Here is a 72,089-nt window from a genome sequence, read left to right as displayed (position 1 = left end):
CCTCCAAATAAAAAAGCTCGTTCGGGCAGATTCTAACAAGCCAAACGATTTTTTGTTTTTACTTTGAGCTGTCAGGCACATTGGTCAGCGCCAGAGTGAAAAACGGAAAGATCCTGAAATCGACATCTGCCATAAATAATACACATGCAAATGCATAATAACAAGAAATAATTTATTTTTGACAGAGGCTAATACCGTATTTACAAAATAAACGTTTTTCTTTCTTTATATCTTGACTAGAGGATGCCCGCGACTTGGTCCGCGTGGATTTAAGTTTTTAAAGATCCCGTGGGAACTGTTTGATTTTCCGGGCTAAAAAGTTGCCCATGTCAATTACACGGACGCAAGCTACCTCGGTACCTCATACAAATCGGTTTAACTGCTGAGCCGTGAAAAGATAGCAGACAGACTGATAGACACACTTTCGCATTTATAATACTAGTATGGATGTTAATCACTTACTATCAGGTAAGGTCTGAGTACAGGGCTAACTGAAATCTGAATTTAAATAAAAGATTCACACGATTTACAGAATATTTCCGGTCCAAATTCGTGTGGAGATACTCTAATATTAGTATCAGTTTGCATGAATAATTATTATGTTAATTTGAAAGCCATTTTGTATTATTATAACGACTTTCAGTTCAAACAAAATAATGCAAATAATTACCATTTTATAATTTGCGGATATAAGGGCTATTAATTAAAATATTTATTAGGTACATAATGAGATAGTTTTGTTATTTACAATTAATATTAACATTTAGCCTCGATAGCTGAACGGTTGAGGAGTGGACTGAATTCCGAAAGGTCGGCGGTTCAAATCCCACCCATTGCACTATTGTCGTACCCACTTCTGGCACAAGCTTTACGCTTATTTGGAGGGGAAAGGGGAGTATTACTCATGATTAGCATGGCTAATGTTCTCCTGATCAAAATTCAAATTCAGAATTCAAAATATTTTTATTCCATTAGGCTTTTACAATTACTTTTGAATCGTTAAGAGCAATCTACCACTGGTTCGGAATGCGTTTCCTACCGAGAAGAACCAGCAAGAAACTCGGCGAATCGTATCTTGGAGTAGAGAGAATAGAGAAGCCACTAAGATATTTAGAAGTTTTGTAAAAGAAAAAGTAAGAGATTTGCCTTTATAGGTCCATGGATTGACTATGTAAATACTTTTAGTTCTTGACGTGAAATAAATGGTTAACCAAGCCTAAAAGCTGCATTGCTGTATATTTAAACTCTACCACTGGCCTTTTAAGGTTATTCTTGTAAGTTTAGTATTTTATTTTTGTTTCCTAACATAGTGTATTCACTGCAATGCACTTAGTCTAGGTTTTCGATTTCTACATGCGGTGGTTCCGTATACGATGTAACAGGAATACAGTTCAAATTAATGAAACATTTAAAAAAAAAATCAAATGACGACTTTTAACTATCATCCATACTAATATTATAAATGCGAAAGTGTGTCTGTCTATCTATCTGTCTGTCTGTCTGCTACCTTTTCCCGGGCCAACAGTTTAACCGATTCCGACGAAATTTGGTACAGGGTTAGCTTAAATACCCCGCGGACGGACATAAGCAATTTTTTATCCCGGAAAATCAAAGAGTTCCCACGGGATACCCAAAAACCTATCCGCTTAAACGATTTGTATGTTTGGTACCGAGATAGCTTGCGTCCCTGTAATTGACATAGGAAACTTTATATCCCGGAAAATCGAACAGTTCCCACGGGATCTTTAAAAACCTAATTCCACGCGGACGAAGTCGCGGGCATGCTCTAGTTCTCTATAATGGCCGACATTGATAATAATGAATCTATTTTTAGTTTATTTTTAGATGTCGGACACAGTTAGTGGAGTAATTAATCGATATGTATACATACAAGGTCCATAGTCCGCGACAGGTTGAGATAGCAACCGGGTCGGTGACGCCCCGCACACACGCACAGCCCCCGTGCTAACCCGCTGCGTGTGAACTGTGTGAATGGGAGTGACGTGTGGGTGTGTGGGGCGTCCCCCCGCCTCATACCCCTATTGCCATCTCAACCTGTCGCGTGCTATACTTAGTTTAAGATCTAGGACAGCAACAAAATCACACTAATATTATAAAGGAGAAAGTTTGTATGTGTGTGTGTGTGTGTGTGTGTGTGTGTGTATGTTTGTTACTCCTTCACGCAAAAACTACTGGACGGATTGGGCTGAAATTTAGAATGGAGATAGATTATACCCTGGATTAGCACATAGGCTACTTTTTATCCCGGAAAATCAAAGAGTTCCCACGAGAATTTTAAAAAACCTTCATCCACGCGAACAAAGTCGCGGGTATCAGCTAGTAAATATAATAAAATCAACGTAATATGTTTGTATGGAGAAGCGAGAAGTGAAACCTTAATGACGAGCAATATTTAAAAATATGAAAATAGCGAGCAAACGAGCAAGCGGGTCACCTGATGTTAAGTGGTTACCGCCGCCTATAAACATATGCAGCACCAGAGGAACCACCAATACGTTACCAGCCTTTCAGTCTTGCTTTTAAGGTAGGTACTAAAGTTATATGTAGCAGGATAGGTACTCAGGATTCGCAGTTGCACAGTCTGCGATATATCTACGAGTCAAGACGCACAAACAAATAAATAAGGGAGCGATTTCGGTCTCTCATATAAATATATTGTATTGACTCTCACGGTGAAGTTGCCGATGGCTACTTGCCACTGTGCGGAAGATAGGGGTACGACAACGGACAAACAAGCTGTTATTTATTGATTTTTTCGTGCAGTCTCTTGATAGTTTGACGACTCGAATAATTGATTGTTTGTGTGTGTGTGGGGGTGTGTGCGTGCGTGTGTGTGTGTGGAGAGGGGGGGAGTATTCGTGTGTGTGTGTGTGTGTGTATGTGTGAAGTATTTATAAAATGTCGATTTCCTTAGCGGATTGGCAGACTTCACACACCTAATATGCACGGAAGTAAAGTTAAGTCTGAATAATTTTTTTTAAAGGTAATTCAGAAGGAATGCTTGATTTAATAAATTGAAAGTATTGATAAATTGAAACAATAAAAATATTGAATGCATGAAACATGGGCACAATGAGTGTACGGGTTAAATTGCTAACTCACGCAGAAGTGCCGATAAATAAAGCTGCGATATGGCTATCAGCCTCGGGGTGAGGGAGCATGGAAATGACAGTTTGGAAAACAGAAATTTGCTGCGGACGAAGTTACCTACTAGTGACCGTACCTACCTATATTGAGATTGCAATCGGGGCATGGAGCGAGGGGACGCCTCGTACACCGCACATCCGCAGCGGGCTAGCACGGGGGCTGTGCGGCTGTCCGGAGCGTCCCCACCCCAGTTGCCATCTCAACTTGTCGCGTACTATTCATTATCCGTACCTACCTATACCTAATACTTACCTTAGTACCTACTAACATCAATACTAATCTATTCTAATATTTTAAATGGGAAATTGTGTCTGTCTGTCACCTTTACATGGCCTAACCGTTTAACCGATTTTAACGAAAGACTTGCATCCCGAAGGCGGATAAAGGTCACTACTGCGAAAAATCAAAGAATTTCCCGAAATTTTTAAAGACCTAAATCCACGCGAAAGTCATGCGCATCATCTACGTGCTAGAGACCCGTGACACGTGGATAGACAGACAGACAGCCAGCCAAGTAAACAAATAGGGTTCCGTTTTATCCTTTGGGTACGAAACCCTAAAATCTCCATTCAAATGTGAATTCAAAAGGGCATGCTGGTGACAGCCCTGCGCAATAGATGTTTCTAAGATAAACAACATAGGACGATCCGTTGAGGCGTGCACAAACTTACACAAACTTTTCTAAGAAAAATATTAAGTTTATACTTAACTACAAGTACTTTAGAGTCCTTTATTGGCAATCACTTGATGAGGCTACTTGATAAATTGACTCAAAGAAGCGACCCTTGTAATATGTACTTAGTTACGAGTAGGTACGTAAGTTGGAAAAAACATTTTAAATAAACACATGAAATATCTATCTCTTTTACTTTTGTTACACAGTCGTGAAATGGTGTTTTATGTGTAGGTATTTTTTTTCACACAGCATAAAATTGATAAATACATACATTCATTCATTCTTCATTCATTCTTGGTGTTTGTGGAAGAGTAAGCAAAATAATAAAAAGTATATTGTAACTGTACAGCTACCAATCGCTTAGCTGTTTAAAAATACATACATATTAACAAAAATATCTATATGAGGCATGCTTAACATATTCCCTTGTTGTTCCCCTGGCGTAAAACAACCTTTACAACAGCTAAAATCACCCACAAGTTTCCAAGCCTCTTTGACTTTCGAGATAATGTGAGAGGAAAATTGTCAAATGTGTCTTTTTCATTATATTGTGTGCGGCGGGTGGTTGAATGAATTACGACACCTCGCGCTATTCTATTATAGCCAGTACAATATGTGAGGGTTGGGCGATTTATAACCCTTGAAATTCTACTAATTCATACTTCCTTACTAGTGCGAAAGTCTTTCTGTCTGTCTGCTAGCTTTCATAGCTCACCCTTTTAACAAATTTTGACAAAATCTATACAGAGACTTGCATTCCGGGGATGGATATAGGCTATTTTTTAACCCCCGACCCAAAAAGAGGGGTGTTATAAGTTTGACGTGTGTATCTGTGTATCTGTGTATCTGTCTGTGGCATCGTAGCGCCTAAACGAATGAACCGATTTTAATTTAGTTTTTTTTGTTTGAAAGGTGGCTTGATCGAGAGTGTTCTTAGCTATAATCTAAAAAAATTGGTTCAGCCGTTTAAGAGTTATCAGCTCTTTTCTAGTTTTCTTGTACAAAAGAAGGTTAGATAACCGTTAGGTTCATAATATTATGTCAATAGACAAATGTCAAGCTGTCAAGATGGACGTTGCCTAATCCTTCATCCAAGGCCTAAATACATAATTATTTATTTGAAAATGATGCTTTGGAAAACTCAGATACTTTGGATCGTCGTGGGTGTTATAAATTTTTAATTTACACTTTTTTGTCCCGTGAAATTCAAGAGTTCCCACGGTGTATTCTTAAAACCTAAATCCACGTGGATGGAGTTGCTGGCATTAGTTATCTATTTGGTCCATTCAGGAGATGGACATGGGATAAGTACTTTTTTTGTCGGAAAATCAAAAGTTTCCACGTGATTCTTAAAACCTGAATCCATGCGGGAATAGGATACGTAATAAAATAACTAATTACCACCATTAGGTACATCTTTATGTTACCAAAACACCCTAATTTTCATGGCTAACGGCCTGAATTACTTTCGACATGTCGCTTTAATTATGGTGCTTACTAAATACTAAATGTTGTAACAATGTCTAACTAAAATTACAGGTCTAATTTGCTATAATTAACCACAATGATTTTGAGCGCATCTAAATTATTAAGTGTTCGCACCTTTTTCTTGCCAATTTAATAAGAAAAAGGATGAACAAACCTAATTTAAATTGGAAAGAACTATTTAACATCGTGTCTTCAGGTTCCATATTGTTTAAAGTAAAGTGCACTAAAAAATCCATGAGTTTAAATTCATTTTTCGTTCTTTTTAACCCCGGACCCAAAAAGAGGGGTGTTATAAGTTGGACGTGTGTATCTGTGTATCTATGTATCTGTGTATCTGTCTGTGGCATCATAGCTCCTAAAGTAATAAACCGATTTTAATTTAGTTTTTTTTGTTTATAAAGTGGCTTGATCGAGAGTGTTCTTAGCTATAATCCAAGAAAATCGGTTCAGCCGTTTGAAAGCTATCAGCTCTTTTCTAGTTACTGTAACCTTCACGTCTTGTCTTGGGTGTTATAAATTTTTAATTTACACTTGTTTACCACTATTAAAAAGAAAAAGATGCAGATACTCTAACATTAGTTTAGAAACAACAGAATCAACGCCATGCATAGATATCTGTAAGCACGACCAATTTCAGCGTTGGGGAATTTCAGGCCCACACGTATGCGAGTTTATTTCGCCCAATAAACAATGTCACAACCGCTCATCCCTTGATCTGGGACATAAATTCGGGCCAGTAATGGAGTGTCGTAGGTAACTAGGTTTGGATCAACGCTGCTGTCGCCCGATTTAATTATTGCCGAGAGCGAAGACCGCCGGATTTTCACTTGTTTGTAAAACAATTAGACAACTATTTCGGGTCCGGGAAGTTTTCCTGTTTGTGATTGTGGATACTGTTGTAAACATTGAACTAAATTAGTTCCTACCTATATAGTTAAAGTCAAAGTCAAAGTCGAATACGCGGAAATCTCCTCGGAGGAACGTGTAAGTAACAAGATTTGTCTGACCCTTTACAGCTTGGGGAGTTCGGGTTTTCACTCGCATCATGATTTCATTATCAGCGTGCTTAACCGACGTTGATAGAATTCGAGCGTCGAAACACCTCAGCTTTAAAGTAAAACATATTTTAATTGTCTTATTGCTTAGCTCAAGTTCGTCCATCGAAGCAGAAACGTTGCGAAATTATAATAGTTAGTACTTAATTTTTTACTCTAACTCAAGGACCTGTTGGTCCATTTTACCACAACGCTATTATGTGTCGATATCGAATTTTGTCATCGTTGGGTCAGATGTGAAATCTCATACTAAGTATGAGATTGATATGAGATAATACTACTACTACTAATAATGTGAGGTATACGGTAACAAGATTCCGCCTCTGACGAATTTCAGCGAGAAGCTACTTGTTTACCTTTTAAGTCGGTTAAGGAAAAATAGATCATAAAAGAGTTATTTCAAACAAACATCGTGTTCTATGAAGTTGCCAAAATTAGTATCCTACTGGAAATCAAGAAAAATGAGTTGCAGCTCGCAAATTTTGTGAGGTTATGAATTTGTTGCGAACTGTACTCTGCGTGGAATAAGTGTTTTTTTACGATTCCCATAGGAACTTGTAGTTTAAAAGATTCAGGTTCAAGAAATTCAGGCTAAGTTTTAACCGACTTCAAAGAGGGATGGGGTTCTCAATTCACCCTGTTTTTTTTTTTTCGCCAAGTTTCCTCCGGATAAAAGGAACTAATGTGTTTATTTTGAAATTTTTTGCGTAATTCAAGCCAAGCATTTATGATGAGCTACTTTTCAGGAATTTTATGTTAAAAAGATTTTATACTAAATTCTGACCTAGTTAGCGAAATAGCTTGAAAGAAATTATTTAATCTAGCGTAAACGTAAATTATTATGATAATTGTGTGCCACGGGGGCAGAAAGACGCGGCAAAATTGAGAGAATTTGAGTCAGAACCGTACTTAGCGCTGTTTTATGTCGATGACTGAGATTTCAAAAGGTTATTCGAAGAAATTCCCTAACTAACCCGAAAATCGCTGTGAAAATGTTATTATTGAATAATTTATTGGAATATCGACATGAAAATAATAAAATAAATTACTAAAATTCTGACTAATTTTCAGAAGTACCTACCTAAACAGCGTGTAAAGAAAGTCACTGAAACACGACAGACAGACAGACAGACAGACAACGAAGTGATCCTATATTCCTTTTTTCCTTTTGAGGTACGGAACCCTAAAGTAAGCATAAGTATCTATACAAATAAATAAAATTGGAGTGTCTGTCTGTAATTTCGAAATAACTATCTCATATTAAGCTCATAGGGTTATTTCAACGATACCTTAACTGAATCACACGTTTTTAAAATTTTTGTCTGTCTGTCTGTCTGTCTGTCTGTCTGTCTGTTTGAAAAGGCTAATCTTTGGAACGGCTGAACCGATTTTGACGGGATTTTCACAGACAAGTAGAGGATTGACCAGGGTGTAACATAGGCTACTTTTTAACCGACTTTCAAAAAGGGAGTTGTGTTTTTCTACCTATGTACACCGAAATCTCTGAGATTTCTGAACCGATTTGCGTAATTTTTTTTTTAATCGATAGAGGAACTTTGCGACATTGTTTCATAAAAAATTTGGATTCCAACTCCTCAATCCTGATGCTGCAGGGGATCTGACCAATCCACGCGGGCGAAGCTGCGGGCATCAGCTAGTATATTAATAAAGAATCCTAACGCAGCTTTAGAGGAGAGAGGAAAGGATAGGATTACGAGTTACGACCAGTAAAATGAGATGGTCCAACTCCGGAGAAATTATTTTAATCTAGCGCCAACGTAAATTATGATAATTGCCAGCTACGGTCGCAGAACCGTACTTAGCTTTGTTTTATGTCGATGACTGAGGCCACGGTTCACTCTGCTGAGACTGACATCTATGTAAAACAAGTGTAAATTAAAAATTTATAACACCCCCGACGATCCAAAGTATTTGAGTTTTCCAAAACATCATTTTCAAATAAATAATTATGTATTTAGGCAACGTCCATCTTGACAGCTTGACATTTGCCTATTGACATAATATTAAGAACCTAACGGTTATCTAACCTTCTTTTCTACAAGAAAACTAGAAAAGAGCTGATAACTCTTAAACGGCTGAACCAATTTTTTTAGATTATAGCTAAGAACACTCTCGATCAAGCCACCTTTCAAACAAAAAAAACTAAATTAAAATCGGTTCATTCGCTTAGGCGCACGATGCCACAGACAGATACACAGATACACAGATACACAGATACACAGATACACAGATACACAGACACACAGATACACAGATACACACGTCAAACTTATAACACCCCTCTTTTTGGGTCGGGGGTTAAAAAATGAAAATGAAAAGTGTTTATTATAAGTACCTACAGTACATGATTCATGTATACCTAATCTATTTTTGCCTAACTGTGTTAAAAGATAAAGCAGCAGCTTCTCGCAGAAACGCGCGGCGCATAGGCCTGTAAGAGACTGCTATAGCAATAAGGCCGCCTTTGCACCATCTAGTATAGTTTCTTCTAATGTTTTCTTTATATATTATGTTTGTGTGTGCAATAAAGTTTTCCAAATATAATAAATAAAGTACCTATGTCCGTTGGTACTCACACTAGGATCCATCGTATCCATCCTGTATTGCGGGTAACTATGTATAATTAACTTTTAACAAGAGCTAGATTTTGACGAAATTTTATTTTCATATCCAAGATATCTCCTACGCACGGAAGTCTCTATAAGAGATTTGTTTTCAGCATTGGACGTCTATCAATTTACGACGACGAACAGGAAAGTGAAGCTAAATAAATCTGTTGAAAAGCAATAAGCAGTTTTTCTAGCAAATCAAAATTTAAATTTATGTGAAAAGCGAGATGTCCGAAACTTCCGGGACAAAGGGGATTGAAACAAAGCAAGCTTAAAACAATATCCTAAGACGGAAGGAGGTCGACCCGCTTGTCGACTAACTACATAATAAAACATTGCCATGATACTCGGTTTAAGATGAACAATAATAGTATAAAAGGCTTGTTTTTATCTCAGATTGGACAGAAAGGAATGATGGTATATATTTCTAGAGCTGCGACGAATTTGTACTTTCTATTGAGAAAAAAAAGTTCGATTTGGTCCGGAAGGTTAGCTACCATCCTACGGCAAAGTCTTGTCGCCAAGCGATTTGGCCAACCCATACCTTTGATCGCTTTCTTGTATGTGGTATCGACCACATAGAAAGCGATCAAAGGTATGGGTTTAATGAAACCGCTATATACCCCTTCCAAGTTAGTCCGCCTCCAACTTAGACTGCATCACTTTCCACCAGGTGAGATCTCAGTCAAGGGCTAATTTGTGTCTGAAAAAAAAAGCGAATTAAATAACAACATAATGCGTCTTCGACTAGATCTTGTACAGTACCTATACTCAAAAATTATAGACAATGGCATATTTAAACCGTGTTTCAGTAGAACCTTTTCTTTTAAATAGCTCTGCTTGTACAAAGTGTATTATTATCTACTACATTTTCATAGTTATTCCAGGAAACGTTTTACCTGTCCGGAACTAATTGAACCTTTTCACGGACATCCCGACTAGGTAACGGGGGCTGTTTTGAAAATTACCCTTTCCCTATGACTAAATTAAGTCGAAGGCCCAAATATAATACTTACCTTTAGTCCTTGCATAGGAATTCTACCCTTATTTGGGAAACATTTGTATTATGTGGGGTTAAACCTTGATATTATCTGCAAATACCTGTTTGCTTAGGATATATACTTGGACCAGAGCGCTCACCTAGGTCAGAACTATACTTGAATACTTGAAAAGAGCAATCGCCGAGTTTCTTGCTGGTTCTTCTCGGTAGGAGCGGCATTCCGAACCAGTAGCAGATTATTTTGACGATTCAAGCACTTGTAAAAGTTTAATTGAATAAAAATAATTTGAATTTGAACAGGCATCGCACATAACCGAGTAGGCTCCTACGGTAGTGGAGCGGTGCGGGAGGGAGACAGTTGTCACAAGTTGACGAATCACGGAGCTCTCGCGTCACGTCATCACACCCCTCCCGCACCGCTGCACTACCTCAGGAACCTACTCAGTTATGCGTTATGCCTTTAGTAACTGTATTAGGATTCCGTACCCGAAGCGTGATAACGGAACCCTATTACTTACTAAGCCTCCGCTATCAATCCGTCCGTTCATCTGTCAGTCAGCGGGCTGTATCTCGTGAACCGTAAGAGGCAGAGAGTTGAAATTTTCACAGAATATGTATTTCTTTATTGCTGCTATAACAACAAAAATAATAAAAAATTCAAAATTAAAAGTAAAATAAAAAGTTTAAAGTATTATTTTCTCCTCCTCGCACTCGACTGATTTTTTATTCTCTTGTTAGTACAACAAAATATAACAAATTTTGTTCACAGTGGCGGCAAAGCGACTCAATCTTTCTCACGAAGCTGTGATACAGTTTGTCAATAAGCCAATACCGGGATTATTATTCAGACTCAATACGACCTTAACTCCCTAAGGTTTCTCGGGAAAATATTGCCTGCCTTTACTAGAATTGGCTTTTTCTTAAAATATAGCTTTTACTGGATTATTGCGAATAACTACGTTGTCCAATAATGGTAAAAATTCACATGTCCTTATTATGAACTGATATTTATAGTACGCGACAGGTTGAGATGGCAATCGGAGTATGAGGCGGGGGGATTCCCCACACACCCGTACGTCACCCGTACCCCAGGGGGCTTTGCGGGTGTGCGGGGCGTCCCCACCCCGGTTGCCATCTCAACCTGTCGCGCACTATAGTTAGTGGTCGCAATGCTCCTCCTAAATACGTAGATTCCTAGCTAGGAGACAACTAAGAAAAAACCCTGTATTTTTAAAAGTTCGCAATGTATTGCAAGTAAGACATCGGCTGACGCTAAAGGTCAACGAACATTGCGTAGATTAGAACCACGCGGTCAATGCCGCATCGTAGGCGGACCATTGACCTCGAGTTTGCACGATATACATTGCGGGTTTGAAAAATACTAAATCAGTATACTAAATAAGTATAACTACAAGTGTAAGACGAATGGTTACTGGTATTGGATTGTATTTGGGTGTATAATCATAGCGCTAAGTTCTTGCTAGCTATATAATTACACTATAACTAGTACACCCTGTATAATTCATTACTAGTTTAGCCTGAACCAATTGCAGTTTTCCGTAATCATCAATTTTGGCGTGAACTTCAATTAGCCTTATTAGGCGAGCGTGCAAATTTTGACGCGAAATTTAATTATTGTGGCTATATGTAATGGATTACACTTTGACCGACACACCTGGACTGAATTCAAATGGTCGATTTGCACGTTAATTATGAAGGTTAATTCCTGATTTACCAATAAATATTTTTTTAAAGAATAAATACCGTACTTATTGTGCTATAAATAGAATATATATTATAACTATGCTTGGAGTTTCTCTTCGTGATCAAATCAGAAATGAGATGATCCGTAGGAGAACCAGAGTAACCGATATAGCTCAACGAGTTATCATTTGTCAAGCTGAACTGGCAATGACATGGCACGTGTTCGTAATTCGAAAAATCAATGGACGTTGGGGTCCTAAGGTGCTACGATGGCGACGTTGCACCAGAAAGCGCAACGTTGGTAGACCCTCATACTAGAAAGATAGACGACAGCAAACGAGTCGCAGGGAGCCACTGGATTCAGGTGGCGCAAGACTGAGGCGAGTGAAAGGGTATATATCGCAGGTATATTGTCAAAGCCGTGATATTACAATCTCACTAGTGATATTATAATTAAACGATAGATTGTCAATCGACTTTATTTCTTGTAATTTAACGTTCTGATTTTAGTGTCATTATAATGTCACGGGGACACTACAGTGATATTGTAAGGCAATGATATTTTGACAATTTCACTGATCGTTAGATTATGAGGCCACCTCTGATTGGTTCGTTTCCGATGTTGAAAACGATGGCTTAAAAGGAATTGACCAATCAGAACGTTTGACGTCTCCCACTGCCAACTTCACTCATAATATTCCTAGATTTTTTATGATGTACTTACTCGTACAAGAGACTTATGTCCAGCAGTGGACGTCTATCGATTCATAATGATAATGACTATGATGGAGGCTTAGTAATAGGATTTCGTTAGCACCCTTCGGCTACGGAACCCCAAAAGTGTGTTAAAACAGACAACCATCGAAATTAAAATAAGCAACAACCTTCATCCGTAGAGTCATACTCAACCCACGGAGAGAAGCCAATATAGGGCTATATTTGCATCTATGCGTAGCTGTGTTATCTGTACTAATTATTTATTTTCCTTGGATAGAGTTAGCACGGAAAACAGGTCCGTTGGTGATTGGTTGGCCACTCAAAATAGTTTAGGTCTAAAGACTTTTTGTCTTTACTCATTTATATGAGACTATAGGATTTAGGTTTTTAAAGATCCCGTGGGAACTGATTTTCGGGGATAAAATGCCTATGTCAATTACAGGGACGCAAGCTACCTCGGTACCAAATCTCATACAAATCGATTAAGCGGATGGGTTTTTAGGAATCCCGTAAGAACTCTCTGATTTTCCGGGATAAAAAGTAGCCTATGTATAAATAAGCTAACCCTGTACCAAATTTCGTCAGAATCGGTTAAACTGTTGGGCCGTGAAAAGGTAGCAGACAGACAGACAGACAGCATCAATTCGTAACTGTATGTAATCGGAGAATTGCTTACATAGTTTAAAAGATGGCTTCAGTCGATAAAGTTCAAGTTGGCGAACCCATTCAAAGTAGCAGAACATCGAGACCACATCTGCTAACAAGTTTAGTATAATAGGGAATTGTTACAAGCCGTCTGTCTGTGGCAGTTGGGAAGTTTTAACCGTTCAGCTCAAACTGTTGCCATCTCGCAGTGATATTTATTATTCCTATTGAAATTTATCTAAGCACTAGCTGATGCATGCGACTTTGTACGCTTGGATTTAAGTTTCTGAAAATCTGTTCGAGAAATAGCCCCGGGCGAGCTTTGCATGCGAGAAATTCCCTATTTATACGATTTCCCATCGAGCTGAGCCTTTGCTACATGTTGATAGACAGAAAAATGGCACTATGCTCTATTAATGAAGTGAATTTAATAATATAGGACTCTCTCTGTTACGTAATCCCATATAAATGACAAAGACAAAAAACTCAGTGGGCGTTAACCATTTTGAGTCACCAACCAATCACAAACGATTAAACGAACTTATGTTTTCGAATAGACCTTTGAAGGCTTTTTGATAGAGAGAGTTCTCTATAATAGAGTAGTACGGAAAACATAAGTTGGTTTGTGATTGGTGGGCACTCAAAAGGGTTAACGTCCACTGAGTTTTTTGTCTTTGTCATTTGTATGACTATACTAGCTTCTCTTCCTGGATAGAGTATTGTCGGTAATAAAAGCGTCAAAACCGTTTTCACCGCTCCACTATTATACCTAGGCTTACAAGTTCTCGTGAAATATTATCCACTTATAAAAGTCTACGAACTTCAAACACTGTTCGAGAAATAGCCCCGGGCGAGCTTTGCATGCGAGAAATTCCCTATTTATTGCCTTCTGTATGATTTCCCATCGGGCTGAGCCTTTGCTTCATATTGATAGACGGAAAAATGGCACTAATACATCTATTGTTATCCATACTAATATTATAAATGCGAAAGTGTGTCTGTCTGTCTGCTACCTTTTTACGGCCCAACAGTTTAACCGATTCTGATGAAATTTGGTACAGGGTTAGCTTATATCCCGGGGACGGATATAGGCTACTTTTTATCCCGGAAAATCAAAGAGTTCCCACGAGATTCCTAGAAACCCATCCGCTTAACCGATTTGTATGAAATTTGGTAGCGACTCGAGGTAGCTTGTGTCCCTGTAATTGACATAGGCATTTTATCCCGGAAAATCAAAAAGTTCCCACGGGATCTCTGAAAACCTAAATCCACGCGGACGAAGTCCCGGGCATCCTCTAGTTTATTATATTTTTCTGTCATCCCATACTTGTGGCTGGTCAAGTCTGGTGGGAGGTTACGGCCATGGCTAGTTACCAGCCTACCGGCAAAGCCGTGCCGCCATTCCGGTACAATGCCGTGTAAAAACTGATAATAGGTACAGGTTTAATAAAAACTGTCATACCTGAGCAAGCTTTGCATGCGAGAAATTCCCTATTTATTGCTTTCTGTATGATTTCCCATCGGGCTGAGCTTTTGCTTCACGTTGATAGACGGAAGAATGGACTAATCACATCTATTGTTATACTTTTTCTATACATTTCTATAGAAAAACTGCGTTTCACAGATGTTTTCATCTTTTACCACATTTATTTATAGTTACATTGCTTATCTTTGAATTGCACATTTAGTATTACATTTATATCTAAGTATTTTTAGGGTTCCGTACCTCAATAGGAAAAAATTTGTTCGTGTTTTGTCAGAGTCGTTAATTTTACAGCGTCCTGTAATTACAGCTCAATGTGTCTTCATTAAGCGCCCTCCGAGACTTGAATGAAACATCACGTAATAACTGTACTATGTTCCCTGATGATTTTCTGGAAATTGCTAGAGAGCAAGGCTTTTAAATGCCAGTAGTGGATTCACTACCAGGCTGAGTAGGCTTCAACCTAAGTCGCCAGGGGTAGTTAGGGTCAGGTTCCAAATCGCGTGGTCTACAGAGTTGTTTAAAATTGGCAACAAATTATTTAGACAGCTATAAAAATAGTAAAAATATGTTCGTGTTTTGTCAGAGTCGTTAATTTTACAGCGTCCTGTAGTTACAGCTCAATGTGTCTTCATTAAGCGTCCTCCGAGACTTGAACGAAACATCACGTAATAACTGTACTATGTTCGCTGATAATTTTCTGGAAATTGCTAGAAAGCAAAGCTTTATGCCAGTAGTGGATTCACTACCAGGCTGAGTAGGCTTCAACCTAAGTCGCCAGGGGTAGTTAGGGTCAGGTTCCAAATCGCGTGGTCTACAGAGTTGTTTAAAATTGGCAACAAATTATTTAGAAAGCTATAAAAATAGTAAAAACATGTTCGTGTGTGGCGAGAGTCGTTAATTTTACAGCGTCCTGTAATTACAGCTCAATGTATCTTCATTAAGAGGGCTCTCTCCGTCACTCGTTTCATACAATCGTAGTTCCAATTTCATTTGAATATTAAAAGATTTAGGGGGGTAGACCCCCTAAATCGTCCAACCACCCACGTATTTGGGGATTTAAAAAAAAAATTAGATAGAAGTTAGCCCTTGACTGCAATCTCACCTGGTGGTAAGTGATGATGCAGTCTAAGATAGAAGCGGGCTAACCTGGAAGCGGTATGGCAGTTTTCATTAAATCCATACTCCTTTGGTCGTACGTTGGACCTGGTAAGTATTCAAAGAAAGGTTTCGCCATATTATGATGATACGAGTTCTCTAAAACTAAAGCTCCATGAAACTCTCAATAGCCTTTGCATTGCATTTCAAAAGATGAAACTGAGTGTGGCGAGTTAAATATGTACTTAAGAAACAAAAAACAAAAAGCATTCTATTTATTGCGTACAACTTCCTTGCTAGCCGCGCTTTCTGTGTTACATTACTTTGTAGCATTTCTAATTAACTCTATAAAGAAAAGATTTTCTATGCAACTTAAAGAAAACTTATGAAACGAAAGGGAATTTTACTTCTATTCAATGAAAAGTAAGCCTTTGACCACAGACTAATCAAAGTATCTTTCGGGTTCAGAAATATCACTCTTCAAAGACGTTTAAATGAACAGCGACTTTTGTTACGATGCCATAAAATGCAATTCAGCTTGCACAGCGCTGCGGCCTTAATAAACGGCTTTTTCTATCGCGTAAACTCTTATTTCTTTCTCTCTCTCTCATAAGACAAGGTGTAATCAGAAGGCTAGCAAAAATGAAGACAGGTGTTAGTACTGATGGTGATAAGATGCCCACAAAAAAAACGCGAAAAAATTCCTGTATTTTTTCAATAAATTCTGTAAAGTTCAATATTGCAAATAAAACATCTGACTAGACGCTAGAGGTAACCGAACGTTACGAAAATAGGCCACACGGAGTCAATGCCGCATCGTAGGTGGGGCATTGACCCGAGTTTTGCACGCTATACATTGCGGGTTTGAAAAAAATACTAAATCACTAAAGCTACAAGATCAGGCAAATGGTTATTGGCATTGGATTGTGTTTATATGGCCCTAAGTTTTGCTACGTCCTAGATACACCTTGTATGTGGTTACTATGCGGCCTTGTAACTGTGGAAGTTAATTATTTTTAATCCCCTGGAGAGATCGCAGTCAAGTTTTAACTTCTTATTGGATAAAAAAGGTTATTTCAGAAGAAAACCCTTCAACAAAACACTGAAAGGGATTCATTCCGACATTACCTTATTGTTACTTCACAACCTTTCAAATTCGTACACTCTAACTTTATATTGGCACACAATAAAAGCTCTGTCCGTCCGACGTGCTACCCGTGTCACAGCGAGTAGGTACAAGGAAGTGTACCTTCTGTCAACTTCGATGGCATTGAGCTTTGTTCGGGCGAGCAGGGTTCTGTGAATTGGAGAAATGGATCGGTTTTCTTTTCATATTTTTTTTTGAAGTTTCAAGCAACTTATCCAGCTTCGACTTTTACTTGAAGAATATTAGACATGTTCAAGGAAATTAAAATGCAAAATTTGGACCTTTAAAGTTGGTCACCCATCCAGTTACCAACTTAGGTCAACGTTGCTTAACACTCACAATAGATTGATATGCGTAGTCACAACTACAAGCCACTACTGTACTAAGTACTCTACGGCGTGCTTCCCGTGTCACAGCGAGTAGGTAAAAGGAAGTGTACCTTCTGTCAACTTCGATGGTATTGAGCTTTGTTCGGGCGAGCAGGGTTCTGTGAATTGGAAAAATGGATCGGGTTTCTTATCATATTTTTTGAAGTTTTCAGCAACCTATCCAGCTTCGACTTTTACTTGAAGAATATTAGACATGTTTAACGAAATCAAAATGCAAAATTCGGACCTCCAAACTAGGGCACCCATCCATTTTAGTAACTTGGGTCAACGTTGCTTAACAATCACAATAGATTGATATGGGTAGTCACAACTACAGGCCGCTACTGTACTAAATAGGTACTCTACGGCGTGCTAATAAATAATGAAACAACATCTGCCTCGGGGGGCTTTTGTTTCCATAAAAAACTAAGAAGAAACTCAACAGAAGTTGAAGTCATTAATCAACCGCATTGGACTCAGGATATCGGCATTAAAAATGGTCCAAAGCGATAAAGACTGATTGATGTCTCAAAGAACGATTGTAAGGCAAAGCGTTGGTACTTTTTCATTTTAGTGTAATAAGCGCTTGAAGCTTTTACAAAGATTTTTGACAACAAAAGTTTTTTATAATTTTCTTATTAGTGTTTTATCTACACTTTTTTTCTTACAAAATGTCGCTACTAGATGGCATTAACAGTAATGATATGACATGTCATCGTCGCTAGCAGCAGCGAACGGTCAGAGCGTCGGGCGCGAACCTGGAAGACCCTCCTTCCTTCGAATCCTGCCGGTTCCGCAATTTTTTATATGTATTTAGATATTATTTACCAAAAGTTTTGTTTTCAATTTGACTTATTTTCTCTACGAGACCCGGACAGACAGATAAACTGACAGATAGCAGAGTAACATTAATACGGCTCCGTTTTTAGTCTTTACGGATCGCTAACAAGGAGGGTGTTCCGTACACATAAAAGTAATTCATTCAACTTTTCGGCCGTTAGCGAACGCAGAACGAAGACCTCTGGCCTCAAATCTTAGCTGTAGATAAGCCATCAATATTACAGTAATACTCGCGAATCCCCTGTTATTACAGCGGAGCTCGAGGCGTAGGCAAGACACAGTAACAAGCGCAGTCCGTGACGTACTGAGATCGACGCGATCGTTCTAATAAGCACCTTTGTGAAAAACCAGCCAAGCGCGACTCAGACTCGCGCACCGAGGGTTCCGTACTCGGGTGTTTTTTCCAACATTTTGGAGGATAAATCAATAACTACTACGCATTAAAATAAATAAAAATCTGTTTTAGAATGTAAGGGTATGAGTACGGGGTATGGATACGGGTGTTGAGAATATATGATTTAATGTGATGATAGCCTAGTAGTATCCCAGATACGGCTCCCAAAATGTTTGATTAACAATGCCAAATCACGCGATGGAGCCTCTAGGCGGGTTGAGTAGACATATTGGTATTTAATGATGAGCTTCACGGACGCGGAATAGCTAGATGCCGCATGTTCAGTAGTATGAAAACCAACAATGCCTATTTTTAGAGATCTGTACCTCAAAAGGGGAAAAATTGACCCTTGTGGTTCAATTTTCTCATTCCGTCTGTCGGTCACAGACCATTATTTCAGTAACTAATATATCGACATGAAGTTTGAAATAGTTTAAAATTAATTTTTGAGCCACTATCGATACTATAATTTCGATTCTTTTTATTCCAATGAATAAAAAGAATCGAAAATATTTTTAGTTTAGTTAAAAAAGGAGGGGCAATCGGGTACTTATTTCAAAGTGAGATAGATAACTACACCGAGTGAGAGATCCTGTGAAAGGGCTTTACCTACCTTCTAGAACAGATTTTTATTTATTTTTGTGCATAATAGTTTTTTACCGTGCAAAATGTCGAAAAAAAATAACTATTTCTGTACATTTAAATGGAAGTTTTCAATAAGAGTAGTAGATTAGTAGGTAGGTACTTACTTACGTTTGGTGAAAACTTTGAACTTATTGAGAGACATCTCCAACATAAGTATGTCTTCTGGGAGCTTAAAAACGTACACAGTTATTGTCAATTATAAGTTAATTGCAAAGTTTATTATACTTAGGTCCTTGGCTCTCGGGTACGCCTGGACGGACAACTTGCGGTATCTAGCGACTGCAAGTCGGTGGTGAGCCCTAAAGCCATCGTGTAATTGTAACAAACATTCCGCCCAACGGCGAATTGATACAATGAAAATGGATAGCCTTCTGATAAAAGGAACCCTATTGGATCAAAGGTCTTGGCAAACAATTCGTATAATATTTTCTTTTGATATGGCGTTATTTTTTTATAATTTTTATGATAGTTTTTTACCTAGGTAGGTATACTTCAAGGAAATTTCTAAATAATCCATACTTCCATACTAATGTTATAAATGCGAAAGTGTGTCTGTCTGTCTGTCTGCTACCTTTTCACGGCCCAACAGTTTAACCGATTCTGACGAAATTTGGTACAGGGTTAGCTTATATCCCAGGGACGGGCATAGGCTATTTTTATCCCGGAAATTCAAAGAATTCCCACGGGATTCCTAAAAACCCATCCGCTTAACCGATTTGTATGAAAGGTACCGAGGTAGCGAGTCCCAGTAATTGACATAGGCACCTTTTTATCCCGGAAAAACAAACAGCTCTCAAGGGATCTTTAAAATCCTAAATCCACGCGGACGAAGTCGCGGACATCCTCTAGTTTTTAAATACATTTCAAAAATTGTGGAACCGGCAGGATTCGAATCTGCGTCTTCTGGATTCGCGCCCGACGCTCTGACCGCTAAGCCACGGTTTTGCTTACTGCCAGTGACGAAATCTGCCAAAAAAGGAGTGTTATTTTCAGGATTCATTTGAGTAAGTTTCTTCATTCCACCATAATTCATAAATGCCTGTGCAGATTTGGATGTATGGCATATCGTATTTATTAGAAACTTTACACATCCCGAGCGACATTGGCTATAAATATGAAAAAAATCATTTTTTGGGCATACTCTCCGAAATATTTCCAGTAGAATACCGAAGACAGGCAATTTTGCGCCGATGTTCCAAATACTTATAAGTAAATATATTCTAATACTAATAGTGTTCTGTATTAATTGGGTAATGGCAAAGTTGTATGACGATAAATCAAACGATAAGACCCTATTGAGAACTTGGTCCAATCTCACGAAACAGCAATAAGCAGACAATCCACTCTATTTTCTGAGGATTTCGCGAGTAATTTGTAAGACCTTGTTCTTATTTCGCGGAAAATGAGTTTGGTATTGAGTTTCATTATCATCATCAACCGACAGACGTCCACATCGGGACATAGTCTCTTTTATGGATTTTCTCAGTGTGGAATCCACACACCACGGTATTGCGCCGCCTGAATCAAGCGGCTCCCTGTGACTCGTTTGATGTCGTCTGTCAACCTAGTGGGGGTCTTTCAACGCTTGGCTTTCCTGTGTTGAGATCGCCATTCTGCACCTTGGCACCCTAACCGATATCGGTTTTTCTAACTGTGTGCTTGCATTCATAGTTTCATTATATTGGTACAGAACACTACTTAACTATTACTATATAAAGAACCGCATATTTTTTTTTTTTTTTTTTAATTGAAAATATTACAGTAAAACTTAAAGCTAGCCTTATCTAATTACTATACAAATCATGCCCGCGTGGGATGGTGCCAAGAATACTGGCTGCATTTCCGCGTTGGACAGCCAGGCTGATCCGTTGCGCAAAAAATGAGGCAGCCCTTCTGTCACCCGATGAGGCTATTAAACGCGGTGAAATGTCTCGTAAAAATTAGACAAAATTCAAATATTTATGACACAATCTTATTCAAGACTTATTATGCTTAGAATACTTTCAATGATTTTCAATGCATCAAATTCTAAGAAAAATCACTTTTCTCGAAAATCTGTTAACTCATAAAAGATTCCGTTGTGAGCTACTTTGTTAGAAAGTTTTACCGAAACAAATCAGACCAAATGAAGGGACGCGCTATAAAACCTTAGGGAACTTAACCTTTTCTGGGCTTAACTTTTGAAAGCTTCACCTTATTTCGGCTTTGCTGTGGAAATAAAATTTTATTTTTTCACGTGAAAAATCATATGTACATGAAATCACTTTTTTGTTTCTTGCTGGTTCTTCTCGGTAGAAAGGGCATTCCAAACCTATAGTAGATTCTTTTGACGATTCAAAGGCACTTGTAAAAGAACCGACCGGAGGGATGGCAGTTACCTCGGTCGGCATATTAATTTATTAGTTTGGCCACTCAAACTCAAACTCAAAATCATTTATTCAGAGTAGGTAGGTACTATTGTACTCCTTTTCAAAGTTGTTAGATTTGTAATATAGTAGTGATAATTAATTAACTAAAGCTACGAGGGCCAAACGCGCCCGGACGCAACAACGAGGCAACGCAGCCTGCAATTTGGTCACCTTGCCTCGTTACTTAATTGCTTAAAACGCACATAGCTCCGAAAAGGTTAGTGCATGGGATCAAACTGCTGACCCACCCGAATAGGAGCCTAACGTCTTTACCACTTGGCCATCAATGCCTTCGACTGTACACAAACTGCATAATTTTCACGGCTGCCAGTCTCGCTGACTCAGAAATTTTGCGATTTTCAGAAATTTCTCCCGCTTAAAGCTAGGGCGGGCTACCTAGTTACCATAATATTATACAGGAACAGTGAAAATTCTCCCCTGTAAGTTTATAATGACATTACGACCCCTAAGGACCCAACGGTAATGTCCAGTAATATACAACGATGCCCTAAACCCTTCTAGCAAAACGAGCTCCAGGTGTTTGCGGTATTTTATGTATTTGTGGTACATAGTTAAATAATACTAGCTAAGACCTGTGACTTCATCCATGTCTAGATCTTTTTATCATTATAAATAGCTAATATGATGAGTCTGAGTAAGAACCTGCTATAAATAAAACGCTAAAATGAAGTTTCGTAGATAGTTTTTAGGGTAGGTACCGTAACTCAAAATAAAAAAGGAACCCTTCTAGGATCACTTTGTTGGCTGTCTAAATGTCTGTCTTTCTGTCTGTCTGTCTGTCATGTAAAGCATGGAACCCTTCCCATTTTATGCGTGTTTTGACACGTAATTTGCCCTTTTTTTATAGAACTATGTTATCTATTCACGTATCATTAATCTTGATTACACTAATCGAGTAAACAAAACGCCAAAACGGTCCTATGAAAACGTAATCCCTAAATTCCTGTCATTAGAGGTTTTTAACAAAAGAATCCTGATACGAAATGGTTTACTGCGGAATTTTTACTTTTTTCGGCTTAAATTGTCCTTGGGCAAGATTTATTACAGAGGGATTTGGGTAAAGTTGATATTTAACGAAACAATGTCACATAGTTCCTCTATCGATTAAAAAAAAAAATAGAATAGAGTGAAGTACAAGGCGCACTAATGGATGTGGTAGACTGGCTTAATATAAATAATTTAAAAGTAAATATATCTAAGACTAATATAATGCAATTTCAAACATATAAAACTAAAACACAAAACCTTGATATTAAATTTAATGATGTGAGAATTGAAGAAGTAGATGACATTGTTTTTTTGGGAATTACTATAGATAAGTATTGTAATTGGAAGGCACATATTCAGAATTTATGCACAAAATTACATAAGTATGTCTATGCTTTGGGTCGTATTCGACAAATAGTTTCAGTTGAGGCATCACTGTTGGCCTACCATGGATATACCTCATCTTTGTTAAGATATGGAATAATACTTTGGGGAAATTCCACCAATGCACTAGAAGCTTTTAAGGCGCAAAAACGTTGTGTTAGGTCTATTTGTAATGCTGATTTTACTGACAGTTGTAAGCCTTTATTCAAAAAACTTAAAATATTGCCTCTCCCATGTTTATATATTTATGAAGTTTGCATATTTGTCCGTAAATATCCCCAATACTTTAAACTAAAGACAGAAATAAAACCGAGCAGTAGACATAAAAATAAAATTTGTATACCAGCACAACGATTGGCTTTATATACAAAGAATGTGTACTGTGCGGCAATACGTATCCATAACCATCTACCGTCACACAGTAATGCAATGAGCCTTACTTCTTTTAGATGTTATTTATTTAAATTTTTATTAAACAAAGGTTATTATGATGTTAATGAATTTTTGAATGACAAATTTTAAATAGTGAATGCAATAATTAATAATAATTTGACATGTTTGTTACATTAATTAAATTCAATAAATTTTGCACGCCATGCTTGGCAGAATATGCGGTTCCACATAATATTTAAGACCAATGTACTTGTATATTATACCATATTCTAGCAAATAAACACTTCTTATTCTTATTCTTATTCTTATACGCAAATCGGTTCAGAAATCTCTGAGATTTCGGTGTACATAGGTAGAAAAACACAACTCCCTTTTTGAAAGTCGGTTAAAAAAGTAGCCTATTTTACGCCCTGGTCAATCCTCAACTTGTCTGTAAAAATCCCGTCAAAATCGGTTCAGCCGTTCCGGAGATTAGCCTTTTCAAACAGACAGACAGACAGACAGACAAAAATTTTAAAAACGTGTGATTCAGTGTTGGTATCGTTCAAATAACCATATGAGCTTAATATGAGGTAGTTATTTCGAAATTACAGACAGGCACTCCAATTTTATTTATTAGTATAGATTTAAACCGTTTGGCTGTATTTTTATTAATTTAAGAGAAACAGAGTAGCTTGGTTGCAAACGTATAGGTAAGACATCACTGTCTTGGAAATCTCTTTTGTCTGTATATATTAAAAGATTAGCTGTCTGGCTAATCTATCAACGCACAGGTTTGAGCTATGTCTACGTTATCTATCTATCTGGCATGCAGATAGCTATTATAACGTAGACATCCGCTAAGAAAGGATTTTTGAAAATTCAATCCCTAAAGGGATAAAACAGGGGTTTGAAATTTGTGTAGTCTACGTGGACAAAGTCACGGGTATTATCTAGTAAATCTATAAAACTGATATGGTTTAGTCACATAATTCTAAAATAAATACCCGGTCAAGTGCGAGTTGCACTAGCAAAAGAAGGGTTCCGTACAAGAAATAACATTTTTTAAATTTACATGGCGGCCATTTTGGAAATATTAATTTTCTTACTATTACGGTTTATGAGGTACAGCTCGCAGACAGACGGACGGACGGAACGGATGCGGACTGATACAGGGACGGACAGCGAAGGCTTAGTAATATGTTTCATACAAAATATCTTCCAAAATAATTGTTTTAGGAAAGGAAATAAATAAAGTTACGAGGTATCTAGTTGGAAATTCATACAATTGTGCACATTGTTTCACACGAGTCAAAACGTTTCGAGGAATTTCATCTAAATTTCACAGTAGGTACGTAAACAAACAGCTTATTTTACAATCTGAACGTTGTTTACCTAGAATCTCTAGAGCTAGATTTCTAGATTCAAGTCTAGTTTGCATCTCAGTTTAAGATAGCTTGTAATTTTAGTTGACTCTTGGAAATGATAATATTAGCTCCATTGTAATTTCTCTGAAATCCATATTTTATGTACTGATATTCATGAATTGTAAATTGTAATTTGTGGTGTCCGGGGTTCGATCCCAAGCAGTACCTATCTCTAACTTTTTGGAGTAATAATATATCACATGCCTTAACATTGCATCGTGAGGAAATGTGTTCTCAAAGGTGGATCAACTAAAGTCAAAAATCATTTACTCAAAGTAGGTACAATTGTACTCCTTTTGATGGTCGAAATTGTTAAATTTGTACGATATAGTGGTGATAATTAATTACGTAACTTAAAACTAAAGCTACGAGGGTTCCAAACGCGCCCAAGTCTGAGAAGAGCCCACAACAAACTAGTGTGGAGGAGTATTGTCTGAACCTTTCGTATTCTGAGAGGAGACCCGTGCTTAGTATATGATTGTGAGTGAGATAATTAGCTCCCCGTGAAACATAACAAATGATTGTTTGCTACATTATGTAATTTGACTAGAAGTTTTTCATTTTCGATGCGAGTGTCCTCGCTTGTGCGCTCTTTATCGCCTTGGATCGGGTCAATGACCGTGCGTGCGCGAAATTTAATTAATTTTTAAAAGCTACTTTAAGGTTACAAGCAGTTACGGGCTACTTTAAGAAATAGAGTACCTTATTTACAAGCAAGTACAAGGAAAGTGTTACGGATTTTTCACTTGCTACTTGCAAAACATCGATATACTTACCTATAACTTTTCGTCGAAGGCTAAAAACTGACAATTGTAAAGGGGCAGCAATTTAATAGCCTACACTTGGAAAATGGTGAATCCGCCATTGCTCAAAGAGTAAAGACTCGAGGTCATGTACTCAAAGGGTCAAACAGCCAAGCCGCTCATTACAGCGAGTCGACATCAAAGACACTGACACTTTTCTTGATGATCAACTCAACCTTTTTTTTTTGTATAACTCATGTCTTCTCAGGGTTCCGTAACCGAAGGGTGCCAAAACGGGACCCAAAACTAATCCTCCGCTGTCCGTATGTCTGTCTGTCAGCGGCCTTGTAACTAATAATAATAATAATAATAAATGCCGTGTGGCACCGGCAGAGTAGAATGCTGCCACCCCCTCTCATCCCGTGGGTGTCGTAAGAGGCGACTAAGGGAACTGGGGAACTGATCAACATCCAAGTTCCCCAAAGCTCGGCGCGCTGGCCGCAAACAGCCTCCTCGGGGACCTGAGTGGACCCCGAGTGATGTAGCCGCCCCTCCCCCCCCCCCCCCCCCTTTTATATGATGGATAACGAAATAAGGAATGAGCGAATAGGGCCGCTGCCTGGGGGTCGCCAGGGCGCGCCTGGAGCTGGCGCTGGGCGTGGCAGCATGCGGGCCGCCAGTGCCACCAGTCGACCGGCGCTGCCACCTAGCCGGTCGACATATCCATCATCCCCACCAGATGGCTTGGCTCCGACAGGGTCCACCAGGGCCCAATCTTCGGCGCCCGCCGCTGGTGGTGTACGCCGCATGCGCTGGACTTCTCTCATGAACGAGAATGTCATGCGTGCGTACTACAGGGCGACAGGAGGGGAAACCGGACGGACTGGCTACCGAGCGGCAATGTACCGCGAGTTCCTGCTGCTCGAGCCGAACTTAACTGTCACGGAACAAAACCTGGCAGACCGGGCTCGGTATATTCAGCGTTCTAACATCTTCAACGCTACCGAGCTCGAACGATTACGACGTGAGGCTGTCCCGGAAGTCTCAGCACCTACCGCAGAGCAAATCGTCTCCCAGGCGGCGCCTGTCCGCGAGGAGACAATTACCACGTCACAAGATTTGCCTGTGGAGGAAGACACTGAGGGAACAGTCTCCCTTGATATAGAGCGGATGAGAGGGATTCTCGAAGAGGCGATTTCTGAAATCCGGAGCGCTCCTCTAGAGAATCGTCCGCGGCTCTCCCGACTTACACTAAATGTAGCGACGCGGGATGTCATTGAGGCCATAAACAAAATGCTGCCACAACATCTGGAGAGCAGCACTGGCCTGGGTGATACGGCTTCTATTCTCTTCGGAGCGGCGCTAGCCGTGCACCGATTCATCGGTACCAAGACTCTGGGGCCGCGGCGTGCTGCTGCTACAAGGCACAGCGCGGAACCAGCCTGGAAGAGGAGAATAGAACACCGTATCACTCTGGCTAGAGTCCTCATTGGCAGACTGCAAAGCTTCAGGTCGGGCAACGCTAGGCCAAGGATTGTGCGCTCTGTTAGAGTTGCGTTTAACGGGTGTGGGGTCAGGTTGGACCAGCCTGACATCGCGCAAAAGCTAACAGAGCGCATCGACGACCTGAAGCAGAAAATCGCTGCATGGGGGAACCGCATCCGACGATACTCGGCAAGGGTTGAGCGATTTCAGCAAAATCGTCTCTTCTCGAGTGATCAGAAAAGGTTCTACAAAAGACTGGAGTGCCCAGCAGTCTGTTCTACCTCTCAGCGACCGGACCCGGCCGACCTAGTCACCTTCTGGCGGGGGGTGTGGTCGAGAGAGGTGGAACATGAGGAGGGCCCTTGGATTGCGGCGGTAGAGGAAGCATGTGCCAGAATAGAACCGATGAGCCCGGTTGCCATCTCTGCGGAGGATGTAGCTGGTGCAGTAAGGCGGGCCCCGAACTGGAAAAGCCCGGGACCCGACGGACTGCATCACTACTGGCTGAAAGGTTTTTCGGTTTGCCATGCGACCTTGGCTCGACAATTCCAAGAGGCTCTCGAGCAGGGGGCGCTCCCGAGCCTTTTCACTACCGGGATCACTCACCTAGCTCCAAAGTCAACCGATGCCACCGATCCGGCTAAGTATCGCCCCATAACGTGTCTTACTACCATCTATAAGACACTGACATCCGTTCTGAGCCTCAAGATCTCCCGTCACATAGACGAGAATAACATCATGTCTGGGGCTCAGAACGGATGTCGGGGCGGTAGTCGTGGTACTAAGGAGCTCCTTCTCATTGACTCCGTTGCGGGCCAACTGGTCAAACGCAACCGTCGGAATTTCTCCGCCGCCTGGATCGACTACAAAAAGGCATTCGACTCGGTGCCCCATTCATGGCTCTTGAGGGTCCTTGAGCTGTACAAAGTTGACAGTGCAGTTCGAGACTTCCTGGAGGCATGCATGGGGCAATGGAGCACGATCCTGTGTCTCCATGGTGAGCGGTTGGCGGCTGCCGATGACCGGATAAGGATAGGGCGGGGTATCTTCCAGGGTGATTGTCTGAGCCCGCTATGGTTTTGCCTGTCTCTGAACCCGCTTAGCACCCTGCTGGAGGGCTCGGGGACAGGCTTTCAGTTTCGGAGAGGAGGGACAAAAGTACCTCACCTTCTGTACATGGATGACCTCAAACTGCTGGCACCCAATGCCACCCGCCTGAAGGAGCTGCTGAACATCACCACTGCGTTCAGCAATTCCATCAAGATGGAGCTTGGACTGGACAAGTGTGCGGTCATACATGTGGAGAGGGGACAGGTTACTCATTCGGCCGAGATTAGTCTCGAGCCATCTAACATTAAGACCCTCTCTGAAGCTGAGTCATACCGGTATCTGGGCATGTCACAATCTCTAGGTGTAAAAGAGGCGGACATGAAACAGTCTGTTTGCGAGGCCTTTTTTGGCCGCCTGACAAAAATCTGTAAAAGTTATTTGTCAGGCGCCAATAAGGTCCGAGCTTATAACGGCTGGGTTATGCCCGTCCTCATGTACACCTTTGGCGTGCTCAGTTGGACTCAGACCGAACTTGACGCCCTGGACAGAAAAGTCCGCACGACTATGACTCTCTATCGCATGCACCATCCAAAATCGTCTGTGATGAGATTGTATATCCCCCGGAAGTGTGGAGGTCGAGGCGTATTAAGCGTCAAGACCATGCATAACCGGGAGATATCCAATCTCAGAACCTACTTTGAGACGATGAGGGGGTCCCCCATGCATAGAGACGTCATAGAATGTGATAAAGGACTCACTCCACTATCCTTGGCCAAAACCGAGTGGCAGAAACCGGTGGTACTTAGCACCTCTGACCGGGAGACCGTATGGAAGGAGAAGGAGTTGCACGGACGCTTTTTTAAAGCTCTTAATGAGCCACACGTAGATAAAAAAGCGTCCGTGCAATGGCTGCGCTTTGGTGACCTCTTCGGGGAAACCGAAGGGTTTGTCTGTGCGATACAAGATCAGGTGGTCAAGACGCGGAACTACCGAAAGTACATTCTGAAGGATGGCACTCACGACATCTGTCGAGCTTGTCGCCATCCCGGTGAGTCACTCAGACATGTGCTTTCGGGATGTTCGGCGCTTGCCAACACTGAGTATCTGCACAGACACAACCAAGCAGCCAAAATCCTTCACCAAGAGCTTGCTCTGAAGTACGGTCTCCTGGATGAGAGGTTGCCGTATTACAGGTACACACCGGTGCCGGTACTCGAGCGCGACGGAGTCCGGCTCTATTGGGACCGGTCCATCATCACGGACAGGACTATTCTAGCGAATAAGCCTGACATCGTGGTGGTGGACCGGGCACAGTCGAGGGTGTTTTTGGTGGACATCACCATTCCATATGACGAGAACCTCGTGAGAGCTGAGACGGAGAAAAAACGCAAGTATCTTGATCTGGCTCACGAGGTTTCCGACATGTGGCATGTGGAGTCCACCGAAATCATCCCAATCGTCATATCTGCAAACGGGTTGATCCCAGTCAGCCTCGCTCACCATCTGAGGCGACTGGGGTTCCGTGGCAGTTCGCTCGCAGCCAGGATGCAAAAAGCGGTCTTGCTAGACTCGGCTAGGATAGTCCGCCGCTTTCTCAACCTGTCGCCCTGACCCCCGGCCGTTTGGTCTCCCCTGCCGGGGCGTAATCCTCCGCCCGGTACAAATGTGTATTTATGTAAATGTGTATGTAGGTTTATTTATTTTTATGTATGTAAGTATATTATATTCCCTTTGGCTTTTATATATATCTATTTTGTAACCGGGCGTGAGAGTGAGTTATATACATAATAATAATAATAATAATCTTTTTATTGTTTCCCCATAAAAAATTACATCAAGAATTAGGTTAAGCCACTGATGCCTAAAATAAGTTTTACACTTGTGTTATAGGCATCAGGGCTCTCCCCTTACAGAATTGAAGATTATGTTATGGTGAAGTTTAATATATACCTACATATATACATACTAGATGACCTCTCTCGGAAATAGACTAATATAGTACCTATAGTGTATGTCTGCTATCTGTGTGTGTATGTGTGTATATGAGAGAGGGTGTGTAAGATACAATAGTGTGAAAAATTTCAAGGGTATTTAGATGAAATCTATAACTTCAGTTTGTATAAGTTATTTAAAAGTGGTAAGTAAATTTTCGGTGTCTTCATAAGATAATTTATGTAAGTATGAAATTAGTGTTTTTTTGCAATTAGTTCTATTTAGTGGGTAGATATGTGTCAATGCATTAACTTTATTATATATATGAGGCCCCTGGAAGCAGTAAAATTTTTCAATGAAAGCTGTTTTTAATTTATGTGGTATGCTTGCTACTTTATGTATTCTACGATTGTTTAGATAAGAAGCGTCATACGTTAGTTCACTATGCTGTTTCAATAATAAACTCAATATGAACAACTTTCTTACTGAAAGAACTTCACAATCTTTATAAAGCAAAAATGTTGGGTACCGAAACGGGCGAAAAGTGGACACCTTTAAAATAGTGCGTTGACCAGCTTCAGCTTTCATTAAGATTACTCATGAACTGTAATAGGTTGAGAATTCAAATTTTCACACAGTGTGAATTTCTTTTGCCTCTGTAACAACAAAATTAATAAAATACCAATATGGCGAATAGCAAAATGGGCGCCATGCTAATTAAAAAAAATTAAAAGTAGATACACAATACAATTTATTTATCTTGTATGACGATGGTAGGAAACTCCGTTCGAAAAGCTTCAAGATATTGCCTTCTCATCCAAAACTCTCCAGTTATAGTCGTCGTAGTCATGCCATACTTTTTTTGTAGTCTTGTCTTTGCCATGTCGTACTCTTATCATAGTGGTGTCGTAGTCTTGTCGTACCCTTGTCGTAGTCGTATCGTAGTCGTGCCGTATTCTAGTCATAGTCGTTTCGTACTCTCGTCATAGTCGTGTCGTACTCTTTTCGTAGCCGTGTCGTACTCTTGTAGTAGCATTCTCGTAGTCTTGTCGTAGTAGTGTCGCACACTTGTCCTAGTCGTGTCGTAGTTTTGTCATCGTCGTGTTGTACTTACTTAGTCGTGTCGTACACACGCGAGATAATTTGAAAAACTTTATTAAATGAGACAGATGACTACAAAAAGGTGGAATAAAACTACAAATAAAGATACACTAGAAAATGCTGAAGCTTCCATTTACCGCTTAATGCCCAATTCAGCAAAACACGTCGCGCAATTAACTGCAAGCCGCTATACATCAACAGCTTAATTGAGATTTCTTCGCGAAAACAGAGACGAATGACATTCATTTGCTTAATGCCGCACTCATTAGTTAAAGTTTTACTTCGTTTGCTCAGAATTTCGTTACTTAGTTTCCAAGTTTTGAATCTTTACCTAGCTAATTTGTCTAATTGATAAGGATGTAAAGTCAAATAGGTGATGGGGATAATATTATCAAAATCTTCTTAAAACTAAAGGTGATATAAATGCGAAAGTGTGTCTGTCTCTCTGTTATCATTAATGTTATACTAATCTCATGACCCTCATGTTTAACCGATTTTGATTAAAACTACAAAGACAGCTTGCATTCTGGAGATCGATATAGGAAAATGAAAATGAATTTGTTAATTTCATGTAATAAGGGTATCCTGCCTAAATACTGCTTATGATATGTCAACACTCTACAACCGGTTCAGAAATCAGTTCTACTGAGAAGAGCAGGCAAGAAACTTAGTAGTTTGATGAAACCATTTCTGTGCCTAATTTCTTTCATCTAGACAGACGCGCTCTACCTAAGCTACATCATCACCTACTATTTAGTGAAATTGTATTCAAACACATGACTGTTCAGTTAAAAAAAAACACTGCTATGTAATTAAATGCGTACATACTTATGTACTGAAGCAAAACCTCCTTCGGATACCCTCCTCAGACGATTTGGCATTCTGTGTACCGTTTAAGAGGGCTCTCTCCATCACTCGTTTCATACAAACGTAGTTCCAATTTCATTTGAATATTAAGCAACCAAAGTCCATGAAATTCTACAGACATATTCTAGAAACTAATATCTATGTCTGTGGTTTTCCAGATTTCTGGTAAAATATTCGGTTTCAAAGTTACGTGGTCTTAAAAATTTACATACAAATCTTTGAGCCCCTGTAATTTTAAAACTACATATTTTTAGAAAAATCTAAAACACCACAGACACAGATATTCGTTTCTAGAATATGTCTGCAAAATTTCATGGACTTTGGTTGCTTAATATTCAAATGAAATTGGAACTACGATTGTATGAACGAGTGACGGAGAGAGCCCTGTTAATGCCATTTGCCATTTTCAGTTTTTGGCGTTGTGCATCTACACCCTCCAAACTAGGACAAAATATGTGGGGAACCCCAAAATGAGGGCATCCTTGAGTATCACACGTGTACAGTATAAAATACAATAAGGTTAACTTCCAGTTCAAACTAGTTCCCAAGCGGTCGCTATAACTTTAGGAATTCATCTTCTCTTTATAACCTTTTCGCGATGCAACGGGCACGTGTGACAAGCGCGGTAGCTAGCTAACTTTGTTTCAAACTTTTCGCTTCAGAACTTAGGACACATTGTGAGTATCACTGTGTACATTGTAGGAGCATACAGCACGATACTCATTTCTATAGGAGTGATAATATTATACTGATCCACGGAATTCTGGTTTTTTAATAAATACATTAGGGGTATTCTTTGCATTATCTGGCCTAACACATTCAGAAATGAGACTTGTGGGACAAATGCCAGCAACTCCTGGTATACAAGGAAAAAGCTCTGAGGCGATGGTGATGAGTCGGGCATATTCTGCAAGGAGAGGAAGGAAACGCTGCTCAAGTGGCGTTTCAATGGCAGCCTGGCGGTCGAAGGAGACCTGGTTGACCAACCAACATCTGGAGGAGGTCCATTGAAGCAGACTTAAGAAAATGGGACTCTCGTGGACCATGTCAAGACAGCAGTCAAAGATAGAGAGGCATAGAAAACAACTGCTGCAGCACTAAGTTCCACGAAGGAATAAAAGGACTCCATCATCATCATCATCATCACTAATATCATAAGTAGCCGTGTTTCTAATTGTAATGACCCAGCATCTGACCTACAAAAGCTGTGATAGCCTAGTGGTTAGAACGTCCGCCTCCTAATCTGAGGTCGGAGGTTCGATCCCGGGCACGCACCACCAACTTTTCAGTTATGTGCGTTTTAAGCAATTAAATATCACTTGTTTAACGGTGAAGGAGAACATCGTGAGGAAACCTGCATGACTGAGAGTTCTCCATGTTCTCAAGGGTGTGTGAAGTTTGCCAATCCGCACTGGGCCAGCGTAGCAGACTATGGCCTAAACCCTTCTCATTCTGAGAGGAGACCCGTACTCAGTAGTGGGGCGACAATGGGTTGATCACGCAGCATCTGACCTACACCGCCCTATATGGACTTCTATGGACATATGCTCACGTCAGCAATCATCTTACTCGCTGATGCTTGAAGAAGATGTATTTTTTCATTTGTTAATTAACTTTTTCAATACAAATAGCAGGTTAGACCTTTTCTGGAGCAGCAAGTCAAGCGGCCGAGACTTGGGAAATTCCTTCACAAACAAATAAGTTTCAGGCAGTTCCAACAGAAGACGTATTCAGCATATTTTTCATTATACGCCAATAATGAGTTCTCGACTAATGACTGGAGTCGGGACTAGGGAGGCCATATTATTTAGCTTAGCTTCGAAACGCCTTTACAACGTCCATGTTTTCTGTCACGTATAAATTACTAGAGGACGCCCGCGACTTCGTCGGCGTGGATTAAGGTTTTTAAGGATCCTGTAGGAACTGTTAAATTTTCCGGGATAAAAAGTAGCCTATGTGCTAATCCAGGATATTATCTATCTCCATTCCGAATTTCAGCCAAATCCGTCTAGTGGTTTTTGCGTGAAGGAGTAACAAACATACACACACACACACACACACATACACACATACAAACTTTCACCTTTACAATATTATATATTAGTGTGATTGTGATTGTGATTGTGATATTGTGATTCAAGGCAAGAGTGAATGTACAGTGAAAGGTCGTAAGTCGTTTAGCACCTTGATGATCATAACCGCGTGGCACGGTTATATACAGTCATGTGCTAGGTGTGTGTGGCGTGTTTATAGAAAAAGGTCATAAGCGCTACAGGTTTTTGATGCAATCGTTTCGTAGAACTGTTTCTCGAATTCTGAGGCCGACCGTACATAGGTGAGCACGCTCTAACTTAGTCCTCATTATTTCTTTCAAGGTATGGTTGTTATCCGCATTTCTGTACAGGGTTATCTTTTTGTACTTGATTACGGTAAAATGACAACTACAATGTCACAATCGCAATCACCTCTGATTGGTTAATGCTCGCTCTCTATTGGTATGAGTTGATGATGATGATTGAAATTTCGGACAGTACTGTCCTCAGTATTGGAAAACGTGTGGTGAACGCATAGCAGGCGTCTTTTCGCTAAATATAATTAGCTTCGCTCCATCGCTTTGTTTGTATTGACGGCTTTTATTTAAAGGCCTCTCTGAATACAATATGAAAGCATTCCTAAATTTTAATAAGACGTAATACATATTTGACAATTGTACCTATACCTAAGAATATCCTCTAAAGATTAACACTTATATAATCTTTAAAAATTTATAACACCCCCGACAAGTGAAGGTTACAGTAACTAGAAAAGAGCTGATAACTTTCAAACGGCCGAACAGATTTTTTTGGATTATAGCTAAGAACACTCTCGATCGCTTACCTTTCAAACAAAAAAACTAAATTAAAATCGGTTCATTAGTTTAGGAGCCACGATGCCACAGACAGATACACACGTCAAACTTATAACACCCCTCTTTTTGGGTCGAGAGTTAAAAAGAAGACACCTAAACCGACACGGATGAAGTCTTCGACATCATCTAGTAGAAGGTAAATGCGAGACTAGGGATCTCACGTCTTGAAGAAAATTGTAATTTTCATTTTTCCAACGACTTGGAAATGCCTGGTCGGAGCATACGTAATGCACCTTCCTCTGTATGCACAGTTGATATAAGTCCCTGTGTTCCACATTAGCATACATTTAAACTCCCCTCGCATATTTATACGACGTTTGAATTCCACTACTATGAAATGTAAAAACATTATTTCCGTTGAAATACTAGACCGACTTATAAAATATAGTACCGACCTACTCTACCAAAAGTACCACCATTAAAAAAATGATATTTTTCGCCAATCCGTAGATCGCCTCTTTGAACCACGATAATATTTTCCCAATTTATCTGTAAGATAACTAATTAATCGTACAGATAAATTGCGAAATTATATTTCGTGACTTACTCGCAAACCATGTTACAACTTGCAACCATCTTACAGAATTATTCTTTTTGTAAAGTCGCCTGTTTTTGATAAGTGTTTTAATTAGTTTTGTAATTATTTATACGTTCGTGTTTTGTTGTTTTTTTTGCTTTCTTTTAAATTATTAGTTATTAGGTACATCATGACGTTTTTCGGGATAACAAGTAGCCTATCTCACTTTCCAAGTCTTTCAGTATATCCATGCCATAAATCACCTCCATCCATTGCTCCGTTGTGACGTGATTGAAAGTCAAACCAATAAATAAACACACTTTCGCATTTATAATATGGATAGCGATGGCCAGTGCCATAATAGTTTTGACTACTGCGCAGAGTCTAGGTTGGATCGCTTCCATCATCACTTACCGCCAGGTGAGACTGCAGTCAAGGGCTTATCTGAATAAAAAAAAGAGTACGATTATAATTATTGTTCGGAATAGCCGTCCTGTACATTTGATTCAAGAAGATAAGTTAACATCCCTTTCGAGTAAAAGCACTCGACGTCCAAAAACATATTTTGGCAAGCCTATCCCACTTATATGAGTGTCTCTGTAATGCAACACATCGAATGATACACTGAACGGTCCGGGCCTGAATTTAAAGAGGACTTGTTGCGCCTGGCGTGCTGCCAGCCGGGATAAATCCGAAGCCCGGGATAGCCTATAAACACTTAATATTATACCCGCAAACAATTTATACCCTTGTATCAGTGACAAGTTGCTTTCGGCTATTACCACGAAATACTTAAATTATAAGTATCGCACATAACTGAGTAAGCTCCTGCGTTAGTGGAGCGGTGCGGGTCACAGGGTGCGGTCCAGTACCACAGGAACCTACTCAGTAATGCGTCATGCTTGAAGCTTCCAGAAACGGAAGTGGTAGATGCTTTTGATGATTCAAAAGTACCTACTTGTAAAAGTCCAATTGAATAAAAATATTTTGAATTTGAATTTGAAACAGACTGCGTAAGACGTTTGGATAAATAGCGAGTTTTTTTTAATTTATAGACTAGCGCTTGGCTTGCAATCAGACCTGCTAGCAAGTGATGCACCCAAAGATGGAGCGCACTTGCCTAGAAGATGCCTATTCACTCTTGACTTGAAAGTACCCATATTAAAAGTGGAGGGGAAAACTGCAGCAGGAACGGCGTTCCATATCCTAGCGGTTCGGGTTAGAAACACGGAAGCAAATCGCTTCTTACGTGTCCGAGGAATTTAGACAACGTACGGGTGGAGATCTTAGCGACAGATAGATGATATTATAAAGGTGAAGGAAGAACCAGGTTAAAAAATTCTTGGTCACATTCTTCGAAATATATCCTGTAGAATACCGATATACTCGTAGTTTTACTACTATAATATAAAGTGCAATTTAGCTTATACAACGCTGCGGCATAAAATTTAGCAAACCTCTCTTTCTATCGTATAAACTCTTACTCATTATCACTCTCTCTTGCTGAGAGAAGACTTACGCTACGCTAGTATGCCACTTGTCGCATGGTATTAACAGGGCTCTTTCCGTCACTTGCTTTCACTCGCTTCATACAATCGTAGTTCCAATTTCATTTGAATATTAAGCAACCAAAGTTCATGAAATTTTGCAGACATATTCTAGAAACTAATATCTGTGTCTGTGGTGTTTTAGATTTTTCTAAAAATATGTAGTTTTAAAATTACAGGGGCGCAAAGGTTTGTATGTAAATTTTTAAGACCGCGTAACTTTGAAACCGAATATTTTAACAGAAATCTGGAAAACCACAGACAGAGATATTAGTTTCTAGAATATGTCTGCAAAATTTGATGAACTTTGGTTGCTTAATATTCAAATGAAATTGGAACTACGATTGTATGAAGCGTGTAGAAGCGAGTGACGGAGAGAGCCCTCTTAATCCGTAAAACAGCCTTTAGAAACCTTATATCAAATATATTTTATTTGTATTAGAAAATGCCTTACCTCATACTTCACCTTGAAGCTCGAAGTTACGTGACGCATATAATTATATTAAAGCAACATAAAACACATTGTAAAGTGTAATATCCGTGCACCTGGCCGTTTAATAAGTGCCGTACAAAGTCGCTACACTGCCTTTGAGAGCTCGCCCGATTTAATACCAATTCGTGATGCAGAGTAGTGAGGCGGCAGAGATTTATCTTTTTAGGTTTCCGTACCTCAAAAGGAAAAACGGAACCCTTATAGGATCACTGTGTTGTCTGTCTGTGTGTCTGTCTGTCTGTCTGTCGGTCTGTCCGTCGTGTCTGTCAAGAAACCTATACGGTACTTCCCGTTGACCTAGAGTCATGGGTAGGTAGGTAGATCTTATAGCACAAGTACAGGAATAAATCTGAAAACCGCGAATTTGTGGTTACATCATTTAAAAAAAAAATTAAAATGTGTTTCAATTTTCAAAGTAAGATAACTATACCAAGTGGGGTATTATATGAAAGAACTTTACCTGTACATTCTGAAACAGATTTTTATTTATTTTTATGGATAATAGTTTTTGATTTATCGTGCAAAATGTTGGAAAAATACCCGAGTACGGATCCCTCAGTGCGCGAGTCTGGCTCGCACTTGGCCGGTTTTTTTAACTTCAATACGATCATGGTTATCCTAAATTATAGGACAAGGATGGTTATTAAAAATCTAGCTAGGATAGCCAGTTCTTGATCTTGCAATATTTTAAAATTGTATAGGAAATACTTATGCCAATAAGCACGCAAATTGTTTGAGATCAACCATTACCTACGTATGCGTGTAACAAGATGACTGAAACTAAACATTTTATTTATTTATTTATATAACTTCGATACAATATTCGATATTGATTTGATGATGATTGATTGATTGATGTAATTTACATGTTTTAATAGCTGATACCCGCAACTTGTTCAAAGTGAATTTAGATTTTCAAAAATCGCCTGGTAACTCTTTGATTTTCCGGGATAAAAAGTAGCCTATGTCATTCTCTAGGTTTTCAACTATATTCAAACTCAAAAATAAATATAAACTCGGCTCACCCACTCCATATTCACGCGTAGGCCTTAAACCTCTGTGTGGTTTTTACTCTGTAGTTTTATTCCTAGTTCAATATAACTAGATCAATATACAGTGTATGTACATATTATATGGGTAACGCATGTCTGCGTTATAACTATTTATTTATTAGCGATAGACGGACGCTGTATATACAGGTGTAACAAGAACGCTACCATAAACTTAGCATTATTATTATACTACCTTAACACATTCGAATGCCAATAACCATTTGCCTTATCTTGAAATTTTAGTGATTTAATATTTTTCAATCTCATTTTTATTCAATACAATTTCAGTAATCATCAATTATACCTGTCTCCGTTTTTGCAAGCGTTCTGGTTACACCCCAACACCCGCCCTGTATTTATGTAGAAGTTTCTGGTACATTATACATTTTGGCTAATCTTAGGTTTATTTTTAACTACCCGGGACCCACCCCGACTTCACCCGGGTTTATTTTAATTAGCCTATATCCCATTAGAATCCCACTAGTAAAAGAAATATGCCCTGACTTAATAAATAGGCTACTTTTATACCGGAAAATCAAAGACTTCCAGGGTTAAATATCATTTTCAGTATATTATACAAATCCATCCATCCATCAGCCTGTATGCGTCCACTGCTGGATATAGACGTTTCCAAGAGCGCGCCACCAGTCACGGTCGGCCGCCTTCCTCATTCACTCGCTCCCCGCCACCTTCTTCAGGTCATCGGTCCAGCGGGCAGGAGGTCGTCCCACACTGCGCTTACCCGTACGCGGTCTCCACTCCAGAACACGTCTGCCCCATCGGCCGTCGGTTCTACGATAGATATGACCTGCCCATTGCTACTTCAGCTTGCTAATTCTTTGAGGATTAACAAGCTGAAGGATCAAAGGATTATACAAATAGAATTGTTCAAATAGGTGCAGTTGTACCGGATATGACCCTGCTCTTATCTACAAACTCATAAAATTCCCACACATTTTTGTATAGATTTTTTCAGTTGTAATCGTCTGAGCGTGAGTTGCATTTCAATAAATCGTTGTTTGTTTATTGAAATAATAATTAAAAAAAAACCGAAAAATAAACTCAAAGGATATTAAATTAATGAGAGTAAACATCGCCAATGAAAATATCCCCCGCGCCTTATTTCAGTCACGTACCGATTCTCTGTTCCTGGTTCGATATTAATATTAATAAATTAATTATGGTAAACAAATAACACTTATTATAAAATTAATGGCAATGAAATACAAAAACCGGACAAGTGCGAGTCGGAATCACACACGGAGGGTTCCGCATCGTATACAAAGTAGAGAACATTTTTTTTTTTCAATTTTCATGGCGGACATTTTGAATTTTTTATTATTTGTTGTTATTAAATTATGGGGGAACAAGTTAAGGGAAAAATTCGAAAATTAATAAATAATAATATGAATACGAACACATCGCAAGAAATATACCTACGTCCTCCTAAAGCACTCTGCAAGATGTGTTAAGTTTTCATCTCGCGTATGATTTATTACTAATGTATTAAGGGGAAGTTCTTACCACATCCACATTTTAGGCGTCCACTAGACGATCAATCTATCAAGTTAATTGATGACCTTGGATGGACGAGGTTTGCGTTCAAAATCAAGTATTCTAGGCATTACAAGTATAGATTGTTACGGCTATACTCACGTATTTAGTCGACGTAAGCCCGACTAGTTTCGAACCCATCCGGGTATTATAGGTAGGTACGTACCTTTTTTTACGAATGTATATTATTTTCGATCACCTATTAATAGAATACGCCCTGTCAGATGCCCTAGATCTCGCTGAATAGATGAAGCATTGAAAAACCTGCAAGTCCTTCTCTTCTTTTTTAACCTCCGACCCAAAAAGAGGGGTGTTATAAGTTTGACGTGTGTATCTATGTATCTGTGTATCTATCTGTGGCATCGTAGCTCCTAAACTAATAAACCTATTTTAATTTAGTTTTTTTGTTTAAAAGGTGGTTTGATCGAGAGTGTTCTTAGCTATAATTCAAGAAAATCGGTTCAGCCGTTTGAAAGTTATCAGCTCTTTTCTAGTTATTACTGTAACCTTCGCTTGTCGGGGGTGTTATAAATTTTTAATTTACACTTGTCTTCAAAGAATATTAGCCAAGCTAATCATGATTAATGCCCCTCTGGCACCACATTAGTTTCTACATTGCACCCGTGCGAAGCCATGGCGGATTGCTAGTTATGAATAAATAGAACTTCTTCTTAAGTAGTTTTACACACACATAGCCACGATTTCTCGAAAACTATCAATCAGGCGAGGATTTAATATCGAGCTTGCGATTGACACGACCGGTAAACGCGTATAATGACGTCTTTATACTATACGAGTGTAATGTCGTTCCCGTCTGTCTGTCTGCCAATTCGCACTGGGCCAGCGTGGCGGACTATGGCCTGAACTCTTCTCATACTGAGCACGGGCTCAGTAGTGAGCCGGCGATGGGTTAATAATGATGATGATGATGATGATTTCATCTGATCCTCAGCCTCCTTCATCTTGCCAATATCCGCCAACCTTTTTGTATAACCAGTCTATCGGGATCGCTATTCAGTATTTTATAATCCTATCTCTATAAACTTTTTTTCATTTTAATATCACTAACGGCAAAATTATAATTCAATCTAAATCTGTAATAATAAATAGTACTTGAATGGACGTCTTTTGACATAAGTGCACAAGGAAGGCAGCTATCAGAGAGGAATGGAGACGCACCAGTACTGCAGTAACGACAACAGCCGCTCTGTCAAGAGCGTAACGACAAAGAAGAAAGAAGAATCAAAGTATTATTATAGTACTATGTCGTGTCGTATAAAAGCATTCCTATCGACGGAGCGGTACCATCAATCAGGACTCAGGACCCAAGACGTTATTGTCGCAAGGTTTTTATGGTATGTGATAGATCTATTGTGCTGGCCTTACAAATCCAGGCATGTGCGTTTAAGACCCTGGCTTTCATAGCCACATTATACTATTTTGTATCTTCGTCGTATTTGACAAATTGGCCAAAGAATTTTATAATAATATTCATCCATACTTATATCATAAACTAGCTGATGCCTGCGACTTTACAATGAGCAGGCGGGTCACCTGATGTTAAATGATTACCGCTGCCCATGAACATTGGCAACACCTTCCACCCCCAATGCGTTCCCGCCCTTTCAGGAATTTGTGGATTCACCCCTTGAATAACCCATGTTAAAATCTAATGGGAACACCGCTGGAGGGCGTTGGAGTTCCCAATATGCATGTACGTGGAAAAAAATCTGACACAACGGGCGGTTGAAGTGCATCAGGCATCTAGGTGGTGAGGATGAAATTGCTTACGGTGGCGTGCGGTGCGGTTGTAGAAAATGGAACGTGGGATGAGGTCAAAAAACTCCTCAGAGAAATAAAGGTGATAGAGCACGCAAAGGAAGCTTACGTGTCTATGGTCCCGACTTTCCAACGAGCTGGTTAGTTTGGGATTATCTACAATTAGCACAGCTCTCTTTTGAATCCGATCAAATGGAAGGAGTTGCTGCCGGGGTCCTAGATGATAAAATGATTTAATTGATATGATTTATTTATTTGTTTAAACAGTTTTATTGCACAAAAATACTAAGATAATAATAAATGATACAATTTTAGAAATGCAAAGGGCGACCTTATCACTAAAGTGATCTCTCCCAGGTAACCCGTATGTTCGAACCTACAGAACTATAAGATTTATTTGTTTTTCCGGCATAAAAATATAAACTAGAGGATGCCTGTGGCTTCGCCCGCGTGGATTTCGGGTTTTTTTAAATCCCGTAAAACCTCTTTGATTTTCCAGGATAAAAAGTAGCCTATGTCCTTTCTCGAGATGTATCCTAAGTCTGTACCAAATTTCATTAAAATCGGTTTAGCGATTGAGCCGTGAAAACGTAGCAGACAGACAGACAGACACACTTTCGCATTTATAATATTAAAGTATGGATTTTTTGATTTTGATGACAGATTGTCTAGTAGTGATACGTATTTTGTAAACTTGTTTGTAGTTTGTTCTCAATGAACGTTACGTGTTGATTTATTGAATCAATCTAATAAACGGTGGCTGTTTCTGATGAACTTCAAACGAAAAGCTCTCTACTAAACTTACGTAAGACATTATTCGTATTTGGTTGGTTTACTAAACCAATGATACCAACCAAATATCCTACAGCTGTTTACTTGTTATGTTATCTTTGCCTTGCTATTAATATTTCGTATCCTTCATATTTAGGTATGTATTAAATAGGCATGTAGGACGTAGGTACTATATAGGTAAAGTAGAGGAGTAGAAAAACAACCCCATCACGAATCAAAAATGGTCTAGTTAATCATCCACATATTCTGCCAAGAATAGCGTACTAAATTATTTTTTATTTAAATAAGATACTATTTTAAGTACCTAACAGTAGGTATGGATTTTGTTCGGCATAAGCTTGTACCGTATATACCTAAATGTTGTACTGTAAAGGCCGATTCACACCAAGCACGTACACGTGGCACGTGCATAGTGACGCGCGTAAACCTCTAACGGCCGGTTCACACGTCTCCTGTTCCGTTTTATCGTGTACGTTTTTTTTCGTCGATGGCGTATGTAGTTGTATGAGTTGTATGTAACACCGGGTTACGCATACGTCCACGCTTGACGCAAGCGGTGTGCCATGTTTCATACAGTTCCATACATTCAACGCAATGGTACGCACTACGCCTACGCTTACGCTGCCTGTGTGAACGAGCTATTATACTCACTGTAGCACAATAAAGTGAAAACTCTTGTTTCGTTAATGACTACATCACAAAGGGTATGTACGATGAACTGAGGATTAAAGTCTTCGTCCTTGAAAGTCGTCTCCCTTTCTACCCGAACAGAAAGGTTAGGTAAAAGACCTAAAGAGTCTTTACCTTACAGCCTCAACTCTCAAGACTCAGAGACGTTAAGCCATGTCTGTCCCAGTTATTAATACTAACATGTTAGAAAAACAGTCGAAATCGTACTCAGTCGAGTGGTATTTGGAACGATCTAGGCACCCAGCATTTTTGAGCAGAAAATCCATAGAAGAGATCACAACCCTCAGCGATGAGAAATATAAAGCACCCCTACCTATATTATTATTTCTCGAAAGCGTGTTTGTTTGTAAGATATGTTTTTTTTGGTTATTCCTTCTATCACTCTGCATAAGAGCGTCGGATTGGCGTGATTTTTGGCATGGATAAAAGACACATAGGCCGAAAAATCAAAGTGTCCCCTCGGGGTTTTTGGGAAACCTAAATCAAGGCGAACACGGGCATCAGGTAGTAGACTATAAATTAATGATTTAAGCGGTTTATGTGTTTATTTGTGTGTATTTTATGTCTATTCCATCGTAACACCTAAAAAAAAATTAACAAAGATTTTTTTCTAAATAATATTTTGCGTGCCATAGACTAACGAAGTCGTAAAAAATCTAAAATGGTGGAAATGACATGAAGACCCAAAAAATTTGACAAACTTATCCAGTTACCAGTACCTATTAGTAAAGCCGTATCGAGTTTAAATCTACCCATTAAGCCCCAAAGTTTAATAGGACAATACCTAACATCAGAGATGAAATCTTGGGAATGTTTCCGCAGGCTCGTTAAAACACACCAAAGTGTCATGGCCGATGAGATTTGTAGCATATTGAACATAGAGTTACCATGTTACTAGAGCAGCTATGTTCTGTAAAGATGGGCTTTCGAGTCGAGCGTCTGTCGCGTCGTTTAGAGACGCTGCGTTCTAATGGCATTCCCTATAATTGCATACTGTAGGGTTGACCATGAAATAATTGTGTGGAATATATAAAAACCGGCCAAGTGTGAGTCAGTCGCACTGAGGGTACCGTACCACAGTAATATTTTTTCGACATTTTGCACGATGAATCAAAAATTATTATGCATAAAAATCTGTTTTAGAATGTACAGGTAAAGTCCTTTCTTAAAATACCCCACTTGGTATAATGTGACACCACAGGCGCTCGGTTTGAGTGTCCACCTTATCAGTTTCAACTTTGTGGTTTTACTCTGTCTATTAGCAACGTCAATATACACATTACACATAGACCAGCGTTTAGCTTCAATACTTAGCTTACTACGAGGTCTGCTGTTCTATGCTCTCAACTCAATGAATTGGTTTGATGAGAGGTTCTTATTTACTAAAGGAGTTAAACTTCGGGTTTTGGAGGACATGATCTCGTGACATTTGGAATTTCCGTCGGATAGTTTAACTGTAATTACAATTATGATTAAAACTTACAGCTCCTTCACATTGAAACTGTTTGCTGAACCCTAAGTGTAATCGAATCTGAAACGAGGAGGTCTGTAGGAGAACCAGAGTAACCGTCATAGCTCAACGGGTTGCGAAGCATCTTAATATCTGTAGTTTTTTTGGTTTATTTAATTATATAGACTAGCGCTTGGCTGCAATCAGACCTGCCAGCAAGTGATGATGCAGCCTAAGATGGAGCGAGCTTGCCTAGAAGTTGCCTATTTACTCTTGACTTGAAGGTACCCATATTATAGGTGGAAGGGAAAACTGTTGCCGGAAGGGCGTTCCATATCCTAGCAGTTCGGATTAGAAAAGAGGAAGCAAATCGCTTCGTACGTGTTCAAGGAATTTCGACCACGTATGGATGCAGACCTTGACGATGCCTGGCGGTACGATAGTAGAAAGGTGAAGGAGGAACCAGGTCAAAGAGTTCTTGTGCACACTCTCCGAAAGATACAGATAATTACAGATATCTTTAATTATTATCTGTAGGTTTTTATGATTTGCCAGAATTCCGTATTCCGTATTTTTGATTAAAAATAAGAACCAAACACCGTTTGTATGGAGTATACTCCAATACTCTTTGACACTCATATTACAAATTAACCTAAGCTAAGTTCTTATTAAATAAGTACTATATTCTTTACAAGAAAACATCCAAATAAAAACGCATCGTAAAAGGAAAGGATTTAATTACTGAAAGGAGAATAGATAAAAAAGATAATGAGAAAGATCCGACTTGCAGATTAATTTAGCCTTTCCTTAACTTGGGGGGTTGGAGTGATTAATTTAATTTATTACTGCTTGTCATTACATCAAGCGTAGTATCTCGATGTTTCTTTATGAAATTCGCTAGGACTAAGTAAAACAAATACCATAGATTTATTAAAGATATCATGTTCATCATCATCCCATCGCCAGTAGCCCGTCCTCAGTAGTGGGTCCTTGAAGACGATGAAGCTTTAGGTATGCTATACCGGATCACACTAATATTATAAAAGCGAAAGTTTGTATGTGTGTGTGTGTGTGTGTGTGTGTGTGTGTGTGTGTGTGTGTGTGTGTGTGTGTGTGTGTGTGTGTGTGTGTGTGTGTGTGTGTGTGTGTGTGTGTGTGTGTGTGTGTATGTTTGTTACTCCTTCACGCTAAAACTACTGGACGGATTTGGCTGAAATTCAGAATGGAGATAGATAGTATCCTGGATTAGCTACTTTTTATCCCGGAAAATCAAAGAGTTCCCACGGGATTTCGAAAAACCTAAATCCACGCGGACGAAGTCGCTGGCGTCAGCTAGTATTAGATAAATCTTCTTGAGAAGATTATGGAAAGAGCGAATATAAAAATATTACGTAGTAAAATAAATAATATAAAGGCAGCGATATAAATGTTCCACTAGATGGGGCGCTTGATAGTAACATTTCCAACGAACATCGCTATCTGCACGCCTGTCAATAGTACCTAATCCGCTTTACACTCAGTCCGTTTAAAAATTAAACTTGAGCGATAACTATTTTTTTGTTTAATGCAGACACAAGTTAGCCCTTGACTGCAATCTCACCTGGTGGTAAGTGCTGATGCAGACTAAGCCAATGGAAGCGGGCTAACCTGGAAAGGGTATGGCAGTTTTTATTAAACCCCTTTGGTTTCTATATGGCATCGTACCGGAACGCTAAATCGCTTGGCACGGCTTTTGCCACAAGGGTGGTAACTAGTCACGGCCAAAGCCTCCCACGAGACAAAATTATTATTTATGTTATCATATTATTTGAGTAAGTAAAGGTCTGTTCTAACTTAACATCTTTGTACGTAAGGACTGCGTCTTAGGGCCGGCGCACATATGGCGGAGGCAGCGCAGAGAATTTTTCACAGTCAAAATATTATCGACATTGTTCTCATTGTAACAATATATAAAATCAATTGTGCATCCGTGCGGATACTCGCGCATCCGCGCGCAGTCCCGCGCGTGCTCGCGCATTCTCTGGTAGAAATTCGCGCAATGTGTCATGCGATTAGAAAACTTTGCGGGCATGCTCTGCGCTGCGCTCTGCCATATGTGCGCCGGCCCTTAAGAGGATTACGATTGGCAGGAGTACCGACATCGATGTTCGTTGGAACGTGTTGTTACTATGAAGCGTCGTATCTAGTGGAACATTTATGTCGTTATAAAGGTAATAACCGTCAACGCTGTCGCCGGGAAAATAAATAGCGGAGCGGTGCAAAAGTTTCGTTTAGCGGAAATCTTCGAAATCGGTGCAGTGTACAGCGGCGGCGAGCGCGGAGTGGTGAGTCTGATGATTAATCGCTCGAAGTTTAAGTGCACTTCCGGACTGTTGCCTTCTAAAACTTGCTGGCAGGATAAACAATTACCACTATCCATATTATAAATGCGGAAGCGTGTTTGTTTGTTGTTTTGTTGGTTTACTGCTTTGTTTGTCCTTTAATCACGCCGCAACGGAGCAAATTGACCTGATTTCTTACATGAATATAGTTGAAGACTTGGAATCCACGCGCACGAACGGAATCGCGGGCATCAGCTACTTACTTATACTTTCAAAGCTTAAAGAGACACTAGTCGCAAAATCAACTGCTTATCTGTATGATCATTAAGAGGGCTCTCTCCGTCACTCGTTTCATACAATCGTAGTTCCAATTTCATTCGAATATTAAGCAACCAAAGTCCATGAAATTTTGCAGACATATTCTAGAAACTAATATCAACCCCCCCCCCCCCCCACCCCTTACCTCAACCCCTCCCATCGCCGCAGTTTACCAACAGAAACATTTGAAATATGATCAATACAGGTTTATATATATTATCTACAAACAAAGTTAGTTTTGCCAAGGTTTTGCGGTTCGTTAACAAAAGTGATTCCTACCGTTTCACTTCGTAGTAGTACAGAACCCTCGGTGCGCGAGTCTAACTCGCACTTAGCCAGTTTTTGTAAGCCACATTGTAGTTGTACAATATCGATTGTCAAAATGAACGAGCTAACGCTATTACCCCTCGCGAGCTCCCGCTAAATGAATTTGCAATGTTTCCCGCTAACTTGTGAAAGCATTCATTAGCTCTCATTGTATGGGGCGCCTGTTTCACTCTGTTGTTCGACGTTGCTTTCATTGGTTAATGATACACGTGCATTGGTTACAGAATACGCGAATAACCGCCTCGTTGGTCTAGCTGGCTTTTTCGGCAGCAGGTCATGAGCTCTGATTTCTGTAAAAATATGTGGATATTTTTATTGATTTAAAGACTAGCGCTTAGCTGCAGTCAAACCTTGCTGGCAAGTGATGATACAGCCTAAGATAGAGCGGGCTCGCCTAGAAGATGCTTATTCACTCTTGACTTGTAGGTACTCATATTAAAATTGGAAGGGAAAATTGAAGCTGCTCCATAATCTAGCGGTTTGAATTAGAAACGAGTTACATGGATTTAAACACACAAATCTTTGAGCTAGTGTAACTTTGAAATACACATTTTTAGAGAAATCTGACCACAGACACAAATATTTATTTTTAACCCCCGACTCAAAAAGAGGAGTGTTATAAGTTTGACGTGTGTATCTGTCTGTGGCATCGTAGCTCTTAAACTAATGAACCGATTTTAATTTAGTTTTTTTGTTTGAAAGGTGGCTTGATCGAGAGTGTTCTTTGCTATAATCCAAGAAAATCGGTTCAGCCGTTTGAAAGTTATCAGCTCTTTTCTAGTTACTGCAACCTTCACTTGTCGAAGGTGTTATAAATTTCTAATTTACATTTGTTAAAAGTTTGATTGGTTAATATTCAAAATGAGAAGCAAACTACGTCTGTATAAGGATAGCGCTGGAGAACGGGCTAGGGTATTTTTTTAAAAATAAAGTTATGAGAGTGTTAATCGAAATTGTGATACGGATGCAACACAAGATCTTATATCATTCGGATAACACAGTGATAATACCCGGTGGACATAGGCCTGTTGCAAGGAATCGAAACTAGATCCGGTCGACTAAGGCCCAGAACTGAGAAATAGGCACGTCGCGTAGATGCATGTCAAGAGAGTAGGTACTCAGATCTATCGTACTATTACACTATCCTACTATTTATAAATGCTAAAGAGTGTTTATTGGCTGTTGGTTTGTTGGTTTGTCCTTCAATCACGTCGCAACAGAGCAATCAGATCGGCGTGATGTTTTGCACCGATATAGTTAAGGACCTGGAGAATGGCATAGGCTTTTTACTAGTATGTCGGAAAATCAAAGAGTTGCCACGGGATTTCAAAAACCTAAATCCACGTGGCATCCAGATTTTGACTAAATATATCCATGCAAACAATCACATCGATTCGCTACTCCGTCGTAAAGTGATTGACTGACAAACCAATAAACCAACGAACACACATTCGCATTTGTATTATGGGTATACGTGTTACCTACACAGTTAAAACGTAAAGTACTATCAATCATTTCTGCCAGCGGCAGGACTTTTAAAACTTTTGAAATAAATTCCGTAAAAACATACGTCGTAAAAACATATTTTTGTGTAAAGTATTACTTTCACACAAAAAAGGGTAGCCTGTCTGCTTTGGATAATGCATGATAATATATTTTAATACAAGTTAATTCCCCCGACTTCAATGTCCACTCTCCAGATCTTTAACAATATTATAATAAATAATAATATAATCTATGCAAAAAATCACTTCGATTAGTTGCTCCGTTGCAGACAACCCAACAAAGAAACACAGTTTCGCATTATGAGTAAAATATCTTCACCTATGTAATAAGAGATTCAATGACCTCTAGCGTCAGTCAGATGTTTTATTTGCAATATATTGTGAACTTTTATAATAAACAGGATTTGTTCTTCGTTCCTGCTAGTGTTCTGGTTACACCCTATACTGAAACTACACTTTTATCTACAGAAATCTGGTAAACCACAGATACAGACAATATCATATTAGTTTCTTGAACGTGTCTACAATATTAAATTGAATATGATTGGTTAAATTCAAATGAGAATCAAACTACGTTTGTATGGAGCACTGGGGAGCACGTTAGGGAGTCTTCTCTGAAGGCTTTGGACTGCTATAATTAGAAATATCGATCTGCGGTATTATTGTAATTAGTACGAATGCCGTCAAACCAGTGTATACTGCCTATAATCATCAAGGCACGCGTTTGATTGGATAGCTACTGTAGGCAGTTATTTTAATTACTGTTACATTATATGTTGTGATACTTACTAAATAAGTAATTAATAATTAGATTAGGTTCATCGATCTTTATTTTGAATGACAGACAGACAGACAGGCAGACAACGAAGTGATCCTATAAGGGTTTTTTTCCGGTTGAGGCATGGAACCTTAAAAATATATCATCTATATTTTAAAAATAAATTTTAGCTACATCTTTAAAATAATTCTTCGCCGGAATGCTACGAAATGTAGGTAAAATTTAATAACAAGTTTTTCTTTTGAAAAAACTGTCTGCCCACTGCCCACTCCTGTACCGGAGAAAGTATCTTGCTCTTCCGAAAAGTCGGCATTAATTACACAAAATGACTTGAAAATGTATTTTCACCTCGAGATGTTATTTAAATAGTGTGAGTAGGGTGGCCATAATACACAAACAACAGAAAAATTTTAAGTTCCATTAGTTCATTATTAAGAAGTTCATCAAACTCCTAGAATTCATTTAATATGGCTATTTTTTCATTCCAATTTTTAATATAAAATTTAATTTTCCATAACTCTAGGTGGTCAAAAACTGTACATATTATGACAGTCAGTCGTCCACTTTTTAATTTTCATAGTGGATTTTCGTAACATTTTAATTTTTTTATTATTTGTTGTTATAGCGGCAATAGAAATACATATTCTGTGAAAATTACAACTTTCTACCTATTACGGTTTATGAGATACAGCCCGCTGACAGACGGACGGACGGACGGGCAGACAGCGGAGGCTAAGTAATAGTGTCAGCACCCTTTGGATATATAACTCTAAACATGGTACATATCTACTAAGCTGGTAACCCTCGCTGGTAAAAGTGCTGTGTTTTATGAAATTTTACTTCTGAGTGATATAATACCCCAGTTCCACTGGACAAGTTTACTAACAAGTATAACAAGTCGTCGGAATTTGCTCGCCCTCCCTTATTTTCATAACGTTTCTTGCTAACTTGCAGCCTTCATACTAAGTGCATGCAAAGTTTAACAACTGGCCAACTTGTCTTGCTTTAGTACTTCACTGTGTTTTCGTTATTTGTTTCAAAAGATACTACGAACCATTACGTAAAATCTATACTAATAAATAAAATTGGAGTGTCTGTCTGTAATTTCGAAATAACTACCTCATATTAAGCTCATATGGTTATTTGAACGATACCATAACTGAATCACACGTTTTTAAAATTTTTGTCTGTCTGTCTGTCTGTCTGTCTGTCTGTTTGAAAAGGCTAATCTTTGGAACGGCTGAACCGATTTTGACGGGACTTTCACAGGCAAGTAAAGGATTGACCAGGGCGTAACATAGGCTACTTTTTTAACCGACTTTCAAAAAGGGAGTTGTGTTTTTCTACCTATGTACACCGAAATCTCCGAGATTTCTGAACCGATTTGCGTCATTTCTTTTTTAATCGATAGAGGAACTTTGTGACATTGTTTCATAAAAAATTTGGAGTCCAACTCCTCAATCCTGATGCTGCAGGGGATTTGACCAATCCACGCGGGCGAAGCTGCGGGCATCAGCTAGTATTAATTAAAGTAAGTATTTATTCTTACTTACTGCTAAGTACTTCGTAATCTAACTAAGATGCGGTACCGGGATGTTCTACGGCATCATGTTTTGCTTCGGTTTTGCGACGGGGTGTTCTGCTACGTCGTACTTTGCTAGGGTGCGGCGTTGGATATTCTATGGCATCGTACTTTGCTACGGTGGGACGCTGGGGTGTTCAACGGCATCATACTTTGCTACTATGTGGCGCTGGTCCGACACCGGGATGTTCTACGACATCATTCTTTGCCACGGTGCGGTGCTGGGGTGTTCTACGCCGTAGCAAAATTCGATGACGTAGAATCTACGGCATCCTAAGGCATCGTATTTTGTTACGGCGTAGGTTCTACGGTATCGTACTTTGCTACGATGTGGGGGGTGGGATGTTCTATGTCTTCGTACTTTGCTACGATGTGGTGCTGAGATGTTCTACGGCCTCTTACTTTTCTACGCTGTAGAGCTGGGAAGTTTTACAGCGTCGTACTTTGCTATAGTGTGACATGGGGATATTCTATAGCCATATATAGGGACGCCATATTAAAAAGGTAAAAAAGAAACTTTATCGACTTTATCCGTCTGAAATGTTGTCTTTACTGTCTCTTTTTGGTTTGTTACTCTCTCCAGTCAGTCCCTCACGACTGAGGACCGTGATATCAATCCTTAGTGTCTCCCAATCGGCTTGGCGGTACGATACGACTTTGCCCATAGGGCGCTTATTAGTGAGCGTTAAAACCTTAATCTATGTAAGTATCTTATATCAAAGAGTTCGTGGTAGCACCCTATTTAGTGAAGTTTATTAAGGCAGGTGTTCGCGGCACGCCTGCCTCACACCCCCGAGGCTGATTTTCACGTCGTCACATACTTAGCCGACATAAAACCGTTAATTTACCTATATTCGCCACCTCATTTTGCCTTAATAATATTCTATACCGACTTAACTTAAGTAATTTTGTACGCATATAAAAACGAACGCGTATGGATATAAAATTTTTGATCAAGAGGAAATTTGTATTCACAGAAAATTTTTCACCATCGTCATCTTTTCAATTTAACAATGCACTCTCTATTCCCTCATTCTCATAGTCCGATGGGATGGCAATTCGACAATCAGAGAGAGATACTAGATGATGCCCGTGACTTCGCACGCGTGAATTTAGAATTCAAAAATATCTTGTCGGAACTCTATGATGTAATGATGGGATAAAAGTAGACTAGGTACGTCCATCTCCAGGATGCACTTCGGTATACGAATTTTGTCAAAATCAGTTTAGCGGATGGATCGTGAAAAGCAAACTGTCAGAAAAACTGTCAAAATGTCAAAATTAAAAAACTTAGTAGTAGATTATTACGCAAGCTAAGACCAGCTTTTGTACCAAATTTTGTCAAAATCAGTTAACTGTTAAGCCGCCGTGAAAATGTAACAGACAGACAAATAGAGACACTTTCGCATATTTCGTATCAAGTATGGATATGGATAGTGCCTATGTGACAACGGTTTAGTGTAAAACATTAATGAAATAAAACTCCCGTATAAAACATTTTCATGCTCGCGCCGCGCGAATATTTCAATATTTATGAACGTTATAAAAATCCAATTTATACCAAATCGTATTAGAGCAATATTCATAAAATCTAGGCGTCACTCGGTTTACGATATACCTAATACTATAATATAATAATGAAAGCACAAAATTTCAATATATTGGAAATATCCATAACTATCTCCATACAATATCTGAAAAAACCTTAACAGGGCTCTCTCCGTCACTTACTCCATACAATCGTAGTTCCAATTTCATTTGAATATTAAGCAACCAAAGTCCATGACATTTTGCAGAGATATTCTAGAAACTAATATCTGTGCCTGTGGTGTTTTAGATTTTTCTAAAAATATGTAATTAGTTTTAAAATTACTTTTAAGAATTTTTAAGACCGCGTAACTTTGAAACCGAATATTTTAACAGAAATCTGGAAAACCACAGGCATAGATATTAGTTTCTAGAATATGTCTGCAAAATTTCATGGACTTTGGTTGCTTAATATTCAAATGAAATTGGAACTACGTTTGTATGGAGCGAGTGACGGAGAGAGCCCTCTTAAAGCCCGGTAAGTACGGGCTTGGAATACTAAACAGATCAGACACACCTTTTGAAATAGGTACTATACACAGAATTCTACATAAACATAATAGAAATGGTATCTTTAGTACTGTAATGTCCTGAGAATGACTTTTTAGCTAAATGACAGTAGATATCTTTTTAGGGTTCCATAAACCTTAAAAAACCGGAAAAGTGTGAGTCCGACTTGCGCACCGAGGGTTCCGTATTCGTGTATATTTTCCGTCATTTTTCGATAAATCAAAAAATATTGTGCATATAAATTAATGAAAATCTGTTTGAGAATGTACAAGTAAAGCCCTTAACATTATAGGATACCCCATTTGGTATAGCTGTTATTCTACTTTGAAACACTTTGAAAATTGAAAATACTACTAATTATTTGTTCATGAATACTTTTTTTGTGATGTAACCACAAATTCACGGTTTTCACATTTTTTCGCTTACTTGTGCTAGGTCTTTCTTGACAGACAGATAGAGAACGAAGTGATCCTATAAGGGTTCGTTTTACCTTTTGAGGTACGGAACACTTTAAGGGGACACTTTATACCTCCTCGTGTGTACAGAGGTGTCTAAACAGAGTTATGACCCGAGAGGCCATAGGAAATTGAAAACCCGTAGGAAATTGAAAGATCGGAAAAATGTATAAAAGGTAAGTATGTGATGAAGATTTAAACCTAACATTTTCATTCTTTGTAAGTTTTTGTTACAAATACGCGACCCAAACTAGGCCTAATCCATAGGGGACTTTACCAAAGAGCGCCACCACACCTGGTCCTCATAGGATCCTTTCTCATCCAGTCACTTCCCACCAGCAGCCTCTTTATATTGCCGGACCAACGTACTGGAAGGCGCACTAAAATATACAACAAAACGATATTTCTGCTTCGTGTACTTTTTATCCGAAGGAGGGTGTGTATATATGTATGTATGTCCGTTCCTGTGTTCGCTTGCAACTGTTCGACGCGACGGCTCAACCGATTTTGATTAATGATTAGATTCGTCTTGAAAGTGAAAGACAAAGAAATACTAGATGCAGTTCAAGCCGCAGTATTTTAAAAAAAAACTTTTTAAATGACTTATTCTTCTGGCATTTTCATTATAATTTTTGAGTTAATTCATAAAGGCAATACAGACACCATTTCTGTTTATTATTTAATTTTGTATATCCGGTAGAACACTCCTCATTCAACTTTATCGAAGCTGAATCGCGACTTAATGGAGCATGAAATGGAAGGTGAATATGATTTAATTGAAAATACTCACTTTACAAAATGACCATCATTAAAAACGTCGATCGCTTCATTCCGAACCGTTTAACCCTTTTATTATAAGGGTGGATTTATATTATACTCGTATGAGGAGAATGGGGTATAAATAGTTCAGATAATAAACCTCAATAGCTAACGTTAAGCCTCAATAGCTCAACGGTTATAGGAGTGGACTGAATTCCGAAAGGTCGGCGGTTCAAACCCCAGCCGTTGCACTATTGTCGTACCCACTCCTAGCACAAGCTTTATGCTTAATTGGAGGGGAAAGAGGAATGTTAGTATAACAATAAAACTTAAAGCTAGCCTTATCTAATTACTATACAAATCATGCCCGCGTGGAATGGTGCCAAGAATACTGGCTGCATATCCGCGTAGGACAGCCAGGCTGATCCGTTGCGCAAAAAATGAGCCAGCCCTTCTATCACCCGATGAGGCTATTAAACGCGGTGAAATGTCTCGTAATTTTTTTTTTTTAAATAAAATAATAAGTTAGTCATAATTAAAAATGGCTAATATTCTTTAAAAAAAAAGATAATTCACAAAGCCAACGAAATCGCGAACCGATGCGATGTAGCAACCATAAGCAACATTGCACATCACGAACAACTCACACAATCCCTAAATAGCATGAACCTGGACCAGCATAGCATCAGACGTAGTCGACAACATCGCTTCTCTTGGATGCTTCACGACGTGGCTTCTTGTGGATGTTATGAGACTGACTCGGAGGAGAGTATTGTAGTGACATATAATTACCTAATTGTAGCCTGTAGCATAGCATTGCATGAGGCGGTATACCTAGACTACTTACTATCCCGAAAAATCAAAGAGTTCCCACAACATTGTTACGAACCTAAATCCACGCGGACGAAACACAGGCATCATCTATAGTACCTCATAAATTTTATATGATTATCTTAGGAAAGCCATTCAATTTTGTGTATTGCGAGAAAATGCAAATGAGAAGTATTACAAAGAGCTATAAGTATGTCGCAGACTGCGTGGAACGGCGTTGGCACGTGTTACATCATGTTTATTGGGGCATCGTGGGACGTACAATTTTCTTAGGATTTGTTCAGAAATCATTATAATATTCCTTCCTTCCTAGCAACCCGGCCCCGGCTTCGCACGGGTGCTTGAAAATAAATTTCACCTAGTGGTAAGTGATGATGAAGATGGGAGCGGGCTAACCTAAAAGAGGGGGCTAGCCTAAGTATGCCAGCTTTTATTAATATCCCTTTAAATTGCCTTTTGCCTTCTGCTAGGTTGCCTGGTAGAGATTGCTCCAAGCAATAAGGCCGCCTTTGCAGACAATTGTTTTTTCTGTTTTCTTCTTTCTGTGTTGTGTTCCTTTATATGTGTTTTTGTGTGTAATAAAGTGTTCTATCTATCTATGTATCTATCTAAATTGCTTAGCGCTAAAGCTTTACCGTTAGGGTGGTAACTAGTCATCCCCTTTCACTTTTTCCAAAATTCCAAACCCTTGCCGAGAATTGAACCCAAGACCTCCTACTAATTAAACCACAGCACTTGCCACTGCGCCAGGGAGGCCATCAAACGATTCTGCCTTTAAAGCTTTAAAACTTTCAAGGCAGAATCTTACGTTCAAACTTTTATGAGTTTAATCTTGATTTTCATACGGGAATTTATTGCAGCAGTTCAACATTTTCAATAGCGAAGGAAATTGAAATAATTGGAAGCAACTTTGCGCTTTATTGAATGTTTATACCCACATTACCGGTAATTGTGTCATATTTAAAATAAAGAGCGCCAAAGTAACATACAATTAAATTCAGATATTGAAAGTGGACGTAAATGGGTTTTATAATTTATCGTCATTGTTGTTACAGTTTTCGAACAGTGCGCGTTGGCAGCATGGTGCCAGTAATTTGTGGATCCGAGACATGGTAAGAAGGCTCAGAGTGACTTGCGGGTAATTGAGAGAGCTATGCTTGGAGTTTCTCTAAAGGATCGAATCAGAAATGAGGAGTTCTGTAGGAGAACTAAAGTACCGACATTGGGTCATGAAGCTGAAGTGGCAAGGGGCAGAGCACATAGTTCGAACAACCGAAAAACTTTGGGGTCCCGAGGTGCTAGAATAGTGATCTATTCCTTTAGTCTCATAGTTCGCTGGGATGGCAATCCGACACAACCGGCGAGAAATCAGGCGCAGGATCGTGATTTGCGTGCTCTCCGAGGGGGAGGAGAACACCGCCAACTTTCTAACTCCAGCTTTTTGGTTCAACCCGGAATTCAAAGCTATGATCGCGTCCTCCAAACTCCTAACCACTAGACCTTCGAGGTGTAGGTTGAATATCTTGACAATAACAAGAACACTCATTTTTATTTTTTTATTTTTATTTATTATTATTTACATTTAAAATATACAGAGACTTTTTATTACAGTCAGCGCCACAAAAACCACAGTTGGTTTTACCGGGCACTGAGTTTATTAATTATAGCTATACAATAAAAATAAAATTATAGAAACCAGCATAATGACAAATTGGTAATGTAGATACATAGTATGATTCTCGAGAGGTCGCAACGTCGGGGAGGAAATTAAAACATGGTTTAAGGGGCAACGAATAGAACCTTAATTAAATTCTTTATTAAATTTAGAATCTGGTCAAGAAAGTTCCTGTGTATTTTTGTTTTTGTATATTAAATTATTTCGTTTATGAGATTTTTTCTTTATTATCTTGTTTATGTTTACTATCTCCAGTTAGTCTAGTTCGTTCAGAAACTTGTGGAAGATTTTCTTTTTTACAAGACACTTGAGGTATCTATACAATTATATCGTAGTGTTTTTTTTTGGTTTTTTAGGGTTCCGTATCTCCAAAGAAAAAAGGAACCTCTTTTCGGATTACTTCGTTGTTTGTCTGTCCGTAAGTCTAAAAGCAGCAGTCAAAATCCAGACCAAAAATTATAAGCTGATTCCATGATTTCATTCGCATCTAATACTTTGTACACCGTAAAATCAAAGCGCTCCTATGGATATTTTAAATAACCTAATCAACCTAATTCACGGTCGAAGTCGTGGACTTTATCTAGTTGCAAATATTTACGCACTATACCTACATAATATAAACGGTTCAAAATACCTGTTGCTGTAATCTGCTGCGGTGGGTTATAAAATAGCTGTTTCCCAGCGTGGGCGGGCAAGCTCGTAACTTGCGGTCTTGAAGACACCTGCGCCTCTGATTTCAAGCTTTTATTAAGTCCTACATAGAACATTTAAGAGCTCCTTGCCATAAATATACGGATAATTTAAATAAAAATGTTACAAGATCAAGAGTTGGCTATCCTGGCTAATCTAGATACCTGGCTATACTAAGTGGAGTCTATGTGTGTGTGTGTATGTGTGTGCGTGTGTGTTTGCGAGTGTGCGTACGTGCGTATAGGCGGGCAGATGGTTAGGAGGGCGGGCGGGCGGGCGGTCGTGCGTGCCTGCCTGCGTGCGTGCGTGTTTGTGTGCACATGCAGCAGTTCATACCAACTCTTTGATCGTCAGTCCATCTAGTGTGGGGTCTTCCAACTCTGCGTTTTTCTAACACCTTGGGGCCTCTATCAGTTGTTCGAACCGTGCCCATTACTAATTTAGCTTTGCAACCCGTTGACGGTTACTCTTATTCTGATTTTCTATGTGATTTGACCACGTAGTGAAATTCAACATAACTCTCTCCATCACTCGCTGAGTGACTTTGAGCCTGGGTTCTTATTCTAAGCTTTGAACTTCCTTTTAAGGCCCATACTTGGCTACCATGTCTTGGATGCGTAAATCACTGGCAAGTGGCAACATGCTGAGAACTGGCACTTGGTGTAAAATAAATTTTCGAAGTATTCTCGTCATCTTCACTAAACGACCAAACTGGAGGGCCTTATTATGAATTCACAAAAGTCCTTATCAAGTAATACGGATAACAAAACAAGTCTCGAACAAAGAGGCGACGTGGCTCTTCCCGGCCGGGGTATAACTTGTATAATTATCACAAGCACCATGTTTTGACTTGTTCAAGTTTGTTGTATTCTCAAATTTCCCCTGTTGCTCTAGTTGGGATACTTTTAATTAACTTTGACAAGGCGTTTTGATTAATGCTTAATTTTGTTAAGAGGAAAACCTATGCGAATGACATTGACGATTTCACCTTCAAACTAGCAATTTTGACATGTCATGACCCTCTATTGACAATTAATCAAGCAGACATTTCAATCTGCGAAATTTACGCGGACTTTTAGTATTTTGACGTAGGAGGGTAAAAGATCCAGTAAATGAACGAATAAGGACTACCCTGACTTTGACCTAAAATTAAGATTTATGAGAATCGTTCTATATATAATTTTTATATTTTTTTTTATCTGTGTCTATACACAGTAGGTATACACTCTTAAATTATTTAAATATCAAAAACGCAAAAAAATGCGTGGTATTAATTATTATAAATTATTTTATTTAACAAAAGGATAAATTGCCAGTAAATGAACTGGGAATTTCAGTGAATGAACGAACTCTATCTAGTGCATAAACTCTCGATTCCTATTAATAAATTCTTAAGTATATTTTCGGCTTGGAATTTTAAAAAAAATGTCAGATTTTCAGTTTTTGACTTATTGTATATTTTTTTCTACATTTTGCGCGATAAATCAAAAACTATTTTACATAATAATAATAAATAAAACCTGTTTTAGAATGTATAATACAGCCCTTTCATATGATATTATCCCCTTTGGTATAGTTATCTTAGTTTGAAAGTCACCTAAATTTTCTGGAAAACAGTCCAAATGACTACAGAGAAAATGAAACTTAACGCCCTTGTTGCATCCAAGTCGCTGGAAGTGCAACATCAGCTACTGAATGTGTTAAGAGTAGAATGGTAGATTAGAGGTACTGGGTTGGGGCTGAGGTACAGATTTATCACCAGAAGTCAGAATCGTTCAAATTGCAGACTGCAAGTTACAATAGAGCCGCTTGGAACAATTTTTTTTGCTGTTTCTTCTGGTAATATTCACAACGCAGAAATAATAATCATCATGGTGTTTAGATGGTTTGCGCCAAATTATAAATTTTTTTTAGTAGTTAACTATTCTTATTTGCTCATAAACGCAACGAGGAAATACAGCTTCCACATATAAAAATTGGAGTCCAGGCCTTGCTGTTAGCTGCTAATGGGTTCTGAAAGTAGCCCGAGTATGCTTGTTTTACTGGGCACAAAAGGAAAGAATGAAAGGAGCTTACCCAGTACATCTTAAAAGATCCGTTATAGATACATGCATCCTGCCATGCCTTACCTATGCCAGCCAAACATGGGTCCAGACAAAGAATATAAAAAGAAATAGTGACTTGCTAAAGGGCGATGGCAAGGTGCATAAATTAAGCAAAAAATATTCAAAGTGAGAATTGAAGACATAAGAAAAAAGACAAAGCCTACAGACACCTTGAGACATGCCCTAAAACTGAAATGCAAATGGTCATATTGTATCGATTTTTACAGATGAAAGAAGGACAGGTAGGTAGACCGAAGACGCGTTGGTCTAATGCTATTGTGCAAATCGCGAGAGAAAATTAGCTTGATAGTACCAAAGACAGAGAGAAATGGGGATACCCAAGAGGGATCCATATACAAGAAAGAAGAATACCAGAATAAATATAAAAAAAATTCAAAAGAAAAATAAAACCGACTTCAAAATCACAAACACTAAAAAGTAAAAAATAATTTAAGTTATTGTGGTTTTTGAAGTCGGTTTTATTTTTATTTTGAAAATTTTTTATTTCAAAATTTTTAGTGGCCCCACTGTACTATAATAATATGCCATGCCCAGCTAAAACCCTACTGTTTACTAAGCAATTACACTGATCGCGAGCAATTTGCTCTTATCCATTGAGGAGTTCTGTTCTCCATCTCAGAAGATATTCATCAGAACTTCATCAAATTTATATGGGACCACCTGCAAAGTATACCTAGCTTTTCAAAAAAAAAAAAATATTCCAAATCGGTCCAGGCGTCTTTGAGCAATCGGTGAACATACATTAAAAAAAAATTGAATTTGCTCTTATCCATTGAGGAGTTCTGTTCTCCATCTTCAAAGATATTCATCAGATCTTTACCAAATTTATATGGGACCACTTGCAAAGTATACCCTATCAAACAAAAAAAAAATCCAAATCGGTCCAGGCGTCTTTGAGTAATCGGGGAACATACATAAAAAAAAAGATACCAACGAATTCAGAACCTCTTCCTTTTTTTAAAGTCGGTTAAAAATATACTAAGATTTACTAACATGGTGTTATACCATAGAGTAGCAAACAGAGGCAAAGCTTCTAAGAAGCGAGCAAAATTTATAACTATTTTGGTAGGGCTGGCACTGGAGGATACAATTTAATTAACAATAGTTATTTGTTCAACAAGATGGTAAAGTTTGTTTTTGTTGTGATTGCCTAGTTTAAATATCGATCTTTAAATATCGATCGATAGATCTAAATATCGATTTTGAACGAAATCAGTCAATTTAGAAAGAATTATAAATGGTGCCAACTTTTTTAAATTTTGGTTACAGGTTCCTATTTTGTGATCCCAGGGAGCTCTAAATATCGATTTTGAACGAAATCGGTCAATTAACAAAGAATTTCAAAATGGCGTTGACTTTTTTAAATTTTGGTTACAGGTTCCTATTTTGTGATCCCAGGGAGCTCTAAATATCGATTTTGAACAAAATCGGTCAATTAACAAAGAATTTCAAAATGGCGTCAACTTTTTTAAATTTTGGTAACAGTTTCTTATTTTGTGATCCCAGGGAGCTCTAAATATCGATTTTGAACGAAATCGGTCAATTAACAAAGAATTTCAAAATGGCGTCGACTTTTTTAAATTTTGGTAACAGTTTCTTATTTTGTGATCGCAGGGAGCTCTAAATATCAATTTTGAACGAAATCGGTCAATTAACAAAGAATTTCAAAATGGCGTCGACTTTATAAATTTTGGTAACAGTTTCTTATTTTGTGATCGCAGGGAGCTCTAAATATCGATTTTGAACGAAATCGGTCAATTAACAAAGAATTTCAAAATGGCGTCGACTTTTTAAAATTTTGGTAACAGTTTCTTATTTTGTGATCGCAGGGAGCTCTAAATATCGATTTTGAACGAAATCGGTCAATTAACAAAGAATTTCAAAATGGCGTCGACTTTTTTAAATTTTGGTAACAGTTTCTTATTTTGTGATCGCAGGGAGCTCTAAATATCGATTTTGAACGAAATCGGTCAATTAACAAAGAATTTCAAAATGGCGTCGACTTTTTTAAATTTTGGTAACAGTTTCTTATTTTGTGATCGCAGGGAGCTCTAAATATCGATTTTGAACGAAATCGGTCCATTAACAAAGAATTTCAAAATGGCGTTGACTTTTTTAAATTTTGGTAACAGTTTCTTATTTCGTGATCCCAGGGAGCTCTAAATATCGATTTTGAACGAAATCGGTCAATTTACAAAGAATTTCAAAATGGCGTCGACTTTTTTAAATTTTGGTAACAGTTTCTTATTTCGTGATCCCAGGGAGCTCTAAATATCGATTTTGAACGAAATCGGTCAATTAACAAAGAATTTCAAAATGGCGTCGATTTTTTTAAATTTGGTAACAATATCCTGTTTTGTGATCCTAGGGATCCTCAAATATTGATTTTGAACAAAATCTATGACAGTTCAAGAAAATAGATTTTAAACACTATTTAAATTATTATCATTAACATTAAATTAAATGAAAACACGACGCGCGACGTGTACTGCAGCCCCTGAGCTTGAGCACAGGCCGAGCCGGTATAAACCGATTTCTCTCCGTACGCGACGTAGCGCCTGTGCTCACGCACACACGCGCCTCAAGCTTGTAGTAGTGTACCTATCGTAGCGCGCTTGTATGAAGCTTTGACTCTGTTCGCTACTCATGTGGTTATACAACGCAATACCACACTAACAAACACTCGTACAAACATACAAACAAGTATATACTCACACACACTCACACACACACATGGACGCACGCACACACACTTTTGAACGGTTTGAACGGAACACGGTTTTGAAATTGAAATTGAAAAAAGTGTAAGAATTTGTAAGAAAATATTTAAAAAAGGTATATCAGCCGTTTTTTTATTCCAGCTCTTAATACATGTAAAAACGTCCAATCTGTTCATTTACTTGAGCCTTTACCCTAGTACCTAATTATATCGACCGCCCCATATCAAAACAAAGTAAATGTCATTTTTCCGAAAATCGTTTTATGTCATAAGCCTAACTTTCATAGTATGTCCCGTTGTATTGTAAGGACACCCACATTAAAGTAAAATTAAAAGCTAGTAAGTCGCTTTGACCATTTTAAAACATAGTAAGTCTATGAACTGGCTAGGTTTTTTATAGATTAATGCGCCTTACTAAGTTTTTCAAAGGAATTAGATTAAATAAAATAAATATCACCCATTATCTAAATACCATGTCAAAACAGTAAATACTTAATGATGCATTAAAACTTAAAAGTAAGATAGGAAAAGTCAATGACCTCTACATGTCAACTGTTAAATATGGCTTGCAAGGGAAATACTTTGCATACTTACATAATGTTTTTAGGGTTCCATATCTCAAAAGGAAACACGGGACCCTTATAGGATCACTTTGTTGTCTGTCTTTCTGTCCGTCTGTCCGTCTGTCGTGTCTGTCAAGAAAACCGATAGGGTATTTCCCGTTAACCTAGAATTATGGGCAGGTAGATAGGTCTCAACTCTCATAGCCCAAGTAAAGGAATAAATCCGAGAACAAATTTCGTGATTCTAGATCAACGGGAAGTACTGTATAGGTTTTCTTGACGGACGGACGGACAAATGGACAGACAACAAAGTGATCCTTTAAGAGCTCCGTTTTTCATTTTGAGGTACGGAACCCTAAAAAAGAAAGTGATGCACATCTAATGAATAAATGTGTAGGCCAGTCTTCACACTAAAATATTTAAACCCCTTTAATTTAAAAACTGTCATAGCCTAGTGGTTAGAACGTCCGCCTCCTAATCGAAAGTCGGGGGTTCGATCCTGGAATCACGCACTACTAACTTTTCAGTTATGTGTGTTTTAAGCAATTTAATATTGTACATCAAATCTTTGAAAAGAGCAACCGCCGAGTTTCTTGTTGAAGACTACGGCCTAAACTTCTCTTGAATTTAAACCACTTACTAGGTTTTGATCTGAGAAAGAAATTTGACATTAATTGACAAAATTGAGAGACCTAAGCTTGTATAAGAACACAGAAGTGTCATAATTCGTGTTCACTTTGCCTAACGTCTCTCAGAGAGAGATTTAAACTGTTTCTTATAATCACTGGCCATATTTCAAATGCGAAAGTGTGTTTGTTGGTTTAATATTCAATCACGCTGCAACGGAGCAACCAGTCGACGTGGTTTTTTGCATGGATACATTTAAAGACCTTGAGAGTGACATCTCTCTCCGCATCGTATTCTTTATTGCTGAGGGTTGTGACCTCTTTCCATTATTCCTACATCTAATGGTAGGTTTTCTTGGGATAATAATGCGGTGGGTTCAAAGAGCCTACGGAACTCGACTAGAAAAACGAGATTTTGACTCTTAGTTTTAACGGTTATGAATTAGTTATTATTATCAGTGATAAAATTGATTAGGGCTGCCAGGTAAAATTACATTTATCTCGGAAAATCAAAGAGTTTCCACGAGATTTTTTCCAAGTTTGCGCTACTAAGTACATATATTATGAAGAGGAAAGGTTTGTTTGTTTGTTATCGATAAACTCTGAAACTACTGAACTACTTGCACTAAAGACATAATCATCAACATCAACCGACAGACGTCCACAGTGAACATAGGTCTTTAATAGGGTCTTCCACATGCTACGGGTTTGCGCCGCCTGAATCTTTGCGCTTGCGCTTGACGACAATCATGCTTTAAAGAAAGCAATGATGAGGTCCAAGTTGGAGCACGCTTACCTGGAAGATGCCTATTCACTCTTGGCTTGCAGGTATCTATGGTATATATGGCAGGAAACACGGCCGCCGAAATGGCGTTCCAACCTTTAGGCTCTCCCCATTGCCCGCAGCATGAATCTGAGCTTCCTTATGATGGTTATATTATGTACATATAATATCTCATAAGAAATCTCTAACACACAATCCAGCTAAGTAGGTCCAATTTCAAAAAAAGCTAGCTAGCCGACAAATCTAACTCAGTTAGGCAGCCTTCGGGAACCTTCGAGATGTCTCTCGTCCAAAATTCCTCAATGCTTGAAGACCAGTCTTTGAATAGTGCATGATGTCAGTGATGAAAAATGGATCCGAAATATAGGTCTTTTTTTGTACACAGGAAATGCCTGACGCATACCCCTCCGTCATGTGGGGCTTGCACCAAACTTGCACTACTACGAAATCCATTTCGGAACACGGCGCCCGAAACGAGGCGCGCTATCTCCTAAAAAACATAGGTATAATACCTATTTAGAACACTTACTATCTGTCATCATAATCTATGACAACCTCCGAGTATTTACCTGGTAAAACCGTAACTTTCGAATAAATTTTAGTATATAAGCAGGCTTCATTTAGAAATGAAAAAATCCCTATTTTATTTTTCAACGATTATAAACACAACTTTCATTCAAAAATAATAAGCTTAAATTCATTTTAAATAATATTTTGCGACGAAATGACGCGCACAGTCCTTCCGCCATGACAGTCCAGTGGACACTGAATTCCATAGAGCGCCTGCAAGAAAATAAATAGCACAGGAAGTTTTTTGGTTAGTTTTAGATTATTTAAGAAATGAAAAACATTTAGTATAAAACTAACAGTTCAAATTGATTGCTAAACCTAAACATATCATTTTCTGGAGGTTGGCTTCAAAGTATCAAGATGTTAAAGAAAACTTTTACAGAACAAGTTGCGAACAGCAATGTTTTCAACTTGTTTTTTTTTATTATTGGGATAATGTATACTAAATTAAAAAAGGCCCTTATAATCTTCACAAACTGAAGTTTTTAATTGCATGTATTTAATAGATGTTAATGCTTTAGAAAAATAAACAATTTACTTCAAAGTACAGCATTTTTGCGATTTGTCAAATAGCAATTACCTTAAGTAATTTCTTGATTTCAAAAAAAAAAGATCTGGCTAAATGTTATTCTGTAAGATCTCCGTCTACTTATGGTCTAATTTGATAATTTCATAAGCACTCCACTCTACTAAAACACTATAGTGTTTATTTATGGAAAACCGTAGGTACCAAATTCATAATTCTTTCCTTATTGTAACCACAAATTCACGGTTTCCGGATTTTTTTCTTTCCTAACCTACCTACATTCCAAAATTTTTGACTTTAGGTCATCGGTAAGTATCCTGTAGGTTTCTTAATAGGCACGACGAAGAGACGGACAGTCAGACAGACAGAAAACATAGTGATCCTATAAGGATTCTTTTTCCTTGTAAGACACTGAGTTATAAAAACTATCTAAGAAACCTCATGATGATGATTTTCAAATAGGTACCTATCCTATTTAAAAACCTGTAAATGATAACAAACTCATATGCCAAAATATACTCAAGCAATAACTCACAAAGCTCTTCATACGTTATGAGAAATATCATATACATCATTGGAGCTTGAATTCTTATAATATTCCTCGCAAAAAGCTCCGAAGCGTTCCAAATCGCCATGTTTACAGCTAACACTTGACAAAATGAGAATTTAACTGCGATATAAATATGGCAAATGTGCGAGATAGCGTTTCTTTCCCCGGATTGTTATTTCTTGCTGACAGTCGCTAATGTTCGTGATTTCGTATATTCTGACATTCTAAATAGGCATAAATATACCTACTTACTCTCAGGGATAAAATCTGGAACGAGGAAATTCGCAGATGGCGTAGAACCGACGGCCGATGGGGCAAACTTGTTCTGGAGTGGAGACCGCGTACGGGTAAGCGCAGTGTGGGATGACCTCCTGCCCGCTGGACCGATGACCTGAAGAAGGTGGCGGGGAGCGGGTGGATGAGGAAGGCGGAGGACCGTGTTTGGTGGCGCGCTCTTTTAAAGGCCTATGTCCAGCCCAGCAGTGGACGCATACAGGCTGATGGATGGATGGATGATACCTACTTATCTAAAAAGTCGGTAAATCATTGCCAAAAACTATTCAAAATAAGTCTTAAATAGTTTTAGATAACGCCAAAAATATGGAGATAAAACTGATAGTTTTTAAAAAGTTTGCTACATTGGACCAAAATGGGACCAAACTAAAAACTAACTAAAAAACCTGTCTTAATTAGCATTCTTTCCCATCGCCGGCCCACTTCTGAGAACAGACCTTTCAGAATGAGAAGGACTTTAGGCCAAAGTCCACGTTAGCCCAGTGCAGTTAGGCAGACATTAAAAACATTCGTTCTTGATAATTTCCGTGTTTTTGTTGACACCTGAAAAACATTTTTTTGTGGCTAACGACTTTTTTGCTACAGAACGGCAGATTTATGCTGTTTACTGTCCAAGTGTGCACTTGGCGTGTATTCGTTTTCGATCTTCGTTCGTTCGTTCATTCCGGGCGAGAAAGTTTATCTATACTAATATTATAAAGAGGAAACCTTTGTATTTTTGTATGTTTGTATTGAATAGGCTCAAAAACTACTGGACCGATTTCAAAATTTCTTTTACCATTACTTAGAGGGATTCTTCCGAATCCGTATAGGCTATATTTTATCCCGGAAAATAGATAGGATTTTTCGTGGTAGTGAAAATTGTGGAGTAAGGCGTCGAAAAAACTGCCGTACGTTAACGATTCTCGCGAACGCTGCCTAAATGGTTAGAGATGTATGGTTGACTTCTATAGAAATGTTGTAGAACTCAATAATGCCTACAAAAAAGTCCGCGATAATATAAACCAAACATTTATATTTTAGCCATTATAACCACTTTTCCATAGAACACCCGTGCGAAGCCGGGGCGGGACGCTAGTAGGTGAATATAATTTCAACACGTACGTTAAGATAGTTTATCAATTTGAACTCCATGCGCAAATTATAACACTTCACGTCACACCAACGCCGCCGATGAGAGCCGCCGTCATGTCCCTTGTCAAGAGTCGCTGATAACATTCAAGGCGCATTAGCACGGCTTATGTAGACGGAGGTATGGATATTTGTATGTAAATTACGAATTTATGGAAGTGTTATGGTTTTAGAAACTAAAGCAGCTTTATTTATTTTGAGTTAAGGTTTAAATTCGTATACCTAAAGAAAAAATCTTGGAGGAATTTCCATTAATTTCAACCGTACCTACTCCTCTACCACATATTGTAAAGAGACATCCTTACTCTACTCTACCTCTACTTCTACTCTGCTATTCCTCTACTAAGCTTCTACTGAGGGGTGAGGGTTTAGTGGTTAAGCGTCCTTTTCGGTGAGTTCAGGCGGTTCGATCCCGGGCGCGCACCTCTAACTTTTCAGAGTTAAGAGAAACTTTCAAGCGATTAAGTATCACTGCTTTGACGGTGAAGGAAAACATCGTGACGTGAGGAAACCTGCATGCCTGAGAGTTCTCCATAATATTCTCAAAGGTTTGTGAAATCTGCCAAACCGCATTGGGCAGCCTAAACCCTTCTCATTCTGAAACGAGACCCCTGCTCAGTAGTGAGCCGGCGATTGGTTGATCATGATGATGATAGATCTGAGAACCTTTGGGACGAGTCAAACGGGCGTCGCACAAGGGAGGCGCTGATGTGTTCGTAAGAGATCTCGGAATGCGCCACCGAAGGGGTTTATAAAAATCGGACATATAACTCGATGTCTTTCCCAGGACGATAGGTATCTTATGAAGATTTTCCTATAAAAACCTAGTAATAATATTATGTTATGTAAATAGTAGGTACAATTTAGTTTCAATAAACAGGTAGCTCTCTCGTGCAAGTCATTAGGGCTGGCACGTTCCACAATCTATTACAATGTTCATTGTACAATTGCGTTGCCTTTATAATGCTTCTATTTCTGAGAAAATAGTGCTATATAAAGCAGGGTTGAAAACGTTATTGTGACTGCAAATTTTACATTAAAATAATATTAGTGTTGTGAATAATGTTGCACTGAATGTGTATTAATTGCTTATGTAGGTAGTCGTGGGAATGGTTGCAGATTTAAATTTGATCCACGTGTAGGTGGTAGGTAAATATTTATTTAAGTTTTTAACCCCCGACCCAAAAAGAGGGTTGTTATAAGTTTGACGTGTGTATCTGTGTATCTATGTGTGGCATCGTAACTCCTAAACTAACGAACCGATTTTAATTTTGTTTGAAAGGTGGCTTGATCGAGAGTGTTCTTAGCTATAATCCAAGAAAATCGGTTCAGTCGTTTGAAAGTTATCAGCTCTTTTCTAGTTATTGTAACCTTCACTTGTCAGGGGTGTTATAAATTTTGAATTTACACTTGTAAAGGAATGATATTATAAAACTGGACTAGGTACCTATTTGACTCATAATAATCATTATTTTACTGGATAGATGATGTTTGCAACTTCGTCCTTCTGAATTTGGACAAACCAAAAAACAGTAACACTCTCGAAATTGCATATTAGTAAAATTTTTGATTCATTGGTATTCTGGATTTGTTTTGACTGTTTTCATTTTCTTTTAATCAATTTTTTAATTATTGTAATCTGGATTTTTTAAGACTTTTATTTTACGGTCAAGATTGTGGCAAATACATTAAGAGCTAGCGGACTTAAAATGTAACAGATCTTTGATGTTGATCGTAAACAATAATTCCTTTTGACAAAATATAACCAGACCGATTGGTCATGAATGATGAATATAATATGTCGACCATATCATTTTAATATCAATATCTCATAAAGAGGTGCTCAAACAAGGGTCACTTAGGCCCTTAAATGTATGAGAGGTCTAAATGCTTATCACGTCTACATCGTAACTCTCCGACCCAGCATGTCCTCCGTATTTAACCAGGGCCTGCTTATTATTCTAACCCGTATAAAACGGTGGCTGTTTTACACGGCAGTATTACCATTTACCATATTGTTCGTAGATTCGCATAATTTAAATTCTGTTTGACTTAATTCTTATTTTCAATATTAATCATCATTTTTATAGTTTACAATAAAAGCATATTGATTGCATGGTAAATTATTAATTAATTCGTCTCTGAAGATGATGGTTTGAGAGATGATTGGAAATTTTAAGGAAGTGCTTGATAAAAGTTTAGCTAATTAGTAATTTTGTGGGACAACTGAAAGCTCAGCCTTTTATCCTATAGCTTTTCATGGCTTATCCGTTTAACCAATTTTGACAAAATTTATTACTTACAGACATAGCATCCTTTACATAAGATACCTGCTTTTTATCTCGAAAATCCAAAGAGTTTCCACGAAATTTAAAAAAAACTCAATCTACGAGGACGAAGTCTTTTAGCAGTATCTTATACTGAACAAAAATACAAATACTAGAGACTCATCATAAAAACCTGATAAATCGTTGACGTACAATTATTTACGAACTGATAGGTATGTTTAGTTTATGGCAGACAAATTAAAAATTGTAATAACGAAGAATCAAGTTACATCAGCCTTTATCAAGCAGCTTCTCAAAATTTTCCACCGTCTCTTCAGCTAAAAGTATTTGGTTAACCTAAGCAAGATATTCGGGCGGTTGCACGCTGCATGCATAACATTTGCACAAGCGGTTATGCATAATAACATGATTGCATAATATGCAGAATTGCACCATATGTTCGCATACTTGCCTGAAACAAGGTTTGATGAGATTCTGTTTTTTATTTGTCTACAGGAAGCTTGTAACTTTCATTAAAATTGATTCATTCATCACTTGTCTGCAATATGCACCATCCGCCCTACCACTGCTGAACATATAGAAAAAGCCAGAAAAGGTGTAGAAGTGAAACGTGCGTTGAGTGTGCGTGCGTGAAACACTATATTTGCAAATCAATGGAGCATGATTGTAAGTCGGTGTTTGCCGTGTTGCGAGGATTATATCTCGCAAACTATAAACTCGCGAAAAGTTCAAAGTTTTTTTTTTACACAGTAAGCATTTTATGTTGAGTATTTTTAATTTTTGTATTTACTTTTAAGTTTGTATTGTGTTGTTTTTTAAATGTGTAATTAATTGGATAATGCCCGTGCCTTCTAATTGAAATGCACACAAAATAAAATGACAGACGGACGTACAGCAATCAAATGTTAATTAATTTGAAATTGTGCAAACACCTCCAAAATACGAAATGTGGGGGTGTCGTAAAACAGGAAATTATTGACGTTGGCAACTCGATGACAAAGGACATAAAAACTTTATGTAGCTACAGAAATAAATGATGAAATACGATTTTTATGATTACAGCACATATTTCGCTAAATCAATAAACGTTGGGGTCCCAAGGTGCTACAATGACGATCCCGCGCCGGTAAGCGCAGCGTTAGCAGACCCCCTACTCGTTGGGAGGGTCGATATCTTTAAATGCCCAACTGTGAACATCAGCTATCGATTGACAATGTTAATAATGATGAAACGGAGCCCTATTAATGTTGGTCTACTGTCTGTCTGTTTGTCACGGGTCGTCTAGCTCGTACACGAAATGAGTTACAAACACCAAAATAGGTTTGTAACTAACTCATTTCGTGTACAAGCTAGAGACCCGAACCCAAAACCGAATATTGAATTAGAATTAATTTTTTTTGTGAAGTTTTTTGTTTTTTTTTTATTTCAGAACATCTAAAATCTAAAATTACTTAAATTAGTTTTCAGGGGGCTCTGATAGGATTCATGGAAAAGGAGTCGGAAAAAAAATATTCTTCCTCCATCATATTGTGGGGTCTAAAGCTCATAAAGTAGAGTACAAATATGTAATTTTTTTATTCTTTGTTATTTATCTTAAAAAACAGAGAAGGGGGGGGGGGGGGAGAGCGTCAAAGTTGTCAGTTGTACACCATTTTTATGTATCACGAAAACTTATCTAATTAGGAATATGCGGTTGGTATAATATAGCTGTTGGATCATCTACTGACGAATCGTTTACGAATAAGTACACAAACGCCCTAAGTCGTAAAACAGGGAATTATTTTCAAGTCCGGGAGCATGATGACAGGGGAACATAAATCCAACTGTTTACGTTTCGCAAATGCGCGGCGATTGCTAAAGTTTGCGGAAGTGCGGAAGTTTGCGGAAGTTTGCGAAAGCTGCCGCACTGTAGGCTCCGGAAAATATTCTTTTGCGGTTGAAAATATTATGCAGCATA

The 72,089-nt window shown here is 38.6% G+C and overlaps 1 protein-coding gene and 1 long non-coding RNA gene across 2 annotated transcripts; one reads left to right on the top strand and one right to left on the bottom strand.

Annotated features, from left to right (window-relative positions):
* Nucleotides 1-25,979: 25,979 nt before the first annotated feature.
* On the top strand, nucleotides 25,980-29,924 carry LOC123872273. The gene is made up of 2 exons (XM_045916459.1): nucleotides 25,980-27,332; nucleotides 29,826-29,924. Exons 1-2 carry the CDS (start codon nucleotides 25,980-25,982, stop codon nucleotides 29,922-29,924), a joined length of 1,452 nt encoding a protein of 483 aa, XP_045772415.1.
* An 18,979-nt stretch (nucleotides 29,925-48,903) lies between these two features.
* Nucleotides 48,904-55,075, bottom strand: LOC123872351. The gene is made up of 3 exons (XR_006797464.1): nucleotides 54,933-55,075; nucleotides 54,706-54,707; nucleotides 48,904-48,917 (listed from the first exon to the last, which is right to left on the bottom strand). It is a non-coding gene; the product is annotated as an uncharacterized LOC123872351 (long non-coding RNA).
* Nucleotides 55,076-72,089: the final 17,014 nt, after the last annotated feature.

Source organism: Maniola jurtina, chromosome 2, assembly GCF_905333055.1.
Source record: "Maniola jurtina chromosome 2, ilManJurt1.1, whole genome shotgun sequence".
NCBI classification, from domain to species: domain Eukaryota; kingdom Metazoa; phylum Arthropoda; class Insecta; order Lepidoptera; family Nymphalidae; genus Maniola; species Maniola jurtina.
Note: the sequence above shows the minus strand (reverse complement) of the source record. Positions and strands in the feature narration are given on the sequence as shown.

What these genes read in the sequence shown, in the direction of transcription:
- LOC123872273 (XM_045916459.1), top strand. Translation starts at nt 25,980, where the DNA reads ATGGATAACGAAATAAGGAATGAGCGAATAGGGCCGCTGCCTGGGGGT. An exon ending in CGGAGGATGTAGCTGGTGCA is followed by an intron (nt 27,333 to 29,825) that starts GTAAGGCGGGCC and finishes CTTGTGTTATAG; the next exon opens with GCATCAGGGCTCTCCCCTTA.